We start from the raw sequence: 71,882 nt of genomic DNA, 5'->3' as shown, positions 1-71,882 counted from the left end.
GAAATGGGCCCAAGAGAACTTGAGCGGCACATGCACTTTTCCGACAATTAGAAGGGTGAGCTTTTCGGGAAAAAAATGACTAGAATCACAAAAATTTAAAAGGAATAGAACAAAAATACTGTCCTAAAAAATTAAATGACGAAAACACCAAATGACTTAATACATTTTATCACGTAATTAATTATGTACAATGAAATCATAATTGTATAAAAACACAGATGGAGTAGTGTAATAAATATGAATGTGTAAGCTTGCATGTTATTACCTTAATTAGTTGGTATGGAAAAGTAGGTAGGAGAGTTGGAATTAAAGTTTGTAATAAAGATGCGGTGAATTGGTTGTGATGAGAGTCGTCACTTCTGATCTGAATGAGAGACTAAAAGAAGAAAGAAAAGAGCAGATAAGGCATCTGCATATTGAAGAAAGGGAAGGCAGTTAAGAGTTTGAGAAAAGCATAGAATAGTATCCTCGTACGTACGCGCACACACACACACTTGTCATCACTTCACTCTCTTTCTTCCCTAGCTGTTCCAAATACTGTGTATAGCAGAACAAAACTATTCCTTACAAACCCTAAATCATGATGACCATTTCCATGCTGCCGCATCCCTCACTCTTGATTGATTTCATTTTAATTTCGGCTATATTTCAATGTATATATTTATATATATATATGTGGACGTATTTAATTTTATCTGACGAAGCACTACAAAAACAAAATATGATATCAATTGACAAAACATAAGTGATAGTTTAGAAGCTATCATTAAAAATAAATAGGAATAATTACTCTCCCTTTCCTTGATATTTGGTGTTATTACACGTAGATTCACTGTAATTTGAAAAAAGTTATATTTATTACCGGTGGGACTTGTTTCCTTCTAATAAATAATTTCATCCGTTAGTGAAAATTTCACTTAATTTGCCAATATTAGGAAAAAAAAATTGAATGAAATTTAATATTTACTATCGATTGACTTATTACTGATTATTTATTGTAGATCAAATAAATCTTTTTTTTACTACATCGCCCTTATAATGATGAAGTCATATACCTCCTCACATACATTAACGTGTGAAGATGTATGAGGTTAATTTAGTCAAAAATAGTTTATTTGACCTGCAATAAATCAGTAATAAGTCAATCAAGGATAAACATAGATTTTGTGAATTTTGACTAATGCATGAACCCATTTATTAGATGGAAGCAAACTTCAGGAATATTAGATGTAATTTTTCAAATCACATGGGGTCTATGTGAATTACACCAACCTCAGGAGAGTAGAGTGTAATTATCCCAAATAAATATTAAGGGACAATAATTTTGAATCTTATCACTATATAATTATTAGTGACCAAAAAATCTGCATAAAATTATCACTAAATATAATTATTGACACATATATAGTGACAATTAATTATTAACAACACGGTATAATTGGCAAGTATTATTTATTGTCACTAAATCGTCATTAGATATGAATCACTGATTGTATTTAGTAACAACTTTTATGCACATCTTTTTGGCACTAATTATTGCTAATAATAATTTTAAACAAACAATTATTATTATTATTATTATAATTGTAATATCTATTATTGTGATAAAATAAACATTTTTATCACTTAATACATATAATTAGTGATATTATTAAATTGTCATTCACTTTTTTTGTGAAAAGTATTTAAATAATTTTATATTGTGTGTGAATTTGAGATTTAATTAAAGATTAATTAATTAAAATTCAATGTAATGTAAATTGTTCGAATAAGTCAGTGCAATTTATAGATTATCGACGCGCATTTATTATTATGATCAGTTCAAATTCTTAAATATTTTAAATTCGTTAATCTATGTATAAGTTGTTGCATGGAATTCATTTAAATATAACATATTTCATCGAATGTTAAAAATTCGACATGACATTATAGTCAGACATAATAGAAAATTTAAATACTCTTAAAAAAAAAAACAATTGCATTCTCATTACAAGAAAATGTCAATAACTGAAAAAAAAATTAATGTTAAATTCAGTATCAAACTAATTAGCAAGTAAATTTTTCTTTATTAATCAGTATTATTTAATATATATTTCTTAAACAATTCATTGCTATCGTAGCAAGTGAATTTTTGTTGCCAAATTCATTAGCAAGTAAATAAATTTTACTTATTAATTATCTCGACGTAATTTTATTTCGTTGCTATTGAACATTATTTTTGTAGTGTCTTGTCGTACAAAAAGAAGAATATTAATTAATTAAACATGTATTCCATATGATCGATTTTGTTCCATATAAATTTTTTGTCATATTTTTCTCCGAAACCAAATAAGAAAACGAAAAAAGAAACATCCATAAAAACTTTAATTCGTTGCTGAAGTCGAAAGTCATGTAATGAAAATCAAAGTCCGAATTATCCTTTTATGCAGAAGGAATCTCCTTTTTTGCATCAGCAAATCATTAACAAAGTTGTAAACTAAAATGATGACGAAAAGTTACTTCCATTATCATTTCTACATTAACGGAAATTGGTAAAAATGGAATTTTAATCCTCTAATTTATGGGGTGGGTATTTTTTGTTTTATACAAATTGATTTTCGTAATTTAGTTTCGTAACTTTAAGATTTTGACGATTTTCACAATACGACCCATTTAAATTGTAATTGTAGTTCCGTAGCTTAGGAGGGGGTGTTGGCATTTTTAATCTTGTAACTTGACGGAGTTGGTATTTTTAGTCCTGTACATATTGAATTATAGGATTCAAATTGCAATATAACAGGGTCATATTCAAGTCACATGTAATTTTTCAGCGAAAGAACTAAATTTTCAGAATTATAAAATTGTAGGATCAAATTACGAAAATCAATTCGTACAAGACCAAAAATGCCACACCCTTTAAATTACAGAGCTAAAATTACAATACTCTCTATATATACACATCTGACTGGGTATATCTTCCACCATCTCACACAAGATGTAGACAAAGACTTGAATGACATATAAGCCTCACCCAAAATTCTCCTTCCGAACAACGAGAATTTCGATCAGAATGAACAATATCACATCGTCGGAAAATATTCAATCAAGATAGATAATTACGTCACACGCAATATTAACACACACACATATATATATATATATATATATATATATATTGTAAGGACGTGATGCAATAGGAGTATTTGCATTAGATAGGGTTGATGATTATGAATAATGGAGAGCACTGAGGAGAGACAATGCATGCTGGTGTGTACCACTACTCCCCCATTTCCGTGGCTCTTATGTCTCTTTTATGCTTCTTCATCACTTCTTTATCCTTTTCCATTGCTCTCCATTTTCAATACCACAATTTCTATTTCTTCACACTACCAATCAAAGGAAGATTCAAATAATAAGTAGCAGTTTTAATATTTTTATTGATTATATTTTGAATTAATTATATTTCGACCACCTTTAAAAATGTAAAATTACATTTTCTCTTAAAATAAATTTAAAATTACACTTGAATCCCTTTCGAAAATTCATTATCTACACTTAATTATATTTCTTTAGGCTTCGAACAGAAAATGCTGACAGTAGCAAAATAATTACATAAACTTTCAATATTACTCTCATTTAACTTTCATATGTAATATTTTTGTACTTATAAGGATAAAAAGAAACGTAGTAATGTTTTACTCCGTATATAGATATTACATTTATCCCTTTATAAGTATAGAAATATATAAGGAATGTTAAATGATGGATAAAATTGAAAATTTATGTAATTTTTTTTGCTAACATCAGCATTTTTTATCTAAACCCTAATGAAAGGGGGTCAAGTGCATGTAAATAGAGAATATTTTGAAGGAGTGTAAGTCCCTACAAGCAAATATGATGTTAGTGACAAACTATCAAGTGATAATTTTAAAGTTATCATTAATAATATATATTAAGCGACAATAATTTTTATCTTGTCACTGTATAATTATTAGTGATAAAAAATTATGTATAAGTTGTCACTAAATACAATTAGTGACACATCTATAGTGACAACTTAGTAACAACATAATATAGTGACAATTATTATTTGTTGTCACTAGATCGTCACTGTACACGAGTCACTAATTGTATTTAATGATAACTTTATGCATATTTTTTATCATTAATTCATGTTAATAATAATTTTTATAAAAATAATAATAATTTTAAATTTTTTTTAAGAAAAAGTGTAATTTTATATTATCAAAGGGATCGACGTGTAATTAACCCTTATATTTATTCAACTAGTGATAACAATTTTAATTTTGTTACTGTAATGAGTTTTATAATTTTATTAAATGATAATTATTTTGTAAAAGTTTTTTTTTTGGTGAAATGTAAGTTTTCATTCATTTAGTAATATTTACAGAGTACTCCGGGCATACCCGGAGAGATACAATAGGACGCACACTAAAGTTTAAAGAGCAATTAAATCGTGTGGGAAAAATGTCAAGAGGAGCCTATACACAATGATCTTGATCGAGATAATAAGCTCCTCGGGACTGGGTTTAGCACCTTCAAAGATGACTTCATTGCGATGCCTCCAAAGAGTGTGAACCGTGCATATTATTTTGTAAAAGTTTGTCGGTATAAGTTGGAAAACGAACTGATCGTATCAGTAATAAGTTTTTGAATATCATAGTAATTGTCACTTCATAAATATCTTTTATAACAATTTCAACTGTCCATTTAATTTATTTTGTCACTAATATTATTTGATGTGATAGTAGGATGAAGTATTTGTTTGTGTACACTCAAGATTTGTTGTTTGACCTGAGTCTGATATTATATTAAACGGCCATCTAATTTAAAATTTTAAATTTTTTAAAAAGAATTATTTGATATTAATATCTTAATGCTAATAAAATTAAATTGAGTTCATTTTTTTTAGTTTTGTATCTTTCCACGAACTATTTTTCTTTTTGAAATTTTTTTTACCCATATCAAATTTAGCAAAATCAAACTAATCAAAGAGTATTTTTCTTAAATTATACATCAATCATACTGCAAATATATTGTACTTGTTGTATAATTGATTCAAATCTATGCGGCTCACTTTATTATTTTTTATTTCCTATCTCTAATGGTTATTACTTAAAGAACTGATCACAATTTTCCAGGAAATGTTGTTGAATGTAGACATCATTCTTGACTCGATTCAGTACAATTATGTCCCAATTCATACCGCAACTTAATTATACTAAATTAATGATATCTACTCATACTGAATTTGCAAATCCCATAAAGGTGGCAGTTCCAATTACAACTTTTAATCCTTTTCATCTCTTCATTTTTAATAATAATTCATCCCAATTTATTGAATTAATAATTTAATTAACATATATATATATATATATATATACAGCTAGAGGTGAAAACCGATGAGACATTCATTGATTAGTTACTAAGTAAGTATTGTTGTAATTAATTGACAGAGTGTGGCAACGTTGTAAAACGGTTTGCAAGCAATGCGACTTCAGATCGCCGCAACGCGAGAGCCAGCCCTGTTCGAGGTCGTCCACGTGTTCCACCAAGTGTCACGTGACCAACTCCACTGTGCAACAACTCTGATCACTATGCTGCTGATGGTTTTCTTGTTTTCTGGTTTCATTCAATTTCAGACTACCTCAACTCTTTCCCCAACCACCTCATCATCTCATTTCAGGCTTCGGACACCTGCAAATCCACCAATTTTACCACAACCCACATGCTAAAAATCAAGAATTTTCGAAAAATTTGTAACCAATTATATGATAAGTACAATATATTTATCGTATAATTAATAATTAATTTTAAAAATAATAACAAGCATACTACACTTATTTTATGATTAATTTAGTTCAATCGAACTTCATTTGAATTATAATTTATGTCACTTCAATCTTTGGAAGATGGTGCCGGGTGTTTATTCATTTTTTTTTTACCGCAGTAAATTTATGTATAAATACTAATTTATATTCCCATTCTTCGTTCTCCAAAAATTATTTACATTTCCGTAAGAAACCCTAACAGGAAACCAAAATCAACCCTACCAAATTTTGAAACTACCCACACGGGGGTAAATCCAAAAAAAGATCATCCCAAAAATACAACAAAAAATCAATGGCTCTGATCTGGTGGTGGTGCTGCGGATTCATGAGCCTCCATGTTTCCTATCTCAATCTGTCCACCATTTTCCGCCTGCTTTTCTCCACAATCTTCTTCTGAGAGAGCAGAATTCTCACTGCTGGTGCTCGTACTACACGTGCTCTTGCTACCAAACGACGACGCTCTACTCGACATCGGGGTGGCCAAGAAAGTTGGCTTTTCTTGGCCGGCCATGATCACCAGGAACTTCTCTTCCATCACCGGTGGTGCTGGCTTAGCGCCGCCTTCTCCTCCTTCGGCCTCTCCTGCCTCGAGGTCCCTCTCACCGTCTCCCCGGTTTTCAAGGTACCCGGAGAGCTTCCAGTAGGAGCACGCCAGGATCAAGAGAGCGAAGGCAATGAGACCAAGCATGGCCGCCAGTCCGCCGAAGAGGTACGGAACCGGAGAGTGCCACGGCGACCGCGGGACCGCCGTTGGTGGCGTTGCAGCTGCTGCTGATGCCCCGAAAGAAGCCATTCTCGATGTAACAAAATAGTTTTTGGTTTCCGGGAAGAAATGTGTCGGTTTTACTTAGGGAGAGGAATGTGAAGAGAAAGGTGACGGCGGGGAAGGGTGGCTGTAGCGGTGGTGGTGGTGGAGGAGGAGGAGGAGGAGTGGTGGGTGGATATTAGATGGGTTCAGGTGGGCATTTATAGAGGAAGAAAAAGAGAGTGGAAGAAGGTGGATTGGATTTTGAGAAGGTGTGGGGTCATGGCGGATTTTGATTTTTGCGTTTTCTTTTCGGTGAAATATGTCGTCATTTGCATAAAAACAAGAAAGTGGGGCCTCTAATGCTTTGTGCTCTCTCTATCTACACAGCATCACATACATTTATATATATATATATATGTATAGTACAAATTAGTATTACATTTTACATTATTTTATTAGATAAATTATATATTATATATCATACGCATTTAAACTATTTTTTGTATAACATATGTCATAAATATAAATAGAATATAACACTAAGCACAATTTTAAAAAAACTTCTAATTGATATTCAATTTGTGTCGAAAATAAAAATAAATTATTTTCTGTATTACAAAGGACTATATTATAAAAATTATGATAATTTAACTATAGACTTGGTCATAAAATTCAATGTATATAAAAATTTAGATTTGATTATAATTAATCGATATTTGATATAATTTTAATTATGACTAAAGTATTTGTTATAATTTTTTGTTATGGCTAATATACAATAATTATGGTATTTAGTCGTGAATTTTATGACTAATATCTTGCTCTCATCTGCTGAAATAATGGGATGGATATTGCGGATTGTGATTGATTATTATTTATTATAATTTTTTATTTTAATTATCACAATCAACTATAATAAAAAAAATTATATTATTTGTAGCGTGATAACAATATGATTACTATAATGAAATGTGGGCATATAATAATAATAATAATAATAATAATAATAATAATAATAATAATAATAATAATAATAATAATAATAAAAGGAATATGGCCTTTTATGGCTCGATCTTGGGGAAACCAAGATGGAGTATAAAGTTGGATATACTCGGCCTCCAAGGAGTTTCTTTTTCTAAGAAAATAAAATATAATATAATAATAATAGTAATTAATACTATATATATAAATATATATCCTTTTATAGGATTGAAAATTAGATGGAAGAAAGGTGAAAAGCAACATACCATAATGTTGTAACACATAATTAAAAGCAAATTTATGAATTAAAACATTTGATTTAAATGAAACGAAAATGCCGACAGTGGATAAAAAGCAGCGGTTCATGTTAACGTTTTTGCTTTCTTTGGTTCTACGTACGAGAAAATTCTCCTCGTACAACTACCTTTGTCTTATGCCACCAAATTTTATTTATTAATTCTGCAGGGTGAAAATATATATTTTATTAATCTTTCTATTTTCTTTATTTTTTAATTTTTCATTCGTGAATTCCGTACTTATAATAACCCAATATTTTTTTTTCGAAAAATTGAAACTCGATTGCAATTCATGATTCATGGGAATGAATATGAAATGTCTTTTTTACGTGGCGTTTTATTAATTATATCCCAACAAAGACGTTCTTGCATGAGGTATTATTCTCTTGATCTTACTCTTTTTATTTAATATCATGTGATATGATCGTACATATGATATTTCGCTTAATTAAAGTTTGATTATTTGATTTTATTTCTAAGTAGAGAGAGTAATTAAGAGTACATTTACATATCATATTTGGATGAATTCTGCCAAAAGGACTTTGTGGTGGGGTATATATAAATTAAAGTATATTACAACAATTTTTTTTTTAAAATTTGTTATAATTATAAATACTATTTCATTATTTTAAAAATTATAAATAATTTTTTAAATTAACGATCGACTAACAAATACTGCTCTACAATGGGCTGTCATGAAAATAATATTTATAGAAAAATTTGTAGTTTTTAAAATAATGAAGAGTATTTATAATTATCATCAATTTCATAAAACTCGTTGTAATTTACCGAATATATTCATAATAATTGATTAGAGCAAGGAATTGGTTGCCGTTTTATGACATAACACGTAACAAATTAATGCGTAAAACGACACCAAACCGTTTCGGAGGTGATGCACGCATTCATGTATTTGTCATATGCATGCAATAATTTCCAAGTTTGGGTGTCTTTATTTCATTTTAATCTGCTTTTTTTGGATCTCCTTTTTGCTATTCTTACAGCTGCTGGGCTTCTTTTGTGTTTGTCGTGTTCTTCCTTCTTATCTTAGGTTGGAAATTGGTCTTCTTCAAGTCCAAGCAAATACCGATTTCTTTATTCTTCATATTGCGACTTTAGTTTCAACTTTACAGCAATGTCTTTTGTCAAGTGGGAGATGAATGTTCATGTCCCTTTCATCTCTTTTTATCCTTGGAAATTTATTACAATTTCTATGCTCTAGGTTTCTACAACCTTAATCAATTGTATTAGTTGACATGATAATGTTAATTGTTGACTTGGCGTGTACTAAGATATCATACTTGGAAGTTTTGGGTAAGGTTTTGTTTCCTTTAATTATTTTATGATTTGGTTTTGAAAAAGTTACTCGAAAAAGAAAAGAGATCTTGAAATTTAAACGCACAATGTGATTTCTTTATTCACTACTGTAGTGGGATCTGAGAACACTAACTGATATTATCAGTTCAAAAAAGGGCTTGGGTTGTTACAAGTATGGAATCGGAGAGCACTATTCAGCACCATCTGTCTCTTACGAGCTATTGATGTGGAATGTGATGGTATTATCCCTCATCATCAGCCTCAAGAGAGGGCTTGGGATTGGTTCTTACGAATGTGGAATGAGAGAGCACGGTCCAGCTCACCAGCGCCGTAAGAGCTACTGATGTGGGACGTCATAGCAACATCATCGACCCCCAATTGGTTGTTAAAGATGTGGAACGGGAGAACACTATCCAACATCACCAGCACGCTACGGGACACTGATGTGGGACGTGATATCATTATCCAGCAACGTCACTAAGGTTGTATGGACTTCCCAAGTCCTTTGGAGAGAGGCAACAGATGATCTCATGTGCAGTTGTTTGCAGCAATGAGAATCCCTGCACGAGGCATTATCCATATTGGTTGGTGCCCCACGATCTATTTATTTTTTTATTTTTTATGAAAATACATCTCACAAGAAAAATAAAGTTCGGAACTTATAACTCGTTCAAGTTTCTCATTTACTAGCCACATATATGAGACAAAAGAGCAAAATTAACATCTTTTACATTTACAAATTAAATAACACAAACATCGTTAAATAACTAGAAAAATAAATAATTCCACATTTTAATACGTAAAAATTAAGGACTTACCATTTTAAGACAAAACGAATACAACATAACTTATATAATAATACGAGTATATATACGTGTATATACATACAACATAACATTGCATTCTACGTAAGTTATAAAATATACTTTGCATGTGTTGTTGTGTACTATGAATCTCAGATTAGTATTTGCCGTCGCCGGTGGCTCCCACCGGTCCACCACCACGACTCCGACGTACACGCCAAGGACAAGTACATATTCCTTCCCAAACGATAGTTTCCCACCCATGACATTATCTAAAAATTAACTAATCATCAACCCCACCACTATGCTTAATTAATTATCATTAATCCATTAATCAACTTTTAGCAAATATTCAACTGCTGGTGATTAAACTAATCGGGGTACCTAAGGCGAAATTGCGACACTAATCAAAACCGAATCCCACTTGTTGGATTTATTTAAGTTAGGATAGTTGAAGTACATATGATGTAACCATTTGCTTGTAATATTATATTAATTATAAATTGTAGTGGCCCTTGTGTTTATTTATATATAAACACTGTTTAATTATTCAGGAAATCTAAATATAAATTGAAATGCCGTGATTTTAAATTGAAGTTTATAATATTAAGACTAATTAATACAAAATTATTAGGGTATAATACAAGATTAAATAAAGAAAATAGGACATTATAAAGATGAAAGTATAATATTTAATTATAATTAATTGGGATGATTAAAAAGAAATAATCATATGTCTATATACTATGCTACTACTTGTTTTGACTTTTATTTTTTTTCATAAATAAACTTTTGTGAAATACTTTATGTAATTTTCGCTTAATAAAATTATTGGGGTAAATTACAATGAGCTCTCCTGGAGTTTAGCATAATTGCAAATATCCCTCATTGTTTGAAATACCTTTCTAATATTTGATAAAGTTATATAATTCTTATATGAGACCTGAAATTATCAATTTTGTCTTTTTTGTTTTTTTTATTTTTTAAAAAAATTAATAAATTATAAAAAACTGACGAGGTAGGTGGAAAACTAAAAACTTGTAAACAGATTATCCAGTTAGTCAATAAAAATTGTCACAAAATAAAAAATAAGTAAAATTGTGATCATAGTTCATATAGGTATTTTGGTTAGCTCATCATAAAAAAAGAATGAAAACCATCAAGAAACTAAAAAATCTAGTTATTGAACGACCATTAAAATCATAAAAATATTAATAATTTTTTAAAAAATTAAATATATATTTATAATTATGTCAACTCTCAACAATCCTCGTTTTCATTACCCATAATAAAATAATGATCGAAAATTAGCAGTATCAATCATCAAAATGTGAATCCAAATGCTACTCTTAAAAGCAAAAATTACTGTTTCGAGAAATAAAATCTTATTACGGAACGTCCCGAAAAGAAAAACAACAACAATTTTACGATTAGATCAAAGAGTATTAAAAAGCTCAACTTAAATAATACTAAATATAAGAGAATTTTAATCGTGCTACTAACTCTTTATTCCCTATTCGTTGGCCAATTAAGTAAAGATTAAAATTAATTAAGTTTAATTAATTATGAATCCAAACTTTTTGAAATAATCAATAGTTAAATGGATAATACGTAACATCATAATCGAGTAATTATTATAATACTATACTGAAACATCAGTCGCAGTGGGATTTCCACTAACTTGCCCATCTTTTGGCTGCTCAACTAATATATGATTAAGTAGGCTACCACCACCAATAATGGTGGCTTTTTATTGGCTGCACTTAATTTTCGTAGCAGTTCTCATTACATTAATATTTTAATAAATTAAGTAATATAATTAATATATTAATATAACAACAACAATGAAATAAATTATAAAATATTTATGTAAAATAAAATAAATGTTTAAATATCAGATGATACTCGTACCCATGATTTTAAACTTGTTGATGAAACCTTAATTTTGTTCACTATACTAAAACACCAATAACAACTGCTCCATCTGTCATCGTAATTATTGTAAACGATATCATGATAGCATGACTTTGTTTAGTTGTCTGCATAAAATCGGATTTACAAATAGTTGAAATTGAGGTTCCGTTAATAGGTTTGTGATTATGGGTTCAAGTTCTATATTACATATGTGAGTATTTATCATATTTAATGTGAGTTTATTATTATTTATTTTATTATTCGTAGTTATAGTGATGTGATGTATTGATTGGAATCAGTGTACCTTCTTAGTTTATTGAAATATTAATATAAGTACCACATAAATATATATATATATATATATATTTGTACTTTTATGAATGTGTAACAAATGTTATAATTAATATGTATTCGATTTGTATATATATAAGGTTATGAGTTCGACCCCATCAATACTTGGGATGTTATTCTTTTGTGATAGTAGTTGTCGTCGTTCTACTTTAATAGTATATGTTGATTAGATATAATTATATGATATTGATTAATATATAATGTTATAATTGTCTGTAATTGTTAGATACAGATATTTGATATCGATAATTATAATCGAGTTATTTAAATAAAACTACGTATTCAATTTGTCCCACTATATAATAAAAGAGGTTTATTTTGAAATAAAAATGAGGGAATATTAGGATTCCGTCCGAAAAGAATTAAAAATTCACCAAATCTTATTATCCACAATGAATTTTAAACAATTTAATCGAATCAGAGATTGGAAACATATAAAAATTCAATTAAGTGAGAGTTGCATTATATTAGATTATACAGCTGAATTCAAAATTGATGGGAAAGTATTTTAATAAACTAATTAATTAAAAAAATACTTACGTAACATGACCCGTTTCGAATATTAGTGACTAGATTAGGATCTTTCATCTGTCAATTATATATATATATATATGAGGCATTGTTAATTTAACTAGTCCATTTCACATCTCAATTTTTCGATCATGAGTTCAAGTTTTATATATATAGATATACCTCTATCTTATAAAAAAAAAATTATTTCGTGTGAATACTCATTGGAAATTTGATAATTAATTATGAAAAATGTTCATGTATTAAATCAAATCAGTTATAAAATTTGAATGTATTTAATAATATTAAATCAACATCGTATTAAAAAAAAAAAAGAAGGTAGGATCTTTCATTTGGAATAAAAGGAAGAATTGGAGTTGTAGTGGAGAGAGCACTATGGAATATTAATGGTTTGGGTACATTAATTATATCATATTTGGATGCACCCCAAAAGCTAAAGCATATGTTAATTAAATAATAATTAGTACAAAACCCCTCCTAGTATTGTTGGATGCGGATAATGTTGGAATATGTTGGTACAAGACCAATAACTAAAGAAAAAGCCCAAGATGTTGTTAATCACGACAATTATTTGTTTCTTAATTAGTGAGAATGTAATAATTTAGTTTACTTATTTTAAAAAGTGTTGTACATTGCTTGTGCGTTAAGCATCGTGACAGATGCAACTAGCTCACAGATATGCTAAATAAAAAGGCTAAATTCATTTTGACCCTCGTAATATGAAAGTATTAAAAAACTTTTTATAAAAAATAAAATATTAATTTCACCTCCTGTATTTTTAATAATGAATCGTACTGCTTCTTGATCAATTTGATTGTATTTTTGTTTTTTGGGGGGTGGGGGAGGGGGGCAATGACTAAAATACTAGTATAATATGGATTTTTTTAGACTATTTTATGTGCTTGTACAACTATGAAAATTGCCTCTATATGTATTAAAGGCAATTTTCATAGTTGTAGAGGCACATAAAATAACCTAAAAAAATTCATATTGTACTAGTGAAATGCCCCTCCATATATATGAGGGGATTTTTGACCAGCCCTAGACTAGAGCTCCCATTTTGACTGAATGACAAAGATAATATGGGAGAACCCTAGTTCGTGAGAGATTTACATTACTGAGATTGAAAAATTGAATATGACCTATAAATCTGAAAAGAAAATTGATAGAATCAAGAGCATAAGGTTTACAAAAGTAGGTTTTCTACTTTTTGACACTTTTTAAAATTATTTGTTGGTGTTTAATTTGTATTTTGCAGTGTAGGATTTTGTACTATTATAGTGGAAGAAATCGAGACTAGGTTCGGGCTTTCTGCTTTTTATGCTTAACGAATTGTATGATTTGTACTTATTATTTTTTTTAATTTTATAAACATGAAACTTAGTGTAGATCTCTGTAGGATTTTTTTTTCTTTTTTGTTTCAACTGAAATGAAATCTAAGAGGCTGAGTGAAATGAACAATATATGACTGATCTATACTTATTATAATTTTTATTTTTCTAAAAGTAGATTGTCGATGAAGAACTGATGTAAGTTATTTATTTGTAGGTTTGATTTAGAGTCAAAAGAAAAGAGTTTTGTGCAATATAATGACAGTATATTACTAGCAAGGGTGGCATGTGATTTTCGTTCGCATTATTTTATTAGATGCAATGTGAGAATTATTAATAGTTTTTAAATCGATTTGAAAAATCAATACATCTTGATAACAATCAAAAATCAATTACATGTTGTTCACTTTTAGTAAGATGGTAGATTTGTGATGATAATAGATCAAAATATATAGAAGGTATAAATGAGGTCTTTGAAGGGATAGATATTGATTTTCTAAAAATGTATGAATTAGATAAAATTGTATGGGAAATGTGATGGGAGTAAAGGGACAATGAACTTTTACTATAAATTTCCAGGCCTAAAATTAGGTCTAAGACGTATTCACAATGAATGACATTTGCATATGTAATTTGGAGAATTAATATAGAGGGGTAGACTTCCATATTAAAATATACGTAGAAGAAATAGATTGTAAGCCCATTCAGGCAATAAATAAAGAGGATAATGTAGTTTCCACTCAACATGAGGAAGAAATTAGATAATGCTAGATGAGCTTCATTCTGAAAATGATTTAGATTACAGTGTTCCTTTGGGGGATGGTGAAGGGCTGAGTTTTCAGTTTCAGGGTGTTAGAAAATGGATGAATTTGAGGGGCTAGGTCAAGGTAAGGATATGATAGGATATGTGTATGAGGGTTTAGGGAAAGGCCGAATAGTGAGGAGCAGGGGGAACAAGGACAGGGTAACAATGGTGAGGGTGGTGTAGGAGGGGAGGATCAGACAATAATGAGGGGGGGGGGGGTCAGTACATGAATAAGTTCAAACTAAAAATTTGAGGCTTGATAAAGGCAAAAGAAAAACTAATTATGCTGAAAACACAGTTCTCATCAGATTTGGTGATTCTTCTGATGACGACTATTAGCAGTCTAATTAGGCCTGAAGTGATAGTGAAATCCCAAGTCTTGTTTTAAAAGACCTTGAAGTTTCAAGTGATGATTTCATATTCTTGAACAAGAACTCAAGTAAAAAGAATTTATACCACAAACTGAGAAGGTAATGACAAAGAAAATGAAAAAACCATAATTTCAAATTGAAATTGATGAAGGAAATGAAAACGGTTTCCCGATGATGCTGAAAATGATGAACTTGAGTGCTTCTTTAATTCTGATAATGAATATTCACAACCAAACATAATTTTTTAAAAGAATCAACAAATATATAGACATGTGAATTGGTTTCTGGGATGAAATTTTGTAATGCACAACATTTCAGGGAGATTTTGAGAGATTGGTGCATTAGGAAAGGGTTTGACATTGAATATATAGAAAATGAGAAAACAAGAATGACTACAAAATGTAAATTTGAGGGTTGAAATTGGAGGATTCATGCATCCCCAATAATAAGATGAATTCCAAATCAAATGCATACAAGGGGCTCACACATGTGTCATAACATATAATAATAAGATAACAAAACTTCATATCTAGCCCAAAGGATGGAATCTGAAATTAGAGCCATCCAAACATTTCAACTCAACACATAAAAAGTTCAATTTTAAGAAAATACAGGGTTGAAATGAGTAAACAAAAAGTTCAAAGGGCTAGAAGGGAGGCACTTGAAAAAATAAGAAAGAAAGATTATTGTGAGACAGTGAGGAAATTTAACCCTGGCAGAAAGCTGGTAATATAGAAAAGTTTAAGGTTCAAAATCCTCAATTTTTGATAAAATATAAGTTTTTAGGCACTTAAAAATGCCTTATAAGTGGTTGACAACAAATAATTAGGTTGGATAGTTGTTTTCTTAAAGCTTGTTTGCTGAACAGTTGCCAGTTGTTGTAGGAAGGAATGTGAATGACAACATGCTTCTCATTGCTATGGTTGTAGTTAGGGTGGATGTTGGATCGGATAAATAAAAGTTCGGGTAGTTTGGGTCGGGTACCTGAACTTTCATGTAGCTAAAATAACTACTTGATCCCGACCCAACTTTTGTACCCAACTAAATCGGGGACCTAACAGTTGCGAATTTTTTTTATAAGCTCCATTAATTTAAATTGTTTTTGCAACTAATAAAATAATAAAAGTGATAGCATTGATTTTAAAAAGAATTCGCTATCAATCAAATCCACAAATCACAATAAAAATAAAACAACAATCCAAGTTTTCAGCCAACCAAATGATAATTAACACATCATTCAATTTTTACATTCATCAAAAATAAAAAAGAGTTGTAGCTGAAGCATGTCAAATTGCCAACGGAACCATAGACCATCAAATAGCGACAATAGTTGAATCAATTCCTAAGTTGAATATTTCTACAAGAAAAGTGATAATTATTAATGAGCATCAAAATAGAAAATAAATGTAAAAGTAGAAAGAGCAAATAGAAATCTCTTTCAATTGTTTCAATTTCGTATATATCTTCTTCAACATGACTTAGAATCATGCAGAGTCAAGTTTGAGCATAAATAAGATCTTGTACTATTTTAGGAGATAACAAACTCCTAAATGCATCAAGAATACGACCACAAGTTCTTAATGCAAACTCTGAAGCAATGATAGAGATCAAAACTGCCAATATGTCACGAGCTATCTCAGAAAGAATCGAAAATCTGAGAGTTTACAAACCACTAATTAGTATATCAAACTCTTTTCGAAATGCCTCAAGATCTTCACCCAAGTATTTATCGAATTTCAACTTTACAACATCACTTTTACCTCCCGTCTTGAACTTTAGAAATCGTTTTTGCACACAAGTTCTAGATGCCATGTTCAAATGAGAACTAGAAGCCACACTTGAGGAGAAAATAGGATTTGACAATCTTGAAATCAAAATTGAGCTTTCCGAAGATTCATACATTACCTTATAGGTATTAAACAACTCAATCATGTCATTCCTTACTTTTTCTTTCTTAAGCAAACACATCGTCATATAGTGTATAAAATAAAAATTCAATATACTCAAACTTATGACATGAATCAATGATAACAGTATAATATATGCCCATGTTTATTTTTTCAATTAACCCCCAACATTTGTCAAACTTTTGTTTCATCCTTTTAGACATCTCATACAACTTGAAATCATCATTCTCCAACCACTGTTTGAGAAACAAGTTAACAACACATATTTGGTGATATATGTTATTGAAAGTCACATACAAAGAACCAGAAATGGTCAAAGTCAACTTCTGAAAATGTTCCAAAAATTTCAACAATAATGTAGCTCTATTCCAATCATACCCTACCGGAACTCCATCATGTGAAAATTTTGAAAGATCATTCTTATAACCAAAATCCAGATCTACATACCGAAAAAATGCTCTTTATTTGTCTTCAGTTTTTCATTCTCCACATACTCTTTAAATTTTTTGTACCTAGTTGGAGAGCTTTTAACACACCTTATTGCTCCTCTAATACGAGAGATAGCCACATGCTCTTCTCTATTTCTCAAACTATGAGATTAATAATATGTGCAATGCACCTCATATGTATATATTTTCCACCCTAAATGTTTGGACCCCAGTTATCAATCTTTTTTTGAAAGTACAAAATTGCACCATCATTTGAAAAAGTATTATCAACTGTGACTAAAAAAACCTTGTTAATTCCTCGATCAAGCAAACATTTTTCAACACCCAAATCAACTTCTTCACCTTATATCTATAAATAGGACAAAAATTCATTATCCTCTTTTGCAATTTTCAATTATCATTAGTAAAGTGAGCTGTGAGACACATATGATTAACTTTTTGCAGAGATATCCATGTGTTTGTTGTGATGCAAAATCTTAGAGAGTATTTTTTTCAAGTAAGACATCAATTTTTTCATTTCATTTAACTATATATTGTAAATGTCCTTGGTTATAGTCTTTTAAAGATGGAATCAAGAACATTGGACATACAATTGACAAAAAGTACTTGAAACTCGAATTCTCAACTATTTTAAATGGAATCTCATAAAGAAGCAGCGTAACACGTAAAGCATCTTTAACTTTATCTTGATCAAATCTCCAATTAATAAGAGGTGAGTCTTTATCACTCACACCACCATGAGTAAATTGAAATGAAACTGAGCTTTATTTGTTGCAATTTCTTGAGGTTTGTTTTTTGTAAGACTTATAATCGCTTTTTAGAGGTCTAGTCCCATGAACCATTGGATACACCTTAATTTCACTTTCACAATATTGGTATCTAGCTTTTTGCACCTTACCGACACCTCTCTCTTCCAAAACTTGGAGGGACTCCTCCCTCTTGGTTTACATCCCTATGACCAGCGATGGAGACGACTTTGGAGGGGATGGAGGATGTGAAGAGGAGGGCGACCACGATTTGGCCAGTCATACGATGGAGGACGGTTGCACGTTGAACATGATGGTTGAATGTCTCCAAAAGATCGCCACTGGCGATTTTCCGACCATTACTTGCGGTAACTTGAGGAGCCGTCCTACTCTAGGGCTTACAAGTGCAAAATCAAGCGGCTCACATGGCGAACAGGGCTCGATCTCCTTCAACATGGAGTTCTCAAAACTTGCCCATACGGTGATAGATGCCGGCGATAAACAAGATTTAGATGTGTTGCGTGAATTAAACAACTAGTGGAAGGAGCGTTTTGGGGAAGAAGCAACTACGCGATGCTTTCCGCCATCTAGGGAGGCGATTACCACGCCGTTTCTGCCCAGAGTATTGAGGCCGCTTGCAACGAATATTTGGCCATTGGTCATGTGAGTTGAGACGAGGGAAACACTACATCTGAAACCGATTGAGCCGGCGGTAGATCGGAGCCAACCACCGTCCACGGATGCCGGGCAGTTAGTAGCTGAGTACGTGTCAAACACTGGCTACGTGGCATCAAAAAATAGGATTGCAGAGATGGCTGAAGATAGGGCACGGGACTTGGTCAATACCGACTTGGTCAATAATAACGCGGTCAACGTGGAACAAGACTAGGTCAATAATGACCTGGTCAAAATTGACTTGGTCAATAAAGACGCAGTCAATGTGGAAATCCTGGAACAAGACTTCGTCAATGATGACTTGGTCAACAAGAACTCGATCAACGTTGATGTGGATGGGGAAAAGGACAATGATAAAGATGTAGACGCGGTCAATAGCAATGACACTATTGGATTTGGACAACAACGAACATATGAGACTAACTCTACTCATACCGGCTTATTTATAGGGAACATCCCGTTGCAGTCATGCCCAATTCCAGGCGCGGATGATAAAATTGCTGACGGTTTCAACAACTCGTCCTGTAAGACGCTCTCATATATCCCCCCTACTATACAAAATGGGAAAATAGTTATCAGACCTATGATTGAATCTATTCAAAACGGAGCTAGTAGGTGGAAAACTACCGCGGTCAGTTACTTCTTGGAAAAGAGACCATACTTTTATCATGTCCAAGAATATGCCATGTCCGTCTGGCCTGGTTTACGTGATGTTAAGGCCACCACGAACGGATTCTACTTCTTCCAATTCAAGACAGTGGCATATATGGAAGAAGCAATCGAAGGGGGACCATGGTTGTTCCAAAGGCAACCAATTGTGCTGCAACAGTGGGAACAGGGAATGATGCTGCGAAAATTAAAACATACACAAGTCCCAGCTTGGATAAAATTGAGACATTTGCCGTTAGAATTGTGGATGGAGGAAGGCCTGAGCACGGTTAGCAAGTGGAATTGGCAGACCCCTATACTCGAATGCAATTACAAGAGCATGCACGAGATTGGACTTCGCTCGTGTATGCGTGATGCTAGATGTGAGTTCTAAATTACCAAGACATATTATCATCATGATGCCTAACGAGGAAGGAGGAGAAATACCATGCAAAATTGATGTTGAATATGAGTGGCTACCTCCTAAATGTACAAGTTGTATGACGTTAGGCCATACGGCTAAGGTTTGTGTGTTCACCAAGCCGTCCAACCCAGCTAAACCACCGGTCTCTCTCTATGTTTCGAAAACGGTACCTACAAGGTCACAACCCATGCAGCCGACTCAAGGGGTGGACAACCAGAGAGGGACGAGAGCATCCTCGCGGGGAAAGCCACATTCCTAAAATGGGACCTGCAAGGCCACCACCTATGCATGACCAAGAGAGAATACCGCCGACTCAAGGGGTGGACAACCAGCAAGAGGGACGAGAGCATGATCAAGAGAGAATGCCGCCGACTCAAGGGGTGGATAACCGAAGAGAGGGACGAGAGCTTCCTCGTGAAAGAAGGTTGAGTTGTGAGGAAAAGGGTAAGGCAATTGACGTGTATAATACGTTTGACGCTCTACAATTGCTAGATGATGCAGAAGATACATCTCGGGGTCATATACCGAGATCGGAGACTGGAATACAGACATTACATCATGTGTTAACCTCATTTGGAAGGAGATCAATCTCAGACGATTAAAGCACACGGAACAAACACCCAGCACCATGACATTAGTAATAGTCGAGAATATTAGAAAGCGAATTCATAGCATCACTTTGCCTAGATCGATCAGTACATGAGATTTATTTAGACTGTGGCGTATCCCTTGGCCTGTCAAGGGAGGCACCGCTGGATAATCGAATTGTTTTATTTTTCTTTCTTTCTTTTTTACTTAATGCAACTTACCTTTCCCAGAACATCACATACATGCTTGTCAAAGTTATCTCAATACATCGATTTAGATGCAAATTCTTTCTTATCTTTTTTTCTTTCTCGATTTAATATTATCTTGTTCACCACCACAAACATCATCCTTATGGATACAATCAAGATCCAGATCATATCATCATCATCATCGACACCAATATTTTCATTGCGACTTATATCAACGGAACCACCAGTACTACTAGGACTAACCTCTTTCAATCTTGAAACTTTCAAAACTTTCTTAATTGCATTTCCTTTGAAATCGATCACCACAATCTTGAGAATTTGGCCTCGATATATGCAAATTACTGTAAAAGTTAATGTCACAATTTAACATAATATAAATTAAAAAAACAAAACGGAGCAGAAATAGAAGTTGTGTTTCAGCTTCTATTTGAACAAATAGAAGTTGAAATAGCTTCTGCATGCCAAAAACAGAGGCTGTTTCGAACATCTGTTTTTCGCTTTTTTTTTCCAGTTTTCTTTAATATATAATTTTATTATTTAATTTTCTTTAATATACAATAAGTAATATAAATTTGAATATACAATTAACTAAACAACAAAAGAAAAGAAAATTAATACTAACATTTGGATTTTGTATTTTAATTCCATTATCTTCTTGTGACATTTTAATAATTTTATTGGGGTTGGGAGTCCTGACTCTTAGTTCTTAGTAGTTGGGACTTGGATGGGAGGAAGAAGATGAATAGAAATTGAAGAGAGAATGAGATGTATGTTAATGTAACCTTAGACTAAAAGAGATATATAAGTTTTTGATTTTTCTTTTTCAAAACTTCGGGTACTCGATCGAGTAGTTCGGGTAGGAAAATATTGAACACTGACCCAATTTTTTAAATTCGGGTGTCGGGTTACCCGATACACAAACTTTTTAAAAAAAATAACAAAAAAAATACTCGATACTGATCGGGTCGGCTCAAGGCCCAAACCACTCGACCCAAAATCCCACCCCTAGCTGTAGTTTAGACTGAAAATAGGGATAATTGGACTTGGTTCAAGAACTTCAATATGGTCTTTCATTTCTGTTAGGCAAAAAAGGCCTATTGAGGCATGAAAAGATCTTATTGCCAATTCTGAGCATAGATTTGCCTTATGCATATGTATGAGAATTTTCAACCGAAATTCAACCCAAGAACTAAAACAATTCTTCTGGAAAGCTGGATCAACAAAACCAAAAGGGATGTTGAAAGAAATATGAAAAGAATTGAAAAAGTTGACCCCCAAAAGAAACCTGAAGTTGAGACAACCTCTAAATGGCTAAACAAAATAAATTTAGAACATTGGTGTAGGGTTTTTTCTCATTGCACTATAAATATGACATAATGGTGAACAATCTTTGTGAAAGCTACAATATTTACATATTTGATGATAGAGATAAGTCAATAATCACAATATTTTAAATGATTAGAACTAAATTGATGACAAGATTGCAACAAAAAAGGGAAGGGATGGGATGGACAAGTTTGAGGGAGACATTTGCCCTAATTTTCGAAAAAAATCAAGAAGCAACAGTTAATGGCTAGGAATTCTTTTACAATGTGGTGTGTGTTGGTAGAAGTAGATCATTTTCTAGATAAGTTTGTAGAGGACCTTACAAAAAGAACATGTACTTGTGGCATATTTCAATTAAATGGGTATCCTTGTTACCATGCATGTGCAACAATAGTTACCAAAATAGTTCCAAGCAATGAGTATGTTGATGTTTGTTACAAAAAATCATTATACTTAAGGATTTATGAAGAGATGATCCATGCTGTTCTTGGGACAAAATATTGTATTTAACTAGTTGTGAACCCCTAAAACCACCAAAAGTTAAAACAAAAAGGGGTAAGCTGAAGAAGCTTAGGAGTAAGGAACCGAATGAGGTGTAAACCACTCATACAAGAAAGGATTTAATATACACTTGCAATAAGTGCTTGGACAGAGGGCACAACAAGGGCAGTTGCAAGATCCACCACATCCAAAGTCAATGCTTTACAATGTGAAGTTAATTAAATACAATATGTATTTTTCTGAGGGAATACTTGTTCAAACTTCCCAAATGCCCCAACCCAAGAGCATGAGCTGTCGTCTCAACCTGAAAAAGCAACCAAGGTAAATTAGTACTTAATATATTTCTTATGAGTAATTAGTTATTATTTATTAATCAACCAGCATATTGTTGAACTCCAGAAGCAAAGAACAAGAGGTGGAGCAACTAGACAAACTCTACCAAGAATCACATGCACAGTCTGTTACTATAGTAAGTATTGTTTTACCTACAAAAATCTTTTCTTTTTGCAATGACTTTTTTTTCCCTGAAACATATATTTATTTATAATGCAGAATCAACCGATGGTAGGACTATCTGGAACCACACAAGCACACCTGCATCTAATGTAAGTTTTACAAATAGTTCATTGTTAAAACTTGTTTTATATTTTTCGGATTCAACATCTAATTCCTTGTTTTATATTTGTTCAAGTAGGAAATTGGATGTCAAGGACCTAAAAATGTTGTTTTGGTGGGGGCCAGCGCTGGAGCAAGATCAAGGAAATTTCAAAATACAAGCAGAAATAAAAACTCTATAATTTTTCAAGTTTTGGAAAGAATCAAGGAGAGATCCAAGAAAGACATGGAAACTATAAAATTCCTATGCAAGTTGAATGTATTTGAAAGGGTTTTATCTTTTTTTGAACGGGGATTTTGGATTTGAATGCTTTTGAATGTGTTGCTTTTTTGACAAATTTTTCGTCTTTTGTCAAGAATGTATATTGTGATGCTACTAATTGTATTCTTGATGGTATTATTGTGTTTTTGGCACACAACAATCTGAAATACTCAAGGAATTCAACTGTTTTATTTTTTGCATAGTTAAACTATCTTTATAGGGAATTTACAGGTTTTTTTTATAGGGATTTTTTAATTTTTGGCACATTTTTTGGATATTTCTCAATGTTTTTACATTATGTAGAAAACAACATTTCCAGCATTAATTAATATTACCCAAAACAGAATTGTTTGCAAATTTTTGAAAATTAAAATAACATTACAATAAGTCTTAAAATTTATTTCATTAATAGAATAAAAACCAACACAAATAAAATTGTACTAATTTCTATCCAAAAAAATTTAACACTGCTAACCACTTTTTCGTTGCCTTGAACAATTTCATTTGATCTCCACAATTTGACGCTTTGAACACCACTTTCTTTATATCAAATCCATCTTGTTCATCTCTGTATGTTGGAAATGCAACCTTCCTCTGTCCACTGTGTGCTCCAAAGTCAGAGTTTATTGGAACCCCACTTGGTTACTATGTTGTTTTTTTGGGTTGTAACCAATGAAAAACTTACAAACTTGAAATCTACAACAATAATACAACTTACTTCTAGAAGGTTTTATTAAGGATTAATCCACAATACTAATTTTTTATTTTTCATTGCATCCACTGATCCACAAAATGGTGATGTTGAAAACCTCAAATCGAGCACTTCTTGCATCCTCAATTTTTTTTCTGGCTACTTGATTGAGTAATCTTTGAAAAAAAAAATTACAAATTGGGCCGTGCAAGAAAGGGAAAAAATGGTTGGGGTTGAGAAGAGAAGTGCAACCCTTAAAACAATGGAGAGAAAGGCAAAATTGTCAAAAACAAAAGGGCACTTTTCAGACCCACCTTTGCAGTCAACATGCGTGTACCACCAATCCTAGTCTTAGGAGGTTTTCTAAATTTTTTTTCATATCACAATGCGTGTATTGATACTTTATTTCACAGAGGAGGCTTACTAAACATTTTTAATATCACAGATGATACTTGTATTTTTTTTCCTTATTAAAAGATTAAATAATTTGACTTAGTTTACAATCTAGCAAATTAGTGGCAAAAATATAATTTTAGTAAGGGTGTTCTGCAATATTGGTCCCATACTTCTCAAAATATTTAAATATACACTACAAGGAAATTGATCAATAACAATGAAACAAATTAACATCGAGTTAATTAGCAAGTAAAACTCTCGTTGTTAATCTATATTATTTAATACAAAAAGTTTATTTACTGACAAATTTAGCAACAAAAAGTTACTTGCTATCTAATTTAAAAATAAATTATTTAAAAAATATATTAAATAATGTAGATTAGCTATAAAAATTTTACTTGCTAATTAACTAGAGGTTGATTTTAGTATCAATTTTTTTTGTAACTATTGAGCTATTTTTTTGTAGTAATAGTTATATTATTTTATCATTTGTGTAAAAAAAACACCTTATCATTAAATTCTAAACAAAAACGTTACATGTATTGCGTGTAGGGGTGTCCATAATCCCATAACATAATTCAGAGACACAGGCCCAAATTCAATGAATATTCTTAGACCCAGACCAGGACTCAAACCCATTAAAGAAATATAGATTGGGTATCTACATTAATACCTATGGGTTTTTGTACCTAATTTGGACAAAAAAATATCAATTTTTTTTCAATTCAATTTATTATTATTTATCTATCAATCTACTAGAAGTGTGCAATTTTCGGTTAACCAACCAAAAAATGAATAGGTCGAAATTTTGATTATTTTTTTTAGATTTCTATTATTCTGTTCAATTTTAATTTTTCAATGCAAGTTAAACCTAACCTAATATTGAATTAATATATATACATATAAATATAATTCAAATATAAAAAATAAATATTAAATATCTTAATATAACTATTTATGATAAAAAATAATAATCTTATAGTTAATACATACTTAATTATTAATAATTTAATAGATCAATATTATATTTTTTTATTATTATTTTCGGTTAAGTCGGTACAAAAACTGAAATGAATCGAAATAAGTTTGATTTTTATCGAACCAAACCAAATATTTGGTTTCGGTATTCAGTTCGCCATTTCGGCAAATCAAAATTTCAGTTAACCAAACTTTCAATACGTTCAATTAACCGAATTGAATACCCCTATGATCTACATTCAAATGAACAAATCTAAAAAATTTAAGACATCATAACATTATTTATCATCTAATTCGTTACCACGTATATTTTTTAAATAACAAATAATTAATTATATAACTATATAATCATGCTGGATATATTTTTCAATATCTTCATAGACAATATTGTTTTATTTGAAAACCTAAAATGATAAAATTAAATTTTAAAATTTCTAATACTAAATTTAATTGCTATTAAATATGTAGAATTAATATTTTCATAAGATTATTTTGTAAATATGCAGATTTGATATTTTCATAACATTATTTAAGGCCTAATTGTGTGTGCCCACTAACTCCAACTGAAGTTTCGTTTCTTCCAGTTTCAATATAAATATGTCACGACTTTAGCTGGAAACGCGACTTCACTTAGCGGCCGTTGGATAAGGAGGACTGACCAGGGCCGTTCTATCAGGGGCAAATCAAAATCAGAAGGGGATTTAGGGATCAAAAGCAAAGACGACAACATTTCCAGAGAATTAGGGCAACCTGAAGAATTGGGGATTGAGACCACAAGCGACGTCGTTTTGGGGACTTTTGGAGACTTGAAGGAAGGACACGTGGCAGCTGCTGGTATAAGCGTGGGTGGCAAAGTCTGAGCAGATGAAATCCAAATTTCTGCAAGAGGAAAGAACCAGAGCTGGAGGCTCAAGCTTTGTTCACACAATTCTAGGAAGTTTGTTTTTGAGAATTGTAATTCCATTAATGCAAGAAACCATTGGTTCTATATGTACTGGGCAGGAACATTTTGAGAATCTTTAATGAGATTTTGTGAAGTTTTTCTCTGCAATTCTACTCCCCCAATTCTTCTCTGTTTCTGCCCTTAGAGCTACTCGATCCTTGGACTAAAAAATGGCAGATGGTACTAGGTTGAAGGAGCTGCAAGAAGCTCAGAAAAAAATAGATATTATGTTGGTAGATGAAAAAGCAAAAAGACATGTGGCTGAGGAACAAACTCATGCTCGCCTAGATCAATTAACAGAAGCACATAAAGGTTTACAGTCAACTGTAATGAACATTGAGCACACACTTGTTACTATCCAACAACAACTTTAGAGTGTAGTTATCCAACTACGACACTACAACAGGAACAAGTCTGTCCTTGGGGAAGGACTGACTGCAACCACAGACAAGGGGTCATCCTCAAGAGTAGCTCTATAGCAGACTGCAGGTGGGGAAAATAAAAATTTGACTAAGGCAGGATGTAACTCTATCCACAAGATGGAGTTTCCACTCTTCAATGGGGAAGATGCCAGTGCTTGGATTAGAAAGTGCACCCGCTATTTTCAGATGATACCTATCCCTAAAGGTCAGAAAACAGCCTTGGCCTCAATTCATATGCAAGGTAGAGCAGAATTTGTGGTACCAGGGTCATGTAGAGAAAAAGGGAGAGCCCTCATGGCAAGAGCTCATTGTGAATGATTTGGAAAGGTTTGAAGATTTGGACTATGAAAGAGTAGTGAAAGAATTTAACAAACTCCACCAAGAAACAATTGTAAATGCCTATTTGGAGAGGTTTGAAGAATTAGAAGCACAAATGTTGATTTTTAGCAAACAATTAGGTGAGGAATTTTTTATGATGAAGTTCATCAGTGGTTTGAAGGAAGAAATCAAAGGGTATGTAGCTACCCTGAAACTTGTAACCCTCAATCAAGCCATCAGCTTACAAGGAAACAAGAATCAGTGGTGGATGCTATCATAAAAAAGACACAGCAGCCCTTGAAAAACAACCCTCTGAAAAATGCTTACAGGCCTGTAAGTAAGACCTCTACTTACAAGCCCTCTTATAAACCTGCCTTCAAGGCAAGAAATGAAAATAGCCAACCTAGAAGACCACTCACTAAGGCTGAGATGAGAGCAAGAAGGGAAAGGAACTTATGCTATAATTGTGATGAGGTTTTTGTACCTGGACATAAGTGCAAAGTGAGGTACTCTTATGTCTTGATGAATGAAGAAGAGGTTAAGGCTTATGAGGAGCACACATGACAGTTGGAGGGGTAGACTGAAGAAGTGGAAGATGATGATGTTACTGTGTCACTACATGCCTTGTGTGAAAAGATAGGCAATGGAACATTAAGAATCAAAGGCCAGGTAAATGGAAGGGATATTCACATACTTATTGACAGTGGAAGTACATATAGTTTCATAGATGAGAAGGTAGTGAAGGCATTGAACCTGAAACTAAGGAGGCCACACCAATGAAGGTGAGTATGGCTGATGGTTACAAGTTAGTAAGTCAGACACTGTGTCCTATGCTTCAATGGGAGATGCAAGAATCTCAATTCTCCTACCCCATTAGGACACTTAAGTTGGGAGGCTGTGAATTTGTGTTGGGTTGTGACAGGTTAAAATCTCATAATCCAGTCAAGCTAGATTATTATGAAGGAACAATCACTGTAACTCACAAGGGGAAGGAGATTGTTCTCAAAGCATTAACAAGGAAAGCTGAGCCAAGAACTTCAATTGCAGGACCCCTAAGTGAGTTGTTGGGAAGCAGAACTTAGAGTTTGGTGAGTCAGTTGTTTTCTACTCACAACAATTCAAGTCAGAAGATGGAAAATCCACTGATTATGGGATTGCTCCAAAGGTTTGAAGATTTGTTCCAAGAACCTCAATCCCTTCCACCTGGGAGATCCATAGAACACAAGATTGACCTCATGCCTAATGCTATTCTAAGGAAGCAACCACCATATAGGTATGCATATTGTCAGAATATAGAGATTGAAAACATTGTGCAAGACATGCTGAAAAGTGGGATTATCAGGGAAAGTCAGAGTTCATTTGCTTCTCCTGTCTTGCTTGTTAAGAAAAAGGATGGAGGCTGGAGGTTGTGTGTAGATTATAGATACCTCAACAAACTCACCATCAAGCACAAATTTTCATACCTGTGATAGATGATTTGTTGGATGAATTGCATGGTGCAATGTACTTCACCAAGATAGACTTGAGATCTGGATATTTTCATATCAGAATGAGACAAGAAGACACCTCTAAGACCAACTTCATCACTCATAGTGGTCATTATGAGTTTCTAGTCATGCCCTTTGGATTATGCAATGCTCCAGCCACATTTCAAGCATTAATGAATTAGGTATTTGAGCCATTTATTAGAAAGTTTGTAATGGTTTTTTTATGATATCTTGATCTACAGTAGAAGCTGGGATGATCACTTGTTCCACTTGAGGAAGGTTTTAGAGCTATTGAGGGTACACAAATTGTATGCTAAGAAAAATAAGTGTTGTTTTTCACAATTGCAAATAGAATACTTGGGCCACATTATTTCAGAAAAAGGAGTTGCTACTGATCCACAGAAAGTGCAATGCATGAAGGAATGACCTGTTCCAACCACCCTCAAAGCCTTGAGGGGTTTCTTAGGCTTGACAGGATACTACAAAAAGTTTATTAAGGGGTATGGTCTTCTAAGTAAACTTCTAACCTCACTTTTGAAGAAGGATGCTTTTCTATGGAATGATGAAGCTGAAGAAGCATTCAAACACTTAAAAGAGGTAATGTCCACTGCTCCTGTGTTGGCATTACCGGACTTTACTAAGCCTTTTGTAGTGGAAACATATGCTAGTGGGAAGGGAATTGGTGCAGTGCTCATGCAGGAGGGAAGGCCTACAACATACCTAAGCAAGGCATTGAACCCAAATATCTTGGGCTATCCACATATGAGAAGGAGTTCTTGCCTCTGCTATTGGTTGTCACTAAATGGAAACACTGTCTACAAGGCCTTCATTTCATTATTAGGACTGATCAAAAGAGTCTGAAGCACATACTTGACTAGAGAGCGGATTCATTCCTCCAACAAAGGTGGGTATCCAATACAAATTGTCGAGGTTAAGCTATGAGGTCCAATACAAAAAGGAAAATGAGAATACGGCAGCTGATTCTCTTTCAAAGGTGGAATATAACTCTGTGGAGGCAGAAAATTATGTCATTTCTACACAACTACCATTGTGGATGCAAGAACTACAATTAAGCTATGAGGGAGATGCTTTGTATCAGCCCATCATCCAAGCCAAGGTCTTAGATGCTCAATCACATCCTGAGTACACTTGTCACTCTGGAATTTTGAAGAAAGGAAGCAAGATATGTGTTGGTAGCCATGGAGGATTGAGGGAGAGAATTATCAAACAAGGCATGATTCTGCATTAGGAGGACATTCTGGAATCACAGGTACATTGCAGAGGTTAAAGCTATTATTTTTCTGGCCAACTGTTAGGGAAGAGGTTAACACTTGGGTCAAGGAATGTGAGATTTGTCAATGGGCAAAAACTGAGAACAAGGCCTATCTTGGATTATTGCAGCCATTGCCAATACCTGAGCAAGCTTGGGCTTGCATTTCTATGGATTTTGTAGAGCGGTTGCCTACATCTGATGGTAAGGAAGTTATCTTGGTGATAGTTGACAGATGAACCAAATATTCCCACTTCATTGACCTTAAACACCCTTATACAACAGTTAGCACTGCAAGAATCTTCTTTGATCATATTTACAAATTACATGGCTTGCCTGTCAGTATTATGACTAATAGGGATAAAATTTTCACCAGCCATTTCTGGGAGGAGTTGTTTAGCTTAACTAGGGTCTCCTTAGACGTGTCATATGCTTATCAACCTCAAACAGATGGCCAGACAGAAAGAGTAAATCAATGTCTGGAAGCCTACCTTAGGTGCATGTTTCATCAACATCCTAAAAGGTGGTCACAATGGATATCTCTTACTGAATTTTGATTTAATACTAATTTTCATTCTGGATTGAAGGCTACTCCTTTTGAAGCCTTATATGGCTACCCTTCTATTCAGCTATCAATAGGCCCCTACTTGCAAAGTCACCACACAGATCTTGAAGAATTGATGAAAAATAGAGTTAAGGTTCTTCAATTATTAAAGGAGAACTTGTAGCAAGCTTAGCAAAGGATGAAAATATATGCTGATAAAAACATAACAGAGAGGGAGTTCAACATTGGTGATGAAGTTTTTCTTAAACTACAGCCTTACAGACAAGCTTCAGTGGCTCTGAGAAAGAATTTGAAGTTGGTACTTTGGCCCTTATACAGTGATTGAGAAGGTTGGAAAAGTTCCCTATAAGCTTGCTCTACCACCTAAGTCCAAGATTCATCTGGTTTTTCATGTTTCTCTTTTGAAGAAGAAGATAGGCTCCAGGTACATTTCCTCTGTAAATCTGCCTGAGTTAGAAGATGAAGTCTACAAGGTTTATCCTTTAGCTATCCTGGCAAGAAGGCTTATCCCCAAAAATAATATTGGGGTTCCACAGGTTCTCATCCACTGGTCGCATTCTTCCCCTGAACAAGCAACCTGGGAAGATTACTACTCCATGGCAACTCTTTACCCAAACTTTGATCCTTGGGGACAAGGAGGAAAAAAAGGAGGGAGGAATGTCACAACTTTAGCTGGAAACGTGACTTCCCTTAGCGGTCGTTGGATGGGGAGGACTGACCAGGGCCGTCTGATCAGGGGCAAATCAAAATCAGAAGGGGATTTGGGGATCGAAAGCAAAGATGACGACGTTTCCAGGGAATTAGGGCAAACTGATGAATTGGAGATTGAGACCACAAGTGACATCGTTTTGGGAACTGCTGGAGACTTGAAGGAAGGACACGTGGCAGCTGCTGGTACAGGCGTGGGTGGCAAAGTCTGAGCAGCTGAAATCCAGATTTCTGCAAGAGAAAAGAACCATAGCTGGTGGCGCAAGCTTTGTTCTTACAATTCTAGAAAGTTTGTTTTTGAGAATTGTAATTCCATTAATGGAAGAACGGTTGGTTCTATATATACTGGGCAGGAACATTTTGAGAATTTTAATGAAATTTTATGAAGTTTTTCTCTGCAATTCTTTTCCCCCATTTCTTCTCTGTTTCCCACCCAATTTCTGAGTAAATTCGTGACAAAATATCATGCTATAAGTAGTTTTGCAATATTGCTCTGATGCTTAAAATAGCCAAAAGAAAAAATAGCAAAAAACATCATACTGCAAAAAGGAAATAACCAAAAATAATTCTATCATGTTATAAGGTTCTTTTAGTATGAAATTATTCAAAATCCTTCTTCCTGACCTTTTTTTCGAATCTAAGTCCATCGACACAAACGTAATCCAAGTGGAATTAAAAAAAGTTGGACCGACACTTGCTGAAATTCTCATTCGTCAGTTGCTAAATGATGATGGGGGAAGGTGGGTGGTTTATCTGTCTCCCTCAGTGATTAACTTACTGTACTAAATTGATTTCATCATATGATATTTTGCCATGTCTTAGACACAAATTTAGGCTATTTGCAAATTGCAGCTTCATCGTCTCTATTATGCGACCACTTGATGCTGCCCATAAATCCAAGAAACTAAAATCAAACCCCATTTCTGTGAACTCTCATTGGTTCACTCGTTATCAAAAACCACTCAAATTATGCCGCGCTGGACCAATGATATCTCTGAGCCTTATGTTAAGATTAAGGTTTTATGAACCAATTTGAGATTATGGGTTTGAGTCCTATCGAGCATGTGGGTATTTTATCTCATTTTATGTATAATTTATTATAATTTATATTATAGTTCTTAGTTATATTAATATACTAATCAAATGGATGTATTTCTCAGTTGCTTAGTGTATTGAAAATTGATATAACTCAAACATCCGAAAATTAAAACAATTCTTCTCCATTTACAAATGAGGTAATAAAAATCCAAAACGGTAATGTGCTGATTTGAATTGACAGCCACAACGTGCATGTTTGTTCGTAATTGTGAACATGTCTTATGGCAGACGTTGCATCACTGCATGTTTCCTTAATAACATGTTTAGTTAGTTCGAACGATCTATGAGATGTTTGGGTAGTTTTTCTGGTCTCAGTCTCAATTTTGTTGTACCGTTGTAAGGAAATAAAAAAGGCAACCAGTTGTGGGGTTTTGGTGCTTTAGATATTTTTGATTGATCTGTTTTACAATTATGATTTTACAGTTTTTACTGTTAACTCTCTTTATGTCTCTTAAAATTAAAAATATATGTATATATAGAAATAATGGGAGTTGTGATTTTTTAAGTAATGTGAATTACGACTCGATTAATATCCCATCGAGCGAAGTATTGTCAGTAGTGTGCCTTGCGATTTGATTGGCCATTGAGCAAAGTAGTATCCACTCTAATTTCATATAAGCCTAACGACTTTAAGCTGAAAATATGTCTCATGAGGGAGGAGGTCTTAGCTCATCAACTAGTCCATGAAACAAAATACTATCTGTTTTTTCACTTCAATCCCGTAAACAGGAGCAACAAGATTTTATCCTATTAAAACGTCCTCGCTAAGGAAATAAAATTTTATAATTTGTAAGTTGCTCAAACTTCTGATCTAATAAGTATTTATGGGTTTTGTGATATTTCTTCCATTCGATAAAGACTGCCAGCATCAACTTTGACTTCTTGGGAAATAAAAAATTCAATCTGCATTGAGATTCACGTTTCATTATTTTCCAAACACGTACGAGGTATCCCATTTAGTTACATTATGTATATAGGTATTTTTCTCTTTTGTATAATATTTTTTTCATTAGATTTTATGTTACTTAGTGAACAACCAATTTATAATAAATATATTAAATAATTAATCAATATAGTAATGCATATGGGAGTCCAATAGCACAATAATAATTGAAAGAGCCTCTTGAAAGTCCTAAGACCAAATACGAAGTGATCTGTAAAACAGAAATTAGTACTTTAATACACATGTCAATAACAAATGATTAAAATGTGAGATAATAATGAAAAAAGTGAGATGGAGTGCTTGGATGTGAAAATTGAAGCTAAAGTGAGCTTGTAGATTGCAGAAAATGAACTAGAAACTCGTAATCTTGCTATTTGCAAGAGTGAAAAATGTGTTGATTGTAAATCACTTAAGTACGTCTTTTACTCCAACATGACCTTTATTTATGGAGGAATTTAGAGCATAGTCCGAAAATTAGTTAGGACAAGCTGCATATCACCGAAATCTCTTGATGTTTAGCTTGAAACGAATGTTATTCATACTTGATTCAGAGTTAGAACCGTTTGAATGAGTCTTGCCAAGTCAACTCAAAAAACAAGGAAGTCGGTTACTCGTTTGTCCAGCTAGTCCCCCAAATATAGGGAGTGCTAGTTTGAAATTTTTACGGTGACGTATTCCTTGACGTCAGAATTTATGTGATATTTCGTCCCCACCGTTTAGTGTTTGGGCTTGCTAACTGGGTCTTGTTTGCAATTCTGTCATGTTAGTCTCATTTGAAAAAGAAAAATCGAACTTAATATCTCTTATTACTTAGCTAACGATGCTTGAACTGACTTAATGGGCCCACTTCTTTGCCTCAAACTTTAGAAAATAAATTAAAAGTGCATCAATAATAATGTGTAATCATCGCTTTTATGAAAAATAACTCAAACTACCAACTTTAATTAATTATTAAAAGAAAAAAAGGGAAATACCAACTCTGATGATAGTGATTTTGTTTAAGACATAGGAACAAAACCCTACCCCGCTACTGAACCATGATTTTGATGCACAACCAATGAAAACGGGACAACATGTGTTTTTGCAAACAGAGATTATTATTACACACATAAATACGTACATAGATATATGTATATATATGTAAATACTTGTATCTATAGGTAGGCTATATCACTCACAGAGAGCCACCTTAGTATTGGCATTAACTCGCCATAGAAGGGCCAAATATCTACAGGCTGTCCATCCAAATACTCTGATAAGGTTTTATTTGCTTCTGATCGATCTCAATTTGAGCCAAGAATTTAATAAAATAATTTTATATTAAATAAATTGAAATTTATCGTAATCGTACTAAACCTACATATCACCTCATGTCACATATATTACGATCAATTAAGATAAGTACATATAAGTTTTGATAAAAATATATTAAAGTTATATTTAGATTGATGCATTTAAAGTTGAGAATGTTAAAGTACTAGTAACAAATTATCTGAAATTTTTCGCTAATTCTATAGTACAATAACTTTGGATCCTTTCGTTTTAGAATTACTAGTCGTTATCATATGCGGTTCTCGCAAGTAGATAAATAATCATAGTGTGAGATTAAGAAGAAAAAGAAAAGGATAAATTATAACCATCTCTCTTGAGATTTGATATAATTACAAATACCCCGTGTTTAAAAAATTACAAATACCCCCCCTGATATTTGATAGAATTATGTAATTCTTGTATGGAGGTATGAAATTGCCAATTTTTCCATTACTGTATTTTGTTTTTTTAAACTTATAAAATAATCGAACGGGGATGGATGATAAAATTTTAAAAATTATATAAAAAATTATCCACTTAGTTCATAAAAAAATAAAAAATTGAATATAAATAAAATTAGAATTTTTTATCCTCGAGAGCATTTTGGTCAGTTCACTATAAAAAAATGGACTAAAACCTAATGGATTGGGCTAATTGTTAGACGACCGTAAAATCAGGGGGTATTGATAATTTTTCGAACTATGATGGGGTATTCGTGATTATATCAAACCACAGGGGAAGTCGTTGTAATTTACCCAAAAAAATTGTGAAAAGATTTAAAAAATAATGTGATAAAAGAAGTATATGACAAGAATTAAATATATAGTAAGGTGAAAGACAAAAAAATAAATTATATAGTACGAATAAAGCGTTTCATTTTTTTTTTATTAATAGTATAGATGTCTTGTGAAATATTGATACATTTCAATTTCTTTGATAGTCATTCGAGAGCTTTTATCCAAATTGATAAGTAAAGAATTTATTTTTATTTTCTTTTCGTAACCAAAAAATTATTTTTATTATTATGTATTGAAATTCTCATATGGCAATTAGATTTTTTTTTTGGTTGCGATATTTGCATTAGAAAAATCCAACTTTAGATATCAAAAACAGTAATAATACGACTTAAAGTATATCCATAGAGCAAAGTTTTCTTGGGCTTCATTGTTATGCTCCCAAAATATGGAACACTTTTGGCATAGTGGTTGTCGCAATTAGAACCATTCTTATTGCAATTTGCACTATAAAATTCCATTTTTAGATACCCAAAACAGTAATAATACGATTTGACTGATTGATTTGAATTTAAGAAAAGAATTTAAAATTAATTTATATTAAAGAACTTTAAATTTATTAATATTTCACAAAACGTAATTCAATCAGAAAAAGTTGAAGGATTTGAAATAATTTAAATTCGAAATTATTCAAAATAAATTAATAATTACTAGGAATCTGAAATTTTCGTGTTTATATAGCTTATCGCTGCATTACATTACAATTTTTTTCGACGTATTTTTATTTTGAAACTCGAAATCAGCTGCTGAAAAATAACTTCACACTTAACGTATAATTGATTCAAAAAATCTGGATTCTATATAATTTTCATGAATTACATTATTTGTTCTCTATAAAGTTAAAAATTATTTAAAATAAGGTACAAATGTACGTGAAAAATAAAGTTATCAAAAGGTAGTTATGAAAAATCATGATATGTGGAAAAGCTATAAATAATTAATTAATTTAATAATGGTAAAAAAATGACAGATCAAAATTAATTTGGACACTGAAAAGACCCTCTTCAATAATATATGGGTAAATTATCCTGATACTTCCTGAGGTTAGATTTAATTGTACAAATACTTTCTGTCTTTGTAAAAATTACAGCTACACTCCTCGAGGGGTGTTAGCGTAATATTTTTCAGAGGTTATTTGTGTAAGTTTTGTATTTAAATAGGAAGTGTAGTTGTAATTACTACTATAACTTCAAAAATTGTAAATATAATTTTATTAAAAAATAAAAAATATTTGTATATTTTAACGCAACCTCAAAATACAGACAACTTTCTCTCTCCCTCTCACTTCATGAGTGACACACAAATTGTCTGAGAAGATAAGGAACAACAAAGTAGACATTCTCAAGCATCCAAGAACAAAAGTAGTGTTATATGAGTTTTGCAATTTATCATAATGTCTTCACAACTAATAAATTTTAAAAGTATATGAAAAGCGTGTGTGGCAAATATGTATAAATTTAGATATTTATTATAATTTAACAAGGCAATAAATTTTTCATATTTAGATAGGATTGCAAGATTTTTAAAATTACTGTTATTAAAAGGGCGTATTAAAAATATACAAAAAAATAAGTTACTAGTCACATTGTGTGACATATTTGCTCTTAAGATATATGTTACATTTTATTTTTCGTGTAATATCTTTTTTACATATCAAATAGTGGTAAATTACATTTTTACTCCTTGATCCATATTCTATATATACAAATCAGTCCTAGTCTTTTACATAATTATAGAAATCACCCCTACAGCCAAAAAATGAATAGTTTATGTAATGATATTGATGTTTTTCGGAGTGTTGTGCAATTTTAAAAAATGCAGAAGTGATTTGTGTAAATGTTGTACTTTTTTTAAAAATAAAGATAATTTATGTAAATAAATTATAGGTTAGGGGTGTAGATGCAATTATCACTATCAAGTTATGTTACTGCAGCATATTATTATTTATTTAAAATGACTTTAATTTTTAATTGAATAAAATAAAATGGTGATTTTCGATATTCTTTCTAATATTTAAAATTTTTTTAGAAATATTATCATAAGTGAAAAGTGGAACTACTGCGCGTGCACATACACCCATATGTGGAGGCTGAGTCACTCCATCAAAATCATTACTCAGTATGAAAAAGTAGGGAAGACGCCAAAAGCAGTTGCTTCCCATGCCGTAGACATAGTTCTCGTACAATTTGCAACAGCCAATGAGAAGGAGCCAACAATGCTCAAGTGCCGTGAGTCCCACCACATTGAATTAATCCCAACCCACAACCTGGGTGGGGCCCTCTATTTTTCTGCCAGTCACAGTCTTCCTACACCCTGGCTTTCTCATCTCAACTATACCAATCAACGCCCATCATGATTTTGATTTTTTTATCCACTCCCACTTTTTCTAGTGGATTACTGCAACCAACCACCTCTTTTTTTTTTTTTTTTTTAATTTCAAGACCTCCACATTATTTTATTATTATTCTTTCGATTAAATAAATTTCGCATTCGTGAATTATGGCTAATATCTCATGTACACTCTTATATTACGAAACCTAATAAAATTGCCCTCGTCGTTAATGTTCGTCCACTAAAATCAATGTTGTCGTTAAATTAAATTAAAATTATCAACATTTCCATTACACACAACCAAAATGTAACGAGTCAATTCTTATGAATATGTACGATCGCACTGTCCGTGCAGTACGAATCCATCCGTGCACAAATTCAGTTACATTATGGTAGGGGTGTCCATTTCGGTTAACCGAACCGAACCGAACCGAATTTTCGGTTAACCGAAAATTCGGCTCGGCCGTTTGGAAAACCGAAAACCGGTTCGGTTAAAACCGAATGGAAGTTCGGTTTTTTCGGTTTTAAAACCGAAAAAAACCGTTTTTTCATTTTTTATTTTTTAAAATAATATATTTTGATATTTTAAGCCGAAATTGGGATAATGTTGCAATTTTATCCAAAAATACAAATACCAAAATTAAATTCTAATTTAATAGTACAAGTCACAAGTGTAGAACAACTTCAATATGTTAACATTCAATATCTAAAAATAGTACACTTTTCTTTAGTTTTACTAATATAAATTATATAATATTAATATTATTATATATATAATTATATAATGTTTATATGTATAAAAAATATAATTTTTTTTTATTATTTATAGAATTTCGGTTTTCGGTTCGGTTCGGTTACCGAATTGGTGACCAAAAAACCGAACCGAAAATCGAATTTTTTTTTAAAAAAAACCGAAAACCGAACCGAAAATTTGGTTCGGTTTTCGGTTCGAACCGAATTTTCGGTTTCGGTTCGGTTCGGCCGGTTTTCAGTTTTTTTGCACACCCCTACATTATGGGGCTCTATTGTAAAATTAGGATATATCCGATCAAAATACTTCTATGCCTTTGCATCAAACGGATGGCAGATGAATCCCTCATTCGTCTGATGGTTGGCATGCTAAGTCATTTTCTCGGTAATCACTTTTGAAGCATACAATCTTTGAAGCGAGCGCTAAGCGACAGGTACTTGAGAATTGCATACGGGGTCTTCTTCTAGTTAGGATTTTGTTCCCTGGTTGGTTTGTATCTACCTTCCCCACAAAACTTATAGTAGTCTAGATCAATGTCATCCTTTCAGTACAATATGCAATCAGTTTTACACGGATCAATCTTCTCAATAGGTAAACCTAAGCCTCTTATCAACTTCTTTGTACTATAATAATCCATGGGCAGGGTGTCGTCGCGGGGCAATATCTTATCGGCCCCATGAGATATTCGATCATATGATCGCTTAGAAAAATGAGTCTTAGCTTTGATAGCCATCAACTCAACAACGAATCTCATTTGAGATTTGGTGTAATCATTCCACAAGGATGCTTGGTAGCATGCACTACATCGTGAAATCAGTCTGCCAAGCATTAGGGTGTATTAGTCCAAATCAATGTAGTCCTTCCAGTACAACTTGCAATCATTCTTACACGGATCAATATTCTCAACAAGTAAACCCAAGTCTCTTACCAATGTCTTCGTATTATAGTAATCCACGGGTAGGATGTGGTCACAGGGCGATATCTTATCAGTCCCATGAGATATTCGATCATATGTTCGCTTAAAAAAATGAGCCTTAGCCATGATAGCCAGCAACTTAGAAATAAATGCCAATTGAGATTGGGTGCAATCGTTCCACAACGATGCTCGACAGCATGCACCACATAGTGAAATCAATCTGCCAACCTATGCACATAATCATAGCGACCCCTGCCATAATATAAACTAAGCCCGACATCAATAAGATATGACCTTGTACCATCATCCAATCTACCATCTTGGTTATAATTAGACTAGAAACCTGGTTCGGCGGCAAAAAAAAACCATCTTCTGCACCCAAAACATCTACTCGGAATTATTGTAGTGCGTACTGGTTCCCTCCTCCTCATGAGTAGCGAGAGTTTGCTCCTCTTGCAAAGAGGGTGCGGTAGTGGCCTCAAAATACTCCTGCATCATCTCCTCACCATGAGAAGTCCAACTATAATACTCCGGCATAAAATCTTTTATATACAAGTCAAAATTTAGCTCGTCCGAGATTTTAAAAAACTTTATTTTTACACGTTCGACAAGGACACTTGATTTTCTCAACGTCCATATGAGCATGTTGAGACTTTTTTCATTCTATAAATGCAACAACACCATCATCAAACTCCAGAGTGGAACCTGCCCTCATCGGCAGGTTCTTCTCATACATTCATCTCCTCAACTGTCTACACATGATGAGTCCTACACACAAACACACATATATATATGTATTATTATAATATTAAATTTTATCCATAAAAGTACAATAAATATAATTAATTGACAAATAAAAAGGGTTAAATTTTTAACTTGACCAAAATAACTTCAAATATCAACAAAAATTCAAGAGAGATTGAAAAATAGAGAGAATATAAGAAGAATGAAAAAAGATAGTGAGATTAAATGAAAAAAAATGAACAGATATATAGAAAAATTTGGAACGGTCTTTGGAACGGTTACTGGAACACATAAATACCCATTAAAAATAAGTGTTAACTTACATTCTATAACGATTGTAGGAACACAAATAGGAATGATATTTTGTTTGTTAAATTATAACCGTTGTACTGGTTTTGGGACGGGCTTATTAATACAATTTCAAAAATACAAAGCGACTCCAACTTGGAATTCATTTAGTCACGATCAATGAATACATTAGGTTTTTAGTAAAACTCATACTTAGGAACGATTGTTGTAATACTCGATTAGCTGCGTACTCAAACTGTTCCAGATTGTACCTTATTTTGGAATAGATTTACCAACTGTCATTTTTTTTTATATCAATTGTCTCACAGGAACGGTCAACATAAGACCGCCCCCTAGTTTTAATAATATATTCCAAATAGAGTTCCAATTATTTATCGTTATAAGTTTGAACTGGTCTTAGGAACAGAAACTGTAATTGTTATTTTGGAACACCATTAGCAACGGTTGTGCCGTCCAAAACTGCAACACATAAAAAATGAAAATTATGACATCATCAACCATATTCCGTTTCTCATGAGTGCCAATAATCATTTCAATATGGAATAAGGTTTGGAATGGTCATCGAATCCGTGCCAAATCCCACTTTTTTTTTGTTTTTTGTAGTGTATACATTTTGTTGAAAAAAATAATGACCTATGATATACATTTTAATTTAACAATTTTTGAATGTCTATTAGTTTCGGTTGTTCATGACTTTATCTTCAAGGATCAAACTTTTGAACTTTATAGGATAGAGAGATTTTAAGAAACAAGTGAAGGATGCCTATATGAAAACTCATCTGGGTAGGTATTCTTACCTCTTTGATCTTCATGTATCAGTTTTTATTATCATTGAGCACTGAAAAGTGCATCAACCATTTTCTAATCTTTTCAGATTGATCCTATAAAGTACAAGAGCATTTCGTCAAGTTTTGGAGTGTTAGTAGTGTTACCCTACTTGGTCATCAAGTTTGGATTCTATGAATTCTTCAAGGTGTACTACTTCGATCTTGCTAGCACAGAGATGTATCGCCCACTAGATTTTAATTTACTGGTTCTATATCTACCGAGTGTTGGAAAATGAAAGATTGTGTCGTGGAAAAACCACTGCGTTGAAAGAAAAATTTCGGTACTACAGTGGTGCAGATAGTATAAACCGATCGGTTCCCAAGGTTAACACAACTATAACTCTCTTACACGTGCACTCGTGGAAGAAAGCTTGGAACAACGAACTAAACAGCACTCAGAAGAGGAGAGAAAGAAGGGAGAAGAGAGGCTCTTGAATTTGTTGGTGTGTTCAAATGAAAGGAGATTGAGCCTATTTATAGATGCATAGGTTGGTGGTTGAAAAAATCAGGACTCTATACCAGCCACACATTTATCAACAAATCTATTAAAATTAGGAGTAAAAATAGACTATTTAGGAAGGTGATTTTTAGGAGTCTAAAATTAGTCATTCCCAACAATTCCCTACAAATGACTAATGTAGATGAAAAATATAATTTTTGAGTGAAGGAAGAAATATACTTAAGATTAATATCTTTCGATTGAATTAATGCATAGTGAAGTGAGGCAATCAAATTGTCTAATAAGAGTGAAATGACTCTTGAGCTTTCGACAGCTCAAATTGAAACCCCCACAATCACGTATGAGTAACCTAGTGTTTGTTGTTTCGTGATAAAGTTCCGAGCGCTATTAATGGTCATGCGCTTATACCTTGACTTCTAATGAATGCTTTAGAAAGAACTTCCATTTTTCTTTCATAGAAGGCGGCCCACCTCCACACTCATTCAGATAGCTTTATCAAGTCTTATAGACCACTCAACAACTGAGCTATGAGGCTATATTCTTGAACAAAGTTAGGGTTATCCATCAAGTTCTTATTAGGACCATCCAAACATAAGGTGGATTTATATGGTCATTACCATATTCCATCACTTAAGGGGTTTTAGCCCCATTGCTCTGGAAGACTCAAAAATAATTCTCCTGATAAGTCTTTTCATGAGAGGATCTGCTAAGTTCCTCTCGGACCTCACATAATCCAAGGAGATTATCCCATTCTTTAGAAGTTCTTTTACTGCTTCATGTTTGATACAAATATGTCTCCTTTTGCCATTGTAAGCATAGTTTTTGGCAATTCCAATAGCAGCTTGGGAGTCTTAGTGCAGAGACACTGGCACAGTTGACCTCCACAAGGGAACGTCGCCTAATAAGTTTCTCAGCCACTCTGCTTCTTGACCTGAGACTCCGGCGGTTGTAGAGTTCCCTATAAAGACACACTCGTCGTTTGTTGCGTCACTAAGTTCATAGAATAGAGCTTTGTTGGGCATAAATGCCTGGATGCGCCAGTGTCAAGTATCCAGTCTTCTTTGTTCTCTATCAGGTTGGCTTCTACAATTACCGCAGCAATGATCTCATCATTTTAAGTTAGGTTGACTTGTGAAGTAGATTTAGTGTTGGTTTTTGATTTGCCTTCTGTTGATCCTTTCTTTGGTACTCCAAATGGTTTTTGGAGTAGTTTTGTATGATTGATTTTGATGAAAGTCATTATGTGAGAACTTGTTTGAATAAATGTTGAGTTATCATTTCGATGAAATAAATCATTTACTTTGCACACGATTACACCTGCCTCAAGTATGTCCAAATTTAGAGGGAGTTTTGAATGCATAATTCATTTTGATTTTTGCTTGAGGACAAGCAAAAGGTTAAATGTGAGGGTATTTGATAACTACACAATTCTTCATGATTTGATGGTTATATTGCTTTTCTTTTTGAGCTAAAATATTCCTAATCATGTGATTTACTGCATTTCCAGCTCAGAAAAATTGATATAGAGTAAAAATGGCAAAATTGAGCTAAAAACAAAAATTCAAGGCACCAAAAAGGAAAGAAATGATTTCTAACAGCTTTGCTAAGCCGACTAAACGTGCCAACACTCGGTGCTCCAGTCAACGCTGAAGAAAAAAAAAAGATGCGATTTGCATGAAAGAAAAGGGAATGTTTTGCTACAATCTTTGGAAAGGATCTCTTGAATATTATTGGGCTGATGTAATATGATGATTTATAAACTTTTTAGGACCAATTATGTACTTAACCATCCCCTATATCTAGGTTCGTAGGATGCTTTTAGTATAAATAGGGGGACCTCTCAATTCCATGGATCGGTATTGAATTCGATTGACGATAGCTAAGTTCAGACCACATATTATGAAAATTTACTGATAGCTGCATATAGTGGTGATGGCTTCCTGCTGGCATTAGGCATGGGAAATTTATTTCTGGTCTTGCACTATGACAAATGAGTTATCACTAGAAACTATGAACATGGGGGAGGTTAAATGATGCTGAAGAAGATTGATCGATCACTGGTTCTTGCTGAAGATATTGATAGAAAAGGATACATGATTATGAACTGCAGCAAAATGACTCATCAAGTTACAAGGGATTTAAATCGGAGAAAAAAAAAAAGAAACCTTAGAAGTTGAATGGGTTTATCACGCGACTGGATCAGCGTTCTGCCATCCCTTTGTGCACGGTGGTATGCTGTAAAAAATCCACAAACTTTCAGCCCAAACTATAGAGCAGGGGAAGTGCAAGAACATGGAGGACTCAACTGCTATGTTTCTGGGCTTGCTGATTCCAAGATTTAAGTCATATTGATCTCAAACAAACTGGCTAATGAAGAAGCATATACAAAACTAACAGAGAAGCAATCTTCTCAATTCAAAAGAACAACAATAATAAACATGGAACGAACAACTTATTAGAAAAGACATGCATATGCACAACAAGGCAGTTGATGGAGAAACATGCAATGGTTTAGCAGCAGGAGGAACTATAGACCTCTATAAATTGGAGAATAAAAGATGCAAAACAAAGCCATCAAAGTTTGCCTACTTAGAGCCTTCAGTTAAAGAAAATTTATTCATATAAAGCCACAAAACAATCAATACGTTCATTTGTGACTTTCAGGAACCGAAACACCAACCAAACGCACTCCAAAAAAGAAGAAGAGAAATCAAAGCAGTAGTAGTAGCAAGCATTGAAAAAATTATCATTCAAATGAAACAACAAAAATCAGAAAAAACTAGGAAAGAAAGTGATAACTAGTAACAAATAGATACATTACCTTGCTATTAGATCTTACGCTGGTGCTTGCAACCAATAGCAGACTGGCGACGAAAACCTAGAAAATAGAAGGAGAAGAAGGCAGCCGACGAATTAGAGAAGAAGGAAAGACAAAACAGAATTGAAGCTTAGATAAATACACACAAAAACCTTACCCAGCTGCTCTTGAAGCTTTGAGTTACTCAGCAATTGGATCTGAAATCCTTCGAGCCATAGATTTTCATAGAAATGGAGCTTTTCTTCTTCAGTGAAAACTCCAAATTGGGCATATTGGGAGCGTTTTCTCTTTTTTGTACAGTACACAAACGACTACTCAAAGCTTTAATTCAGACTACTATTTCTTCTTCAGTCAAGTTTGTGCAGTGCGCAGACGACAATTCGGCGATATTTTCTTTTTCTTTTTTCTTAATTATTAACTAAGTTTTCTTTAAAGAAAAAAACAATAAAAAAGAGCAGCCCCCTTAATTAATTTTTGGTGTCCCAATTCAATTCTAACTTAATACATATAACTAGCTTCAAAATTTTTATTACAATAAAAGTATTCTTAATAAAAATGTTATTTTCTTTAGTTTGGTTCCAATTAATTGAAATTAAAATATTTGAAATTTATATTTATATAGAAGTATAATTTTTAATGTGACGATAAAAAAATTTAATTTAATTAATTATATTTTGCAATGAAATTTTTTGTCGCTAAATTTTGTTTTATTTATTTAATTTTTTAAAAATTTCAGCTACAAATTCTGCAACGAGAATTTTATCAAGAAATCTTTAAAGTTTTTAGCAAAGCCAGCTACGAATTTTTGCAATATGAAAATTCCTTTCTAATTTTAGCAACGAAATATTTCGTTTCTAATTTTAATTTCGAAATTACAAAAACTTAAAATTCTTATCCTCTACTAAATTCATTACTGATCACCAACAAATTTACTCTCGTTGCTGGTTTCCGTAACTTTTTGATGATTTTATTGTAGTGAAAGTGGCCCAAAAATAAATAAAATACATATTTTTAAAGATTTCTTTTTCCTAAACTCACCAAATAATATTTAATGAAAAAATTATGTAAAAAAGTTGAATTTTTTGTGAAAACATCTCATAAACAACCCTTATCTTAATATCTTGTTCAAGATTGTAAATGATTGGAGTGGAGACGAACGTACTATTGTTCAAGCTCGTTTGAATTGTAATCAAGCATAAAAAAATCAGTTCGAATTTGGTTTAATTATCGACCTAATTCGAACTCAAATAAATTTAAATTGGATCGAACATGAGTAGAGTTCGAGTAATTTGATATTTTTAAGTATTTTTTTTCACTAATCGAATCGAATTCGAGGTGAATTTCAAAGTTAACCGAACAAACTTTTTTCTACAAGTTCCGCTTTTTAATCTCAACAAATCGAGTTCATACAAGCTTTTATCTCTCGATTCTCAGCCGAGTTTATATACTCTGGTTTATTTTAAATCCCTATTCTTGTCTAAGAAAATCACTGGAGATTGGTGTAAATCACTTAGCAAATTACAGGAGACTTCATCTGATTAGGTCTTCGTCAATATACATGAATGATTATACAGACTGTAAGGAAATTCTTGGCTTTATCGGTATTAATTAATTTGCATGAGATTCTGAGTCTATATATTATTCTTCCAAGGAAGTTTCCTATAATAAGAATGTCAGTCAAATTACTAGAGTGACATTCCTGTTATTATCTGTTTTTTTTTTTTTTTTCCAGGAAGTTTCCTGTAAGAATTATGTTAATATATATGTTATGTCACTAAAATAAAAAATAATATTAATAATAAAATATTCAATGATAATCAGTGACAATAATTTTTATTTTGTTACAATGTAATTATTAATAATAAGGAAAGTATTGTGCATTAATTTGTTACTATAGATAATTAATTAGTCAGTGAATATATATATATATATATATAGTGATAATTATATTTGTTATCACTATATTGTTACTATCACTAGAAAAAAATTATTATCGGCTATGGACTAAAATGGTGGTAAATAATTGTTATTAACTTTGGTAAAACAAAATTCGACGCAAAAACTAATTAGTTTATCCATCATGAAAATTATTTTTGTCATGGTATTTATAAGCTATAGCAAATATTTTGTTATTTGTTTTAGCCATATTCGCAAAAATTATGGTCAACCATTATTGTATCACAGTAGTCAATAAGTATTTATCTGGCTATTTATTTTTTACCATCACAATTTTTTCTAGTGTATAATGTATCACTAATTATTATAATACTAATTAATCCCGGGTGACAACATTTACGTTTTTTCTTTTAATTTACTTATTACAGCATCCTTTCTAAAGGATTGGTATAATTACACGTAAACCTTTTATGGTTTCATATATATATTAGTACCCCTGAGGTTTGTTTTCGTCTAATAAATAAATTCATTCGTTAGTCAAAATTCATCGAATTTGCAGATATTAGCAAAAAAATTAATAAAATTTCATATTTACCCTCGGTAGATTTATTATGGACTTATTATAGGTCCAACTAATCTTTTTCTAATCAAACTGTCCTTATAATGGGTGAAAATATACCTATTCACATATATCAGCATGTGAAAATTTACAAAGTAATTTGGTACAAAGGAATACCATTAGATGGAAATCATTGCAGGGGAGTTACAAAATAAAAATTATTTATTCTCTTCATACACATAATTAGTGAGAAATTCTGATATGATCTTAATTTTTCCCCACTAATATTTTCCTTTTTTGCAGTTTATTTATGTAATAAATCTAGTAGGCAGTTGAACTTGGACTTTGCAGAAGCAACAAAAAATCAAGCACGACTTAAAACTAAGATCCCAAGCACGACTTAAGACTAAGATCCGATGGCGACATATACCTCAGATGACTATTCCACACGCTATGTACGTACAACTTTTTCGTCTATAAAATAAATCCCCAATTGTGGATCGACGGAGAAAACAAACTTCAATACATAGTAGAAAAAAGTTATAGCTACCAATATGCTAAACAATGTCATGAAGCGTTCCCATTTCTTTGTAATAATTCACATTCTTATTCTCTTGTACATTACAACGCGTGGTTCCTGCCATGTTGCGAGGGATGTCGCTAAGACTACAAGTTCTCGTGACGAAATGCGACCCTTACCGATCCGCGTTGGGGTCGTTCTTGACCTGAACTCACCGTTGGACGTCATGGCGGATTTCTGCATGAAAACGGCAGTTTCGGATTTTTATGCAGCAAATCCGAACTATAATACAGAACTGCAGCTGCACACAAAATATGTGGGGAGTGTTGTGGATGCTTATGTTGCAGGTAATTTTATTTCAAATTGAGGGAAACAAATGATCGATGTATTTCTTTGAAAATGAATGCGGATGGATATGTTTGGGTTGATTTATGAGTTATTGATTATCACATAATTCATTTATAAAGTCGTAGTTGGCTAAAAGCTCTGCATTTTAATGTAGGGCAAAATATTTTTTTAGTCCTATAAAATAAGAGTTGAATTTTTTTTTTGTCCCATAACTATAGCAGATAACGCTTTTAGTTCCATAAAATATAAAATCACTTCTTTTTAGTTCGGAAAAAGTATTATTTTAGTCCACTAAGTATGCCTAATTTTACTTTTAATCCAATAACTATGTCCATTTTTATTTAAGTCTAGTAAATTACGAAATTGCTTACTTTTAATCCTCTGACAGATTTTCTGGCAGATTTTCGGACAATTTTACCCCTATGCGTGCATATGGATTAAAACTGCCTTTCAAAAGTTGCATGGGGATCAAATTGTCCGAAAATCTGTCAGAGGACTAAAAGTAAGCAATTTCGTAAGTTACTGGACCTAAACAAAATTTGGACATAGCTATTGGACTAAAATTAAAATTAGGCATACTTAGCGGACTAAAATAATACTTTTCCCTTTTAGTTCCAAAACCACAATGCCTTTTTAGTCCAAAACAATGTCTTTTTAGTCCCAATATAAAAAATACGTGATTATAAGTTTTATGGGACTAAAAGGAACATCTGCCATAATTGTGGTACCAAAACAAATTCTGCCCTGGTTCTATGGGACTAAAAAAATATTTTGTCCTTTTAATGTATATAGAGTCGTACTACGATCAAATAAAATTGATGAGATTAATCAATATTTGTCATTGTTTTACCTAGAGCAAAAACATCTATTATAGTTTTTAGCTGTAGCTAATGTTTTGAACTCGTTTCAGAATAACAGTTAATAATCGTTGTATTATCGTGGTTAATTAGTATTAATCATAAATTTTTATTTTTTGTCAAAATAATTAATTATAATGAAAATCCATATTTCTTCAAATGAGTTGTTAGTTTAAGTTGTCTCAAATTGAGGTGGGAAAAGGTTAAAGGTGCTTTAGCACATAGGAAAAATTTCTAGAATTAAGCCCATTAAATAATATTTTGTATATATCTAAGAAACTCATTGTAGGAAATTTTTTGAGAAAAGTTTTTTCTTAGTATGTTGGAGAACAATTAGTGGAGACAATTTTAATTATTAACTGTAGGAAGGGCAACGGTAATCTTGTAATAAAATTTCTCCAAATTGAATATAAAAAATTGGAAAGCTAATTAAGTTGGTCACATGTATGTTATGGTTGATCATTTTTATCGTTAATGTGTCAAATTCTAAAATTACACGATAAAATTATTAAAATAAATTCATATAAAACTAAAATTCCCATTCTGTTATATTTACGAGATTAAAATTGTAACTTTCCGCTAATCTATACCATGTTCAAAAGGTAACAATATGTCACATTAAGGTTTATATATATGTGATAGTCATTATACAATCCAGTGCCTCATATTTAAAGGGAAAATGCAATTTTAGTCTTGTAAATTAGAAGAATGATTATCTTATTTTTGTTCAAATTAATTAAAATTCTCAATTTGATTTTGTAACTTTAAGAATTATTGTAATTTTAGTCATTTGACAAGAAAATTCCTCAGCATCAATTATATTAATACCTAAATTGGGGCTTTCGATAAATTTAATGACTTGGCAAAAAGAAAATTACAACTTGAAAAAACTTGTCATATCATCAAGTGGTAATCTTCTTTTTGCCAAGTCATTTTCGAGGGGAAGAAAATGTTGTGGACTATTGTGTTATCAAATTCATCGAAAGTTCCAATATTAACTGTTGATATGGCTGATAACATGAAATTTTTTGATTAAAGGACTAAATTGTCATAATATTAAAAATTATAGGATTGAATTATAAATTTTAATTTGAACATGATCAAAATTGCGACCTTCTAATTCAAAGGATTAAAATTATGCTTTTGCCTTCAAAAAAAGTGCAGGTTGGAGTAGATATTTAGGAGTTTCTGGTTGGGATCATTTGTTTAAGATTAAATTGAAGTTTTTATCACAATAGTTCGTTACACCAGATATCAATATAATTTACACATTGGACGTATGATTTTACTTTGTTTTATCTATTTTTTAATCTTTTTATGTTTATATTAGTTTATAAATTTTTACACAGCTATATTCATATAAAATTGAGAAAAAATTCATTTTGATATGTGAACTTTTGCATAATTGTCATATAATAAATTAAGGATTAAAGGCAATTTTAGTCCCCTAATTTCAGACAATTCTCATTTTAGTCCCGTAACTTACTAGGGTTTTATTTTATTTCTTTATAACTTAAAAAAGCTCAATTTTAGTATATATTTGGTCAAAAATTTACCTCAGTCACCAAAAAAAGTCACATGGCCTTCACATGACTTTTTAAATTGGGGGTTTTGCTTTTATTGGTTTAAAATTAAGTTTTTTTAAGTTATAAAGGACTAAAATGAAACCCTAATAAGTTATGAGACTAAAATGTGAATTGTCTGAAGTTAGGGGACTAAAATTGCCTTTAATCCGTCAGTCACCAAAAAAAGTCACATGGCCTTCACATGACTTTTTAAATTGGGGGTTTTGCTTTTATTGGCTTAAAAAGTCACATGGCCTAACGGATTAAAGGCAATTTTAGTCCCCTAACTTCAGACAATTCACATTTTAGTCTCATAACTTATTAGGGTTTCATTTTAGTCCTTTATAACTTAAAAAAACTTAATTTTAAACCAATAAAAACGAAACCCCCAATTTAAAAAGTCACGTGAAGGCTGTGACTTTTTCCGATAACTGAGGTAAATTTCCAATCATATATGTACCAAAATTTAGCTTTTTTAAGTTATAAAGGATTAAAATGAAATCCTAGTAAGTTACGGGACTAAAATAAGAAATGTATGAAGTTAGGGAGTAAAATCACCTTTAATCCACAAATTAATTAGGCCTGAAGAATGACGTACATCTGACTGCGGTTTTTAAACCAAGAAGTTAGCACTAGCTCATTCACATATATGCTGCACGTTACATCTCCACGTGCTTCGAAATAAGTCATATAATTGTTTGGATTACTGGTTGAGTTGGTGATTATATCTGTTCGAAATTATGTGCAGTTCTGGAGTTGTTGGAGAAGGAAGAAGTGCATGGAATTATAAGGCCACCGGGTTATTCAACAGAAGAAACATTCTTCACAGAACTTGGACAAAGAGTTCATGTGCCAATTATCTCGTTCACTGCAAGAAGTTCAGCTCTTTCCTATACAGGAAACCACTACTCAATCAGGACAAGACCAAATGATGCTATTCAAGCGCAGGCTCTTGCAGTGATGTGCCGGGGATTCGAATGGTCCGAGGTGGTTGTTCTGTATGAAGACACAGAATTCGGAAATCAGTTTCTTTCTCATATAAACAAGGCATTCGAAGAGGTTGAAATCGGACTAGCATATATGGTTGCCTTCCCCCGTTCAGCTGAGGACAGTTATCTTCTGAAAGAACTGAACAAGCTATCAACAAAGCAGACGAGGGTATTCGTGGTGCTGATGGTCGTCGAATCCACCAAAAATAATTCCTACGAACACTTTTGTAGATGTGTGAGTAGGGTCGAATCCACAGAGATTGGTTTTAAATTAATTCCTTCAAAAACGAAAATAATTAGGGGGAGTTTTGATTGGAAGAAGAATAAAACTAAAAAGCTAATAAAATTAGAAGAGATAAATATAAGAGAAGAGTATTCCAGTTAAAGATAGGATCACACTTAATTCCACGGTTGATCATAGATGCAAAGATAACAATTATTCATGATAGATAAATTGGTTATGGCCATTGGTACGACCTAACAACCTCACCTTTCCTTACCTTGTGGATAGCCAAGGAACGTCCGTTGACTAAATCCCTAATCAGTAAACAACCTTGGGAACGTCCTCAAGATTTAATTTACCGACAGCATTAAGAACTAGAAAGGCCCAATTCTAACCAATAAATTCCTACGAGGATTTATTTAAGTTAGATTGTGCATTCCCCACAACATAATCGAAAACTTCTACATAATCAATTATGTTGTGTTACCACTAGTTATCGAACTAAACAAACAATTACGGATTTGAAAGTTCAATTGGCTAGGCAAATATTCTTGACAATAAATCAGATTATTTGTAATAAAAGCACAGAGAACAACACAAGTACCAATATGAATAAAAGTAGAAAGCATAAATTAGATCTCACAACCCGTTGGATTTAAGCGTTCACCAAGTCTTCAACCGGAATGAGAGATTTAGCTAGACATGCTCATGGAAGAACGCATGAAAAGCAAAATAATATAAAAACGTAGAGAAATAGAAGAGTTCAAAAGTTGTCTCTTAAAGTGAATTACATCACCTATTTATAATAGCTAGATACCTAGTTCTACTAGGATTAGAAGTAGATTCCTAGTTGAACTAAAAGACTTATAGAGATAAAATTATAATCCTAGTTAAACTCTTCCTTCATCAGAGGTGGTCCAAGCAGTTCCAAACTCTTGCCAGAATTTGAGTTTGAGTCTTGTTTGAATTTCCATTTTGGTGCTTTTCTTCATTTTCCAATTCTTTTGTCCTAATGCTGCAAAATAATATTTAATTAGGAGTATTTGATCACAAAATAGGCTAAAATATTATATGAAATAAGTACAAAATGCGATTCTATCAAATATCCCCCCACTTAACCCTTTGCTCGTCCTCGATGCAAAGAGATAGAGATAAAATAGTTGAAGAAATTCATTCCAAACTTTATGGGTCGCAGACGAAAGTAACAAGCAAGAATCTAGTTAAGTGTTCAAAGAATAGTACATCATATGATAAAAGACAACTCAGCAAGCTTTAAACAAATTTTCACTAGATGATCTTCATGAAAACTAAGCATGGAAAACAAGTGGACTATGTTCTCATATCTCCCAATCTCTCGAGTGTTTTTGGTTGTTGAGTGTTTCGCTCAAATGCTTGTTATGAAAATGCTTCACCATAGGCTTGATTATACACCAAAATCTCCACCACTTATAAATATGCACACACTTGAATCAAGAGGTCTTATATTTTGGTTGTAATGGGGCTTTGGTTTGGGGGTAGGAAGAATAAGGAAAAATGAGGTGAAAATCCAAGGAACTAAATTAGAGCACCAAGTAATAGATGTAGGAATCCAAGCTTTTCAAAATTAATTTATCTCATGCTCTTTCATGTCCCACTTTCCTCGACTTGAACTATGCCTTTCTTTCGAAGAGAGAATTTTCTTTTTCTTCTCTTTTTTTTTTTCTTTTTTTTTTCTTTTTTTTCTTTTTTTTTTTTTTTTTTTTTTTTGAAAGTATTTTTTTTTTTTTTCTTTTTTTCTCTTTCTTTGTCTATTAAGGCATAGAACGAGATTGTCATGTGACATGTTAGCTCATAAACGTCCTTTACAATAATTGAGATATCCCCCCACTTAATGTCAAAACATATACTTAGAATACATCTTTGTTCTTTGACGCTCTACTAGTCCTTGGAAGGGCCAAACAAGGATAATAAAAAGACGGTAGAGTTTGTTTATACATAGGGTTGCATAACAAGAAATTAAGGCTTATAAGGCTCAAATGGGCTTACTAAGGGGATTTGTATGTAGGTGGTCTTTTTAAGCTAAAGGGGGTTTTATCCTAGTGCCTTTATCATTTTCAAGTGTATGCATAAAGATGTGGCCTCAATATGGTTCAAAGCAAGTTCTAGGAAGACAAAATCATGAAGCATTATCTCTCAAGAAAAGAAAAAATTGTAGATTTTCATGAGTGTATAAGCTCAAAATTCCTCTCTAGGTAGGTTATGTCCACCAATTTTCCACATTCAATTTTCAAATCAAATCACCATTTGCAAAAATAAGTTCTTAACCGTAAGTTGTCAGGAGTCATTAGATGCACATCCTTATCACACATTACCAAATTATTACTTGATTAGCCTAAGTCTTTGATCATAAAGCTAGTGTGAGGACAAGATAAAGTGATATTTGATTCAACAATTATGGAAGGGGTGGCAAGCATCAATCAAAATAATTAATTCACCAAGACTCATTTTCTATCAAAGCAATCAAAACACCCTCCCCCCACTTAATTCCACATTGTCCCCAATGTGGTAAGCATGCATATTTAGGACGATAAAATAAGAGAAAGAGAGAAAGAGAGCGTCCCTTAGTGATTCGGGGGTAATTGTAGGAGCTCGAGAATTGTGAGACCTTGGATGAGAGGAAGAGTTCCTTGTGGATGTTCATACCTGCAAAAAAATCGATTTTAGTGGTATAACAACATTCACAAGAAGAGAGAAATAAACAATTGAGAAAAATAAAAGGACATGGGTTGCCTCCCAAGAAGCGCCTTTCTTTAGCGTCTTTGGCTAGACGTTGTTGTGGCTCAACTCAATTGAGTTAGACACTCTAAATCCACTTCTTCTATGTAATGCACCCGGTGATGGTGTGGATTTAGGAGAACTTGGCGGTCCATGTATGACTTCTTCCTCGAACTTATTTTGTCGTGAAAGACTTTATTCTTGTAAGTTTTTGGATTCGAGGTGAGACTTTCGGTAATTGCTGTCTTAAATGCTCCTCCACCATCGAACATAGCATTTTTTTGCACCAAAGGGTCAATAAAATCAATGAGAAAAATAGAATGCACATCATTAGAATATTTCATGGCGCCACCAATTTTAAAACTCATAACCTCATTATCAAATTCCATAGAGAGAATTCCGGCATCAACATCAATTTTGGTTTTTGAGGTTTTAAGAAATGGTCTTCCTAGCAAGATGGATGTAGAATTAGGAGAAATATCCCCCCTTATATCAAGCACATAAAAATCAGCAGGAAAAACCAATTCATTAACTTGCACAAGTACATCCTCAAGAACTCCTTTGGGGTAAACTACGGAATGATCAGCAAGTTGAAGAATAACCCCCGTTTTTTTCAATGGGCCAACATTTAAAGATTCATAAATGGTAAGAGGCATAATATTGATAGAAGCACCCAAATCACACATTGCTTTTTCTATTCCAATCTTTCCAATTTTGCAAGGGATAGAAAACGTACCTGGATCATTGCATTTAGGAGGTAGTTTTCGTTGAAAAATGGCAGATACATTTTCTCCCATACTTACCCTTTCATTATCTCTCAATTTGGATTTGTTGGTGCACAATTCCTTGAGAAATTTTGCATAGCGAGGTACTTGTTTAATTGCATTAAGTAGGGGAATATTTACCTCAACTTTGAGTAAAGTTTCAAGAATCTCCTTTTCCTCTTCCTCCTCTTTGGACTTGGATAATCTCTCTGGGAAGGGGGGTTTGGGTATGAACACCTTGGGACTTTCCTCACTGACTTGGTTGGATTTTTCAATTTCTTTTGGAGGAATTTCCAATGCATCCTCTGTTTTGCCCTGCTGTGCGTGCCCACGCCTAGTGCTATTTTCGAGTTGTAGCTCTTTTTCACTGCACAAGGTAATAGCACTAACATTTTGTTTAGGATTAATAATAGTTTGGGAGGGAAACTTACCTTGAGACTCCAAACGGCTAACGGAGGAGGCCAGTTGGCTCATTTGGGATTCCAAATTTTGTATGCTCAAGCGAGTTTCTTGTTGGAATTGTTGGGTGCTCAAGGCGAGTGTCTTCACGATATCCTCCAAGGGCGTACTATTATTGGGATTGGTTTGAGGTGGTGGTGGTTGTTGGTGTGGACCCCTTTGAAAGTTTTGAGGTTGATTGCCATACCTCAAATTTGGGTGTTTACTCCATTCGGGGTTATATGTATTGGAAAATGGATCATATCTCCTTTGTTGTTGCTCAAAAAATCCACCGATGGCGCCAGCATGTTCGGTTGAATCTTCGTGAAGTGTAGGACAAGCGTCGGTGCAATGTCCCAAAGATGTACATATCCCACAAGTCTTGACTTGTTGAATGCCTCCCCCTATAAACTTTTCAACAAGAGAAGTGAGTTTATCTAAACGTTCATCAATAGAAGTACTTACCTCGTTCACCCTTCGTGGGGGGTTGTCGTTTCTACTACCGAATTGTTGATTATTGGCCGCCATGGTTGTGATTAGTCTGCGTGCTTCGGTAGGAGTTTTATCATACAAAGCACCTCCACTAGCTGCATCCACCAAGCTTCTATTTGCCTCAGACAATCCTTCATAAAAATATTGAATTAAAAGATGGTCGGGAATTTGGTGATGAGGGCAACTCTCCACCAATTGTTTGAATCTTCCCCAATACTCATAGAAACTTTCACCGGAGAATTGACGTATTCCACTTATTTCCTTCCGAATGTTTGTAGTCCTTGAAGCGGGGAAGTAGTTCTCAAGAAATAGTTTCTTGAGCTCGTTCCAATTAACAATAGATCCCGAAGGTAAGGAGTAGAGCCAATCTTTTGCTTTATCGCCCAATGAGAATGGAAAGGCTCTTAGCTTGACTTGTTCTTCGGTGACTCCTTGAGGTCTCATGCCGGAACACACCACATGAAATTCCTTGAGGTGTTTATGTGGGTCTTCACCTGCAAGGCCACGAAAAATGGGAAGTAAGTGGATGAGACCGGATTTAAGTTCAAAATCAACATCTAAATTAGGATATTCAATGCAGAGTGGTTGTTGATTTAAGTCAAAGGAAGTCATCTCTTTGATTGTTCGTTCTAGATTTTGAGCCATGACTTCGTCTTTAGAGTCGTTAGACGTGGACAATTCTAACTTAGAGTCTGTTGCTGGTTTGGAAGAAGTAGAAGCCTCTTCCTTGTGTTGCTTGGTTTCTTTTCGGAGCCTACGAGCGGTCTTCTCGATCTCTGGGTCAAATTCAAGTTCACCTGTACGAGAAGAACGTGATATAAAACCAAGTAACAAGAAAAAGAAATTAATTTAAAGACACCAATCCCCGGCAACGGCGCCAAAATTTGATGGTCGTCGAATCCACCAAAAATAATTCCTACGAACACTTTTGTAGATGTGTGAGTAGGGTCGAATCCACAGAGATTGGTTTTAAATTAATTCCTTCAAAAACGAAAATAATTAGGGGGAGTTTTGATTGGAAGAAGAATAAAACTAAAAAGCTAATAAAATTAGAAGAGATAAATATAAGAGAAGAGTATTCCAGTTAAAGATAGGATCACACTTAATTCCACGGTTGATCATAGATGCAAAGATAACAATTATTCATGATAGATAAATTGGTTATGGCCATTGGTACGACCTAACAACCTCACCTTTCCTTACCTTGTGGATAGCCAAGGAACGTCCGTTGACTAAATCCCTAATCAGTAAACAACCTTGGGAACGTCCTCAAGATTTAATTTACCGACAGCATTAAGAACTAGAAAGGCCCAATTCTAACCAATAAATTCCTACGAGGATTTATTTAAGTTAGATTGTGCATTCCCCACAACATAATCGAAAACTTCTACATAATCAATTATGTTGTGTTACCACTAGTTATCGAACTAAACAAACAATTACGGATTTGAAAGTTCAATTGGCTAGGCAAATATTCTTGACAATAAATCAGATTATTTGTAATAAAAGCACAGAGAACAACACAAGTACCAATATGAATAAAAGTAGAAAGCATAAATTAGATCTCACAACCCGTTGGATTTAAGCGTTCACCAAGTCTTCAACCGGAATGAGAGATTTAGCTAGACATGCTCATGGAAGAACGCATGAAAAGCAAAATAATATAAAAACGTAGAGAAATAGAAGAGTTCAAAAGTTGTCTCTTAAAGTGAATTACATCACCTATTTATAATAGCTAGATACCTAGTTCTACTAGGATTAGAAGTAGATTCCTAGTTGAACTAAAAGACTTATAGAGATAAAATTATAATCCTAGTTAAACTCTTCCTTCATCAGAGGTGGTCCAAGCAGTTCCAAACTCTTGCCAGAATTTGAGTTTGAGTCTTGTTTGAATTTCCATTTTGGTGCTTTTCTTCATTTTCCAATTCTTTTGTCCTAATGCTGCAAAATAATATTTAATTAGGAGTATTTGATCACAAAATAGGCTAAAATATTATATGAAATAAGTACAAAATGCGATTCTATCAGGTGCACATGAACCCTTCCCTTGGTTTTCGTTTGTTCGCTCTTGCTAAAAGTGAAGGACTTTTGAGTGAAGGGTTTGCATGGATAATCACTGATAGTATATCCAACTTCATGAACTCCGTTGATTCCATCACCCGTGATTCAATGCAAGGAGTTCTTGGCGTAAGGCCTCATGTACCAAGCTCGGATGCCCTTAAGAGTTTACAACAACGGTGGAAAAGAAGTATGATACTCGAGAACACTACAAGTTCAATTACAGATTTAAATGTTCATGGTTTGTGGGCATATGATGCAGTGACTGCATTAGCAATTGCAATAGAGAATATTAAACCGGTAAACGCTTCGTTATTCAGTGTGAAAACAACTAGAAATTGTACAGAGAAGAGGAAAATGAGAATCTCAACCCTCGGACCCAAGCTTCTCAGCGAACTATCAAGCACAAAATTTACAGGCTTGAGCGGAGATTTTCAGTTGGTTGATGGGGAACTGAGGCCATCAGCATTCGAGATATTCAATGTTATTGGAACAGGAGAAAAGACAATAGGATATTGGACCTCAGACAGAGGAATAAAAACAGAATTGAGTCAATCAACATCAACAGCACAACTCAAAAGTATCATGTGGCCCGGAGATTCTGTTATACGACCAAAGGGTTGGGCGATCCCTACTACGGGGAACTTAAGAGTTGGAATTCCTTCAACACGTGGATACAAAGAATTTGTCGATGTGATTATTGATCCTACAACGAAGCATGCAAATGCAACTGGATTTTCAATAGATATGTTCTTGGCTACCTTGGAGGTGATACCTTTCCCCGTCAATTACGAATTTCATCACTATAATGATACAGAAAACATTGATTGGACCTACGACGACATGTTGCATGAGATACCTCAGGTAACATAGTTTCAAATTTTGTTAATTCTTTGATATTCCTTACCAGAAACATGAATACTAATTAAAGAAATCGCTATGATATTCATTCAACTTTTCTATCTTCCGAACTAGAGATTTGATATGGTAGTGGGGGATACAACTATTTGGGCTCCAAGAGCAGCATATGTTGATTTTGCACTCCCCTATTCTGAATCAGGAGTCATTCTAGTGGTTAAAAATAAGAAGCCATTTGACATGTGGATCTTTGTTAAGCCCTTAAAGTGGGATCTCTGGTTGACAATCATTATGATCTGTATTTATATGGGAATAGTTCTTCATATATTGGAACATCGAGCCACCAATAATGACACTGATTCATCAACGTCAAAGAAAGAGCGAGCTAGAATGGTTTATTGGTCTCCATTAGCCGTTCTGGCTTTCCCTGAAAGTAAGATTCTTTCGTATGTGGAATTTTGTGAACTTCCATTTCTCAAAAATGAAATATTTTTCAAATATTATCTACCATGTATGATATTGTTTGTAACTCCAAATTTGAATGTTTGTTCTTTGGCAGGGAACATGGTCTCCAACAAGTGGTCCTTTTTCATATTGTTGGTTTGGTTATTCATGGCATTCATTCTAATGCAAAGCTACACAGCTAACTTGTCAGCAATCCTGACTGTTGATCAATTGAAGTTTGCATTTTCTGATAATTACTATATAGGTTGTCAGGAGGGTTCCTTTATGAAACAATTCTTAACAGAACAACTACATATTAGTGCATTAAGGCTCAGGACCTATTCTTCACCTGAAGAATACCACAAGGCAATGTCTTTGGGAAGCCAAAATGAAGGTATTGATGCCATATTTGATGAGATTCCTTACATGAAGGTTTTCCTCAACAAATATGATTCTCAGTACAAAATGGTGGGGCCAACATATAGGACCGGCGGTTTTGGCTTCGTAAGTTTTCCATTCTCAACATATAAAAGTTTTTGGATATATCTGATCTGGGCTATGTGCTATGATTTATTCAGGCTTTTCCTATCGGCTCTCCATTAGTTTCGCATTTTTCAAAGGCAATTCTGGATGTTACTCAAGGTCCAAATATGACATTCATTGAACAGAAAAATTTCGGACCTGGATACTCTTCTCAAGATCCACTTTCCTCCAGCATCTCACAGCAGACGTCTAGTCTTACTGTATACGATTTTGCAGGCCTCTTTGTCATTGTAGGATCAGTAACCATACTTGCTTTATTATGCTCAGAGACAACAGTTGGACGGAAAATAACTGATATGGCCAAACATTTTATCTGTAATTGCTACCATTCTACAACTACACAAGTCAATTCCATGGAGAATGCTAATGGCGACGGAGATTCACGATCACACGGTAGCCTGGACGAGGAAATTCACCATTCCACGCAGAATAGTGTGAGTAATCCTGAGGAAAACACAGATAGACTTGTCATTGGAGAGATGGAGCTCCGTGAAATCGGCCAGAGTAATGAAACTTCATGTGCGGATTGATAGTAATGGGGAGATGAACTCTTTTCTTGCTTCCGCTAAAAAAATGTCATTTTCGTTTTTGATACCACAACTTTTGCGATTGTCGCTTTTGTTACTATAAACACAAAAATACACCTTTTTTTTTGTGGCGAGTTAACGGCAGAGCCATGTGCCTCGCATTTGGTTGTTAACTCCTATTGATTCACGCGACTTTGACTGATTTTGACTTCAAAGGTCCTCTTTATACAAAAAAAAATGTATCTTTTATTTGTACCATTAAAATAATAATAAAAAAAAACATCTTGACCAACTTTGGCCATAAACTATAAGAATTTCTTTATTTTTTTTATAAAAATTAAAATGTTAGGAAAATTTTATCTTAATATATATAATAAATAGTTCTAAAGTTACAATTATTTTTATTTCAGATAATTTCTAGGATCTATTTTTATTATTTTTAAAATTAAATCATTATTTAGTCTAAAAATATATTAATATTTGAGCACAAATTATAAAAAGTAAAATGCATTTTTTGAGTAAAAGTATTAAATAATTTTTTTATTAAATAATAAATCAAACGGTTGGACAAACCCTCTAAGTCAAATGAAATATAATAATTTTTCAGCATATAAACTTTCAAACTATAGGTATCTTGTACAAGACTAATTACTTGAGAATTCATCTACCTTCTTGGTCAATTATCAGCAGGTGTTTATGACAAGTCTTGGTAACATGCGTGTTGAACATTCAGTTAATTGACAAACATGTCTAAGAAGTAAGAATAAACAGGCAATTAGGAAAATTATTTTTGTGATAATATTTGTTTTAAATTAATATATATAAAAGTTAGACACATATACTAAGTAACAATTCACTACACTAGTGGAATTTTTAATTTCATAAATTTTTATCACTTATCTGGGAGCTAATTCTGCTTTGGATCTATACAAATATTTTTTTTTAAGGATATTTATGAAAGAAAATTTTAGTTCGTATTCAAATTAGGTACATAATCCAGGTTAATTAACCATAAATATGGCAAATAATACTAAAATAAGTACGATTTTTCACCATGGTTAATCATTATTATTATAAGTAAAAATATCATGTCAGATAATGAAAGTAAAAATATTTGCTACAACTAAAATCTGCGCTAAATATTTTGACTATAAATAAAATCATATTGAAAGTTGATTAACCCGCTTAGTCAACACTCAAAGTTATCGGTTCAATTTTATCTGACCGTAATAAATAGTATCGATTCAATTATACATATATATATATTTGGAGTGTAGGCAGTACCTGTGAGGACTAAGAACTCAATACCTCGAAAGAGTGAATAGTTTCAAGAAAAGGATTATTGCAGTATATATGATTGGTACAATGTGATAATTAACAATAGAAATTCTTTTCCCTAAAGGAAATTATATATTAATTATTTAATATATTTAAAAATTGATGACTAATTAAGTATAGTTAGATCAAATAAAAAACATTAATCCACACACAGGGCGAACTCAAATCCACTATCCTCTGTAATCGTCTAAAGCAAAACAATCTATTATACCATAAGGTACATCAAAATGAGATTCGATTTTCTATTTGGTAGTGAATCAATATTATTAATTCGGTTAAATAAAATTAATTTTAAATTTTAAATTTTTATTATAGTTAATTAATATTTATTATGATTTTTAGCTATATCAAAAAACATATATTATGATTTTAGCCGTGGCTAATGTTTTGGTCTTATTTGCAAAACCAATACCTACTGACTGTTGCGAAGCTGTTGTGAAATTGAACTAACCATAATTTTTATTCTTTCGACAATAGTAATTAACTGCAGTAAAAATCATATTTTTTTAAGGGAAAAATGCATGCAACCCCCTTATGATATCGCAAATGAATAAATTACCCTCTTATGAAAAAAACAAATAGCGATTTACCTCCCTATATTTTTTAAACTACAACAATTTACCCCCTATGATTTTTAACATGAAGCAATTTACCTCCATAATACAGAGGGGTTAATTTTTTTTCACCCTTTTTTCTAATGATATCTTCTAGTTTCAATTTATTTTTATTTAGAAAAAAAATTATTCACATTGTTTTATATATGTCAAATAGAACAAAAGATGCAACAGAATTTAGTATCTAAAAATTTCAATCAGTAGCAAAATGCCAAAAGATTAATGAATTATATATATAATGTCAAAATCAAGGTATATAATGTCAAAATCAAGGTATCTCTAAGCTTTTCCTAGGAAATTTCCCAGAATGATCTTTGTCAAATGACACCAGTGTAAGAGATCTTGCAGCTAGCAGCGGGACATTCACTTCCGGCGTAGTTACTGCCTACAGCCTAAGATTCAAAGAAACCCTTTGGCGTAACGTCCCAAGCTAACCCAAATTAAATACGCGTTCCGATTGAATTATTCAACATGTTGTTGCTATCAGAAGTTCATGTCTGAATACAACCCTTTTTTCTATATATAATAATTAATCCCAAGTTGGTGGGTAGATATTAGAAATTTGAATACTATCGCTAGCAACCTACCGATATGCCAAACAATATCCAACGCTCCCGTTTCGCTGTCGCCCGTATTCTGATTCTCTTCTTCATTACCAGTTGTTTTGCTCGTGCTGCTACCCATGCTATTGAGCATAGAAGCTCTGAGCAAGCGCGAGCCTCAGTCGTCCCCGTCGGGGTGGTTCTTGACCTAGACTCGCCGTTGGGCACCATGGCGGATTTGTGCATGGAAATGGCGGTCTCGGACTTTTATGCCGCTCATCCAAACTATACTACTAGATTGCGGTTGCACACCAAGACTGCGAAGAGTGTTCTTGAGGCTAATTTTGCAGGTAATTTCTTTGTAACTGAGTACGAACTTTAGCATATTGTGATTATGGACTGGATTTTTCGTATTTTATTTAATAAGAGTTTAATGCAATTTACATTCATGTGATAATGCAAATTATCCTGTCCTATAAAAAAATAATAGCAATTTATCGGTCTGTATTTTTTTAAAAATGAAGCAATTCACCTCTCTTTCTAAGGAGATAAATTAGTTCATCTTGCAAAACACAAGATGGTAAATTGCTGCATTTTTAAAAGCATAGAAAGGTAAATTGCTATGTTTTTTTCTCATTGGGGTATAATTTGCTTATTTTGTAATAGCACAAGGAGGTTGCTTGCATTTTTTCCGTTTAATATATACACGTCATTTATACAAAAATAATATTTATTTATTTTATTTTAAGAAAATTATTTTATATACATTGTATATTAAATAAAATAGAACATACAATAAAATTTAGAGCTGGATAAATCCAATTCGATATATTAATTTGATATCAAAATGATATTGACATATAGATATATGTATCAACATCAATATCAAGACGTTGTCGTCTAAATCTTTTATTTCTTGGGATATTTAAATTTTATTTTTCGTTCCTTCTAAATTGATTATAGAGTTATAGTGTGCTTGATGTATTAGAATACGTTGAAGGTGTCGTAAAACGTAATATGTTCAAACTGACGTATTAATTTTTTTAGTTAATTTAAGGTCAAAGTCAACTATATATAGAATATATATTTACACGTGCTTGATACGAAAATTTTGACTCGTTCAAGAATAATTAATCTATCTTTTTTAGGTTTTCATAATGATGATCATGGTGCAATCCATAATTAGTGCCTCAAATTTAATTTATAACTAAAATATTTATTATAATTTTTAGCAGCATAGCTAATATTTTTACATTATTTACAATGACTAATATATAATCATTGTGCAATTATAATTAATTAATATTAATCAAAAAAATTTTACCTTTAATTGTAATAATTAATCGCCAAGATAAATGGTAATTCCCCTAGTCTAATATATAGAAGTTCTGTAGAGCCGTTTCAACCTAAAACTAAGTAAAAATCCATTTTGATATGTGAACTCCTTGATTAGTTGTTGTATCAATGATTTGACAGAAATGGGTTAGGGCCTATTTTGATTTAGTTTCATTTGTTACGATTTTTCACATTGTAATTATAAGTTTAATATTTTTTTAAGTTTAGTCCTTACATGCATTTTTTCTACAATAATTGATTGAGCCAACAACGTTCTCATCCTCATTTTTATACACTTTTTATTAATTATTAAACAAAAAATGTAGGTAAGAATTAAAATTGAAAAAAAATTCAATTTATGAAAGGAAATGTTAATAAATTTTGATACATGGAACTAAATTAAAAAATCACTTAACATATAAGACAAAAATACAATTTTCCCATTGGTGTATCTTGACAAACGAATTTCCATGTGGCTGAGGAGTTGAATAGACAACCAACCAAAAAACTAAAATAAAATAAAATGTCTAAGGACGTGGAGCAATAAATTTTTTAAAGACTAGTTCAATAGATGATATTGACCAATTTTCTTGATCTAAAACTTATATCAGTTATGTTAGAACTCTTCCACTGAGTAGGTATTTTTTAGTTATACTTTATTTTGTTACAGAATTTTTTTTTTATTTTTTTATTAATACATAAGGTAAATTGTATTTAATCCGATATTTGTGTCTATAAACCAAAATACGACGTCACGTAATTATCGGATATTATTTAAAATACTAAAAATATTCACAAAAGTATGATAATAAAGTTTTCTAGCAAAAACTTTACATAAAATTTGCTAGAAATAAACGAGAATAGAAAAGGAAATAAGACTGAGGAAATGATTGAATGTTACTTTAGGAAAAAGTAATATTTTTGGTTCTATAAGTTAGACCCGTTTTATTTTTTATTTCATTTATTACGGGATTAACACTTTTAATTAGTTCCGTAATTTACAAAAATTATCACTTTTGATCTCCATCCACTTTTTTATCTATAATTTAACGGTCCATGTCCTTGTCTCCATATAGTGATGATGGTGGGTTTTTTTTTTTTGTTTTTTCCGATTTAGAGGATGGTGGGTTTTATGGTGGACGAAATGGTGTTTCAAATAATTGTTTGGATAAGGTAAATATATGTATTTGAATCTTTTGTGCAGTTCTAGAGATGTTGCAGCATGAAGAAGTTCATGGGATAGTAGGGACACAGGATCCAATTGAAGAAACATTCTTTGTGGAGCTTGGAGAAAAAGTTCATATGCCGATTATCTCCTTCACTGCAAGAACTTCGACTCTCTCCTACAAAGAAAACCGCTACTTTGTCAGGGCAACACCGGATGATGCCATTCAAGCACAGGTACTTGCAACGATCTGCCAGGGATTTGAATGGCATGAGGTGGTTGTTTTGTACGAGGACACCGATTATGGTAATCAGTTTCTTTCTTATATGAATAAGGCATTTCAAGAGGTTGAAATTAGGCTAGCATATGGGATTGCTTTTTCTAGTTCTGCTGAGGATAGTCATCTTGTGCAACAATTGGACAAGTTAAGAACACAGCAGACAAGGGTCTTCGTAGTGCACATGAACCCTTATCTTGGTTTTCGTTTGTTCAATCTTGCTAAAAAAGTAGGAGTTATGAGTGAAGGGTTTGCGTGGATCATGACGGATAGTTTATCCAACTTTGTGAACTCCATGGATACTGTCACTCGTGATTCAATGCAAGGAGTTCTAGGCATAAGACCTTACATATCGCACTCAGAAGATCTTGAAAGTTTTCAAGAAAGGTGGAAAAGGAATATGATACTCAAGAACACTACCGGTCCACTTATGAAACTAAATGCTTATTGCTTATGGGCATACGACGCAGTGACTGCATTGGCTATTGCAATAGAGAATATTGCACCATTAAATTCAACCTTATTTGATATTAATGTAACTCGAAATGGGACAGATAAGAGATTGAGAATCTCAAGAATTGGTCCCCAGCTTCTCGATAAATTATCAAGCACAAAATTTAGGGGCTTGAGTGGAGACTTTGAGTTGGTTGATGGGAAACTGAAGCAATCTGCATTTGAGATATTCAATGTCATTGGAAATGGAGAGAAAAGTGTAGGATACTGGACAAGAAATAGAGGCATAACAAGGGAATTGAATTCAACTGGTACAACAATATACTCGACATCAGTGAAAGAACTCAAAAGTATCACATGGCCCGGAGATTCTGTTATACGACCAAAGGGATGGGCTATCCCTGCAACTGGGAAGCTGAGAGTTGGACTTCCTTGGAAACATGGATTCACAGAATTTGTTAATGTGATTATTGATCCTGCAACAAAACAAACAAATGCAACTGGATTTTCGATAAGTATCTTCTTGGCTACCTTGGATTTGTTGCCTTTCCCAATCAATTATGAATTTTATCATTATAATGATACAAAAAATATTGATTGGAGCTATGACGACATGCTGCATGAGATACCTCAGGTAATTTTGATCTCAACTTGTGTTAATTTATTTTTGTTTTTTGATACTTAAAGAGATCGCTATCATTTTATTCTACTTTCTCTTTTCCAAACTAGAAATTTGATATGGTAGTGGGAGATACTACAATTTGGGCTCCAAGAGCAGCATATGTTGATTTCTCACTCCCCTATTCTGAATCAGGAGTCATTCTAGTGGTTAAAAATAAGAAGCCATTTGACATGTGGATCTTTGTTAAGCCTTTGAGGTGGGATCTTTGGTTGGCAATAATCGTAGCATGCTTTCTGATGGGAATAGTTCTTCACATATTGGAACGTCGGGTTACTAGAGAAGACACGGATTTGTTAAGCGCAAACACGGAGCGACCTAGAATGGTTTATTGGTCTCCAGTAGCAGTTCTTGCTTTCCCTGAAAGTAAGATGATTTCTTACACTCAATTCTATAAGCATTCTCACCTTATGATTCAAAATTAACAGCTTTTTCCTCTTGTACTTTTGTTAGGGAATATGGTCTCAAATAACTGGTCCTTTTTTGTGTTGGTGGTTTGGTTGTTCATGGCATTCATTCTGATGCAAAGCTACACGGCTAACTTATCAGCAATTCTGACAGTTGACCAGTTAAAGTTTGCATTTTCTGACAATTATTATATCGGTTGCCAAGAGGGTTCGTTCATGAAAGAATTTTTGATAGAGCAACTACATATTAGCGCATCAAGGCTCAGGACCTACTCTTCAGCCGAAGATTACCATAATGCTATGTCCTTGGGAAGCAAAAACGGAGGCATAGATGCCATATTTGATGAGATTCCTTACATGAAGCTTTTTCTCAACAAATACGACTCTCAATATAAAATGGTCGGGCCGACGTACAGGACTGGTGGTTTCAGCTTTGTAAGTTTCCATACTTAATTAGCTTATGCATTAGGTGATTTTTGCCACAGCTCTATATAAGATGACCTCACAATGACATTCAACATGAAGAACTCTCTATTTCTTTAGTTTAGAGTCAACACATACACATAATCTCTTATACAATGTAGGAAAGCTAGACAAGAGATATATTTTTCAACTTGCATATATTCATCAAAATCTCAATTAGGCTCTTGATGGAACTCAGTCATTTTATACTGAAATGACCTTATTCACACACATAACGATAACTAGCATGTATATGTTGAAGTTCTGATATTGATTGTGGCTCGAAAGTTTTACGATTCTTGTTACATATACTTTGTTCAGGCTTTTCCCCGTGGTTCTCCCTTAGTTTCACATTTCTCAAAGGCAATCATGGATGTTACTCAAGGTCCAAACATGACAGCTATTGAACAGGAAAATTTCGGACCTGGATACTCTTCCCAGGATCCACTTTCCTCGACGATCTCACAACAGACATCCAGTCTTACTTTGCATGACTTTGCAGGCCTCTTCCTTATTATAGGATCAGTAACAATATTTGCACTTTTCTGCTCAGAGACGACAATTGGACGAAAAGTAATTGATAAAGCCGAAAATTTCATCCCAGATTGCTTGCGTTCTAAGACTTCACAAGGTAATTCAATGCAGAATTCTCGTGCTGATGATGGAGATTTAGGACAAGGAAGAGATGATGAGGAAATTCCCGAACCCGTGCAAGACAATGTGAGTAATCCTAGAGAAGACACAGATGCACGTGTTGTTGGAGAGGTGGAACTGATCCATGAAATTGGCTCCAGTAATTCTCAAAATTTTGGAATGAGAATTGAGTGTAATGAGGAGAGAAGAAACTCATAATGCCATTAAAACATTTGTTCTGTCTTAGTTGTTAGTTGTCCATAGGGCATTCTCCATTTACATATATGTAACTAGTGTTCCATTATTCATATTTAATGCATATATGCTACGATTTTTCAGTCCTGTTGCCTGCAAACCGCTCTACGTAGAAACTGGGAAAACCTATTGCTCGTCTAAGTCTTTTCAAATAAATAGTTTTTTATTTTTTGAGTATACATTATAAGTCTCAATATTTATAATTATATCAATTTAGATATCATAATCAATTTATCACCATTTAATAATGTCTATAATCACCGACAACTATTATTGTAGTAAACAAATAAATATTATTAAAATGTACTAATACCATAGTCATGGGTCTTAATTTCACATGAGAGCTCAATTTCGACAACTAACTAGGACCCCATTTGTGTGAAATTAAACTTGAAAAAAAATTACTATGAGTTATAATTTTATTAGTTATGGACTAAAATCTTGGTAAATAACTCAGGGTATATACCATAAAAACTCTTTTTTGTCCTGGCTATGAGTCACAGTAAATTTTTTTGCCAAGACTTTTAGCCATAACAAATGCTAAACTATTATCACAAAAATCACAACCAATAACCGTTGTATAGCTGTGGTCAATGACTACTTATAACTATAAGTATTTATTTTTAGTTATGATAATTAAATATGGTTATATGTATTTTATAGTGTTAGCATAGTACGCTATGAGTTTGGTGAGATTGGAAGAGGAAAAAGTATAATTTAGATTAAGTATAAAACTTTTCTAAATATTTAGAGTTGTACTAAATATTTTTTCTTTTTGATTTTTCTAATCTACTGTGAGAAGTAAAATGATATGCAAGGAAAGCAAAAAAGATTATGTGATACAGAGAAACAAAATAAACACTTTTTAAACAACATTCGTAATTAACTTTTTAAATACTAAGATTTTTAGATGAAAGAGTTAAGATTGTCTTAAAATAGAACAAAATGCAAGCACTCCCCTATATTAATCATATATAACAATTTAACCCTCGATATAAAATAAGTAATTTATCCCCTCTTCTTATAAATAGAACAAAAAAGAATCTCTCCATCTTGTGGTGTAGTTCATGCACAGGTCGATCTCGTTGGTTCTCAGATTTTAGGTGGTATAAAGACTATTTTATTAGAGGGAAAAATGCAGCGCACCCCCCTGTGATATGGGCAATGTGCATGATACCCCCATGTGATATAAAAAATACCAAAGTACCTCTCTGTGAAAGTTTTATTGGAGCAATTGGACCCTTGCGAGTGGAAAGTGTGACGCACGCGCCAATATTGCGACTGGGGGCCATATTTATGTTGTTTTTTTGATAATTTTGCCCCTCTTTCATCAAATGAAAGAGATTAAATGCAAAATACCCCGCTGTGTTAGTGTAACGAACAAATTACTCCCCTGCATTTTTTCCCAAATAAAAGTGCAGCAACTTGCTCATATGTTATTGCAATTTCTCCTTCTTCCACTTGTTTCTCACGTTTTTTTCTCTAAAAATAGAGAAAATGTCAAGGTCATCTACCTCATTCCATATTTTAACTTTTTTGGCATTTTTGTGACTGGATTCCTCATTCTTAAATTTCAGAAATAGAAGTTGAAAATGTACAGAAAAAATAAACACCAACACTAAACAAAATTGACAAAAATATAAAATTGAACTCCATTAGAAAGGATTGAAACTTGATATTTTTTTTACTACCACATATCAAAAGGAACTGAGTGCCATATTATAGACAGTTTTTTTCACATTTACAAAAGGAGGCCATTTACCCAAAAAAAAAAGGCTATTTACAAGATGATTATGCAGTCTAAACTACTCTTGTTGTATTCTCTTTTGTCTCTCTTTCGTCTTGTCCAAAACTTGTGAAATAGTTGGCATCTTGTTGTATCTCCTAGTTACAGGTATTGAAGAAGCTGTTGGAGTATCATTCCTCAACAAGGATGCATTTCTAGGGCCTTGATAGCCTACCTGCTACTTCATTAAATTTGAATTTAGAAAATATTTGCTGCAGCTGGGTTGGTTTAAAAGTATTTTAATAAAGAAGAACATACCTGGGTTGCAAAGTCTGGTGCAGGTGCAGGTGGTTGTACTGCATTGTTGTTTTTCTCTTTCCTTTTAATGTAACCTGCAAATTGTGATCAGAAATGAGTTTAAAAAAAAAAGATGTAGGGATAAAACAGAAAGAGCATAATTCATTGAACATGCTTGATGTTACTTTTTTACTTGGTTGCTCCTGACTTAAAGGGGGGGGGGGCTTGAGATCCATGTGGGATTTCTTCTGGAATAGCAACATTTGCGTGCAAAAAAATTAATTTTGTTACATAAGACATATTAAAAAAACTAGCACAAACCTTGAAAAACTTCGACTTTTGATGTATTTCATTCTTGCAGCTGCAGTTGGGTTGGTTTAAAAGTATTTTAATAAAGAAGAACATACCTGAGTTGCAAAGTCTGGTATAGGTGCGGTGGTTGTACTACATTGCTGCTTTTTCTTTTTCCTTTTGATGTAGCCTGCAAATTATGAAAAAAAATGAGTTTAAAAAAAGATGAAGGGATAAAACAGAAAGAACATAATTCATTGAGCATGCTTGATGTTACCTTTTTACTTTGTTGCTCCTGACTTAAAGGGGGGGGGAGGCTTGAGATCCATGTGGGATTTCTTCTAGAACAGCAACATTTGCCTGCAAAAAAAATTAATTTTGTTACATAACAAATTAAAATTATTATATGACATTAAAAAACTGACACAAACCTTGAAAAACTTCGACTTTGGATGTATTTCATTCTTGCAGCTGCAGCTGGGTTGGTTTAAAAGTATTTTAATAAAGAAGAACATACCTGGGTTACAAAGTCTGGTGCAGGTGCAGGTGCAGGTGGTTGTACTACATTGCTGCTTTTTCTTGTTCCTTTTGATGTAGCCTGCAAATTGTGAAAAAAAATGAGTTTAAAAAAAAGATGAAGGGATAAAACAGAAAGAGCATAGTTCATTGAGCATGCTTGACGTTACCTTTTTACTTGGTTGCTCCTGACTTAAAGGGGGGGGGGGCTTGAGATCCATGTGGGATTTCTTCTGGAACAGCAACATTTGCCTGCAAAAAAAATTAATTTTGTTACATAACAAATTAAAATTATTATATGACATATTAAAAAACTGACACAAACCTTGAAAAACTTCTACTTTGGAT

At 32.9% G+C, this 71,882-nt stretch overlaps 4 protein-coding genes and 1 long non-coding RNA gene across 6 annotated transcripts; 3 read left to right on the top strand and 2 right to left on the bottom strand.

The window, feature by feature from the left end:
- Positions 1–5,954: 5,954 nt before the first annotated feature.
- LOC105155658 (protein GLUTAMINE DUMPER 2-like) lies at positions 5,955–6,788 on the bottom strand. The gene has a single exon (XM_011071567.3). It carries the CDS (start codon positions 6,622–6,624, stop codon positions 6,121–6,123), a length of 504 nt encoding a protein of 167 aa, XP_011069869.1. The 5' UTR covers positions 6,625–6,788; the 3' UTR covers positions 5,955–6,120.
- Positions 6,789–28,165: 21,377 nt separating this feature from the next.
- Positions 28,166–31,619, top strand: LOC148789204 (uncharacterized). Its single transcript, XM_088877913.1, has 10 exons — positions 28,166–28,433; positions 28,551–28,782; positions 29,107–29,161; positions 29,405–29,719; positions 29,823–30,015; positions 30,135–30,338; positions 30,420–30,601; positions 30,722–30,832; positions 30,953–30,997; positions 31,107–31,619. The coding sequence occupies exons 1-10, from the start codon at positions 28,166–28,168 to the stop codon at positions 31,617–31,619; spliced, it is 2,118 nt and encodes a 705-aa protein (XP_088734039.1).
- Positions 31,620–43,917: 12,298 nt separating this feature from the next.
- Positions 43,918–45,042, bottom strand: LOC110011474 (uncharacterized). Its single transcript, XR_002286497.2, has 3 exons — positions 44,867–45,042; positions 44,713–44,769; positions 43,918–44,126 (listed from the first exon to the last, which is right to left on the bottom strand). It is a non-coding gene; the product is annotated as an uncharacterized LOC110011474 (long non-coding RNA).
- Positions 45,043–47,702: 2,660 nt separating this feature from the next.
- On the top strand, positions 47,703–60,683 carry LOC105155886 (glutamate receptor 2.5-like). 2 transcript variants are annotated; one of them, XM_020691722.2, is made up of 6 exons: positions 47,703–48,031; positions 51,203–51,621; positions 58,143–59,036; positions 59,148–59,463; positions 59,590–59,978; positions 60,053–60,683. In XM_020691722.2, exons 1-6 carry the CDS (start codon positions 47,719–47,721, stop codon positions 60,545–60,547), a joined length of 2,826 nt encoding a protein of 941 aa, XP_020547381.1. In that variant the 5' UTR covers positions 47,703–47,718; the 3' UTR covers positions 60,548–60,683. The 2 variants fall into 2 exon arrangements, with proteins under 2 accessions (XP_020547381.1, XP_088734146.1); XM_088878020.1 differs by having other exon boundaries at positions 59,148–59,978.
- A 2,382-nt stretch (positions 60,684–63,065) lies between these two features.
- LOC105155885 (glutamate receptor 2.8) lies at positions 63,066–68,804 on the top strand. The gene is made up of 5 exons (XM_011071869.3): positions 63,066–63,388; positions 65,578–66,902; positions 66,998–67,313; positions 67,401–67,789; positions 68,138–68,804. The coding sequence occupies exons 1-5, from the start codon at positions 63,088–63,090 to the stop codon at positions 68,666–68,668; spliced, it is 2,862 nt and encodes a 953-aa protein (XP_011070171.1). The 5' UTR covers positions 63,066–63,087; the 3' UTR covers positions 68,669–68,804.
- The last annotated feature ends 3,078 nt before the right edge of the window (positions 68,805–71,882 follow it).

Source organism: Sesamum indicum, linkage group LG2 (assembly GCF_026168435.1).
Source record: "Sesamum indicum cultivar Baizhima isolate 11 linkage group LG2, ASM2616843v1, whole genome shotgun sequence".
In the NCBI taxonomy this organism is placed as follows: domain Eukaryota; kingdom Viridiplantae; phylum Streptophyta; class Magnoliopsida; order Lamiales; family Pedaliaceae; genus Sesamum; species Sesamum indicum.
The sequence above is the reverse complement of the archived record's forward strand: the minus strand, read 5'-3'. Positions and strand labels throughout refer to the sequence as shown.

Excerpts from the sequence above, each read along its gene's own strand:
- LOC105155658 (XM_011071567.3), bottom strand. The coding sequence starts at position 6,624 with ATGGCTTCTTTCGGGGCATCAGCAGCAGCTGCAACGCCACCAACGGCG.
- LOC148789204 (XM_088877913.1), top strand. The coding sequence starts at position 28,166 with ATGGCTGATGGTTACAAGTTAGTAAGTCAGACACTGTGTCCTATGCTT. Across the intron at positions 29,162-29,404 it reads AGGTTTTAGAGCTATTGAGG|AAGGATGCTTTTCTATGGAA; the intron begins GTACACAAATTG and ends TCACTTTTGAAG. Across the intron at positions 30,833-30,952 it reads TGATGAAAAATAGAGTTAAG|CCTTACAGACAAGCTTCAGT; the intron begins GTTCTTCAATTA and ends CTTAAACTACAG.
- LOC105155886 (XM_088878020.1), top strand. The coding sequence starts at position 47,719 with ATGCTAAACAATGTCATGAAGCGTTCCCATTTCTTTGTAATAATTCAC. Across the intron at positions 48,032-51,202 it reads TGTGGATGCTTATGTTGCAG|TTCTGGAGTTGTTGGAGAAG; the intron begins GTAATTTTATTT and ends AATTATGTGCAG. Across the intron at positions 51,622-58,142 it reads AGCAGACGAGGGTATTCGTG|GTGCACATGAACCCTTCCCT; the intron begins GTGCTGATGGTC and ends CGATTCTATCAG.
- LOC105155885 (XM_011071869.3), top strand. The coding sequence starts at position 63,088 with ATGCCAAACAATATCCAACGCTCCCGTTTCGCTGTCGCCCGTATTCTG. Across the intron at positions 63,389-65,577 it reads TCTTGAGGCTAATTTTGCAG|TTCTAGAGATGTTGCAGCAT; the intron begins GTAATTTCTTTG and ends TCTTTTGTGCAG. Across the intron at positions 67,314-67,400 it reads AGTTCTTGCTTTCCCTGAAA|GGAATATGGTCTCAAATAAC; the intron begins GTAAGATGATTT and ends TACTTTTGTTAG.